The sequence below is a fragment of the Arvicanthis niloticus genome, chromosome 27 (assembly GCF_011762505.2).
Source record: "Arvicanthis niloticus isolate mArvNil1 chromosome 27, mArvNil1.pat.X, whole genome shotgun sequence".
Classification (NCBI taxonomy): Eukaryota; Metazoa; Chordata; class Mammalia; order Rodentia; family Muridae; genus Arvicanthis; species Arvicanthis niloticus.
In genome coordinates, this window is record NC_133435.1 from 30,085 (window position 1) to 91,032 (window position 60,948).

The window sequence follows — 60,948 nt, forward strand, 5'->3', positions numbered from 1 at the left end:
TATCTCTATATGCTTTAATATAGGGTTTCTACCCAATTTCATAAATCTTTTTAAGTATTCTTTTGAGTCCTATTAGTGTTGACTATATATGCTGAAGTTAGGGGTTAACCCTAGAGCATGAAAATGATATCAGTGGTCCCATAACCAAAAAGGAATGAGTGTTCGTTCATTCCCAATAAACTATATACTGCAAATAACTGCTCTTTGAAACTCAAGGCAACAATACAAATATCAATTGTTAAAATTAAACATTTTGCATAAAAGTCAAATTAGATTAATTTTATATTTACATGCAGATAAATTATGTTAGGAAATTATGGAAAATCTTTGCTTTATGTAATTAAAGAATCACGTTTTCATTTATTTATGTGGTAAAAGCATGGCAATTATTAACAAACCTAATCTGATCTAAGTATTTCTAGCTGTATTCGTTAATATTTCATTGTATAAAAACATGTGCAGTGCTAATTTTTAAAGTTATATGTTCAGAAACCAGGCCACAGAAAAGCTATAAAACGTAAATTGGATAGGCACAGCAAGGTACAACTAGATTCACTACATGAATGCACTAATTTCTGATCATTTTATATTCAATAATTTATATAGTCACTACAATTTTTCACTATACCATACTCAGTTATCTGACCCAGAAGTAAAGAACGCACACACACACACACACACACACACACACACACACGTTAAGAAATTATATAGATAAGTAAATTATATTACTTGACTGAAAGCTTTCTGGAGGGCTTTCTTGATGTCCTTATTCCTCAGGCTGTAGATGAAGGGGTTCATCATGGGAACCACCATGGTATACATTACCGAAGACACCACAGTTTCCCTGGAAGAACTGGAAATGGATGAGTTAAGGTACACACCAAGACCTGTTCCATAAAATAAGCAAACAACTGACAGGTGAGATCCACAAGTAGAGAATGCTTTATATTTTCCTAACAATGAAGGAACTCTAACAATGGAGGAAATAATTTTATAGTAGGAGTAAAAGATTCCTGAGGCAGGGAGAAAACCAAGAATGATACTGACAAGAAATATGACTATGTTATTGATACTAGTGTCAGAACAGGCAATTTTTAGAAGCTCTGGAACATCACAGAAGAAATGAGGGATTTCTAAATTAGTGCAAAATTTTAGTTGTGACACCATCAAACAGTGTACCTGTGAATCAATGAGACTGATACAAAATGACACTATGATCAAACATCTACACAGACGAGGGTTCAGAAGGACTTGGTAGTGTAGAGGGCAACAAATGGCAACCCATCGGTCATAGGCCATCACTGCCAGTAGGAGGCTGTCCATACACCCAAAAAGAAAGAAGAAAGACACCTGAGTTAGGCATGCTGCATAAGTTATGGATTTGCTATGGGTCTGCATGTTTATCAGCAGTTTAGGGACTGTGGTGCTGCTGAAGCCAATGTCAGACAATGAAAGGCTGTAGAGGAAAAAGTACATAGGGCTGTGGAGGTTGGAATCATAGCTGATGGCCAAGATGATGAGCACATTTCCAAGCACAGTAAGCAGGTATATGAACAGAAATAGTACAAACAGAATGGCTTGCAGTTCAGGGTCATCTGAGAGTCCAAGGAGAAGAAATTCCATGGTATCTGTTAAATTATTTGGTTCCATGGGGCTAGAATATCTTTTTATAAATGAAAAAAAGACGTTTGTAATGAATTAAGCAGTATAAAAGCAACTTGCCACATACCTATATATTTGTAACCAAGCAATTCATAAGAAATCATTCATTCATGCTAAATTTTAAGGTTTTGACACAAATTTTTTTTTTTTATTGCAAAACAGGTGCATGGTCTAGCAACTTTGTCTTCTGTTTAGTACTTACATTAAGCTTTTAAGACACATAATCCATTATTTAAATGGAGGTCAGTGGTATTGACCTTGTCTCGTCAATGTTAGAACCTAATTTGTATCTCAACGTAAAGGTAAAGAGTGGAAGATAAAGAAGAAAATGTAAAAGATATGAAAGGATAAAGTATACAAAAATACAGATAGGATAGAAAAAGCAAAGGAACTAAGGATGAAATAAAAAGATATCAGAGGGGAAGAGAAGCTAGGCAAAGGGAAGAAAAGAAAGGCAAAAGAAGGAAGGGAAAGGAAAAGAAAGGAAATGAAAAAGTACAGGGCAGGGCATGGCAAGACAGGACAGAAAGAAAAGGAAAAGAAGAGAAGGGAAGGGAAAGGAAGGGAAGGGAAGAGAAAAAACAGAACAGGAAAGAAAAGAAAGAAAAGAAAAGAAACTTAGTAATCATAACTAATAACATAAACTTCATACCACTTTGTGATAAAATTTTGCTTATTGATGCATTTCTGCTACTGTTCCACAACATATACTTTTATCTTTCTGGCACCAATAGTGGAATAACAACTCTCTTTTGTGTCTTGCTTAGATTAATACTTACTAGGCTGTAAATTATTTCTGCCTGAAAATGACCAGAGGTGACTGATACACTCTTTCACCCTTGCCAGGTGTGTGATGATGGCCTGGTTTCTGTGTTCAGGAAAAGTAGAAAAGCAGTAAATCATGACACTTCCCATGTGGCTGGTGAATATGTGAGAAGGAAACATAAATATAAAGTATTCTGGATCAGAAATGTTAAAACTAGAGCTGGAACAGAAAGTGGATATTTGTGAGTTTTTGAGGCTCAATTCTCAGAGCTAATAATTATAATTCAAACTATTCAAATCTCTAAGGATCTCCTAATAGTAATTTAGAGGACAAAGGGCAAAAGCGAATATACTGACAACGTTATCCTATCTCAGGAAGAAGTACAATTGTACTTTTCTGACCCCTAGGTTGTAGAGATATTACAAAACAAATATACATACTTTTAATTAAAGCACTATGGGATTTGATATGTGCATTTTTGAATGATTAATGTAACTTGTAGATAGTTAAATTTTTCATACAAAGTATCTGATAGAATTTCTATTTTTTTCAGTTGTACCCGTGAGAAGAAATTTAGTCTTCTAATATCTCTTCCATGAACCTTCTTTCTTCATTAATTAAGAAGAAAAGATGACATTTTCTAGTCAGATTCAAATGGTCATTTGAGTTTCTGAATGCTGTTCAACTGTGATTCGTCTCTCCTCTAATACATTTTCTCTTTGCTTCCCAGTCACATTCTACTACCTCATTAGCATTTCATTAGATATAAGGGGCTGTTTTCAAACTTGAGGTGCTTTGCCTCAGTCCACTAGGTAGTGGGTTTACAGACATGAGAGGATTTGGTAGTCTTTATCTTTAACACTAGTATATACAGTGTTAAAAATGGAGAGTTAATGAAAATTATCTGCTACTGCATACTTCAGTTCTTTTTGGGGGATATCCTAAATTATAATTCTATGTGTAAATATCTGACAGGTTGATTTTTAGTTTACTGACATGAAGAACAATCAGACAAGTATTAATTTGGACAGAGGGTAAAAGTATAGTAACTGTATTTGCGCATGAGATTGTAGAGAGTAAATTTTATTGAGAGCAGGACTACATACACATATACCCAATAATATATACACATAAACACACAGACACACATGAACACATAACATATACAGATAGAGATAAACACACCTATATACATACATATATGAAAAGAAATGTTAAAATTAAGATATCTTTGAATGATTATGCACTAGGAACATGTGATACCGACCACAGTCATTTGTGCTAAAGACTCTGATTAAACACTATATGAAAGCCAAACTGAGTCTAGAGTCTAAAATGTAGGAGAGAAAAAAAAGTTAGGTATGTCAGTGACTTGTTCTGTGTTTGTAACATTTTCAATATCATTTTATGGTAAAACATTCAGGTAAAGATGCTATAGTCAACATTAACCTTTGGTGAAATAAAAATTTTTGCACCTTTCCCTGTGTCCCCTGTAAATGTCCAGTTTGAAGAATTTTTACTTTTTAACTTCCTCTTTTGTTGTTTTGCTTTTTAAAATAATAAATTTTGTTAATTCTGATGATCTTACCCTTTTCAGATAGTATTAATGGAACACGAACCCATCCTATTGAAGATGCATTTTTACAGGAAAAAGTAATAAACATAATTGTTTTTCTCCCAAGTGATTATAAAACAAATAGTGGAAAGTCTATTGGCCCTGTTCTAAGTATATGCAGTTATCTGTGAGAAATGACTCCATGCACTCAGAAAATAAAGAAAAAGCTGACAACCCATGTTAGAGACTGGCTAATTCCATGAATAAAATATATTATTAGCTTACATATATAAGCAAGGGTATAGTGAAATCACTGAGTTAGACCCATCTATGGGTAGAAAGAAAGCATTATTTATTGGGAATCAAAGTGCCATAGATATCACTCAGGGGACTATGAAAAGTAAAATCTCAAAAAAGGCAAGTAGATATTGTATGACAGTCAGGGTAATATGGGAGTCTTTGAGGTGGATACAGCTGTTTAGTTGCCTAGAGCTAGATGTCATTAAATGAAATATTTGACCTTTGTGAATATATTATGTAAGGTCCTGGTAAACAGATATCTACCTTAATATATTGGTTTTATTTATAAACCAAAACTTGTGAGACTCTTGAGGAATGCTGAATTTGAACTTCTGTTTACCCAACAATAGGCCTTCTCTTGTCTAAGTTCTTGTGTTTAGTACATTGTCCTTAGCACTGCCATTTTGAGCTTCCCACTTTTGATCTAACAATATATACCATAGGCTGATATATGTATGATATACACCATCAGAAATATATGATATACACCATCAGAAATCTGATGAGCACAAATTAGAGAGGAAGTATAATTCAAATGTTCTATGTGCCAATATCAATGTTGCTTAACAGGATTGACCAGCCATTAGACTCCATTTCTATGACAAATGTCTTATACAACCATGCCTTAGGCCCTGATACCATCAACCAATGGAGGTAGCTTTGACTTACAGCTAGCCATTAGGTGAAGTGGAGGTTTCTAGTGTCACGTGAGGCAGACTCATGTGGTATTTTGCTGAGGCAGATTCATGTGATGTTTTGTTGAAGCAAGACCCACGAGAGCACATATGATATTTGGTGAGAGTATAAATAGGATTCAGTAGACAGTGAGGGTGCAGCACTTTCATAGCTTGCTGTGAAATGATTTGTTGCTCTCATGTCTTTGCTGATCTTCACTTTATTTTGAGAGGCATGGCAGAGGACTTCCCAGAGCATTCCAGCTGGACCTAGTCATAACTATTGACTCATGCCGATTCAGTGAAGGCCTTCCTGTTTCTGCTTGATTGTGGCACTGCTGCTGATTTGTGTTTGTTATCCTAATACTACTGAACTGGACTGAGGGTATGCTGACAATGGAGATTGGAATATTCCCAAAGAACTACATTTAAATAGGTCCACATCTCCTTGTTCTACTTACCACCTGTTTCCCCTTATATTTGGATTGTGGGATAGAAGGAGAGTCTAAATATTTGAAAACCCTTGGTTTTGAAAACTTTAAGCCTACCAGTGGCACCCATTGTGAATTAGGCATAACAGATCATTCTGCCTTGACTGTGGTAAAGAAAAGTTCAGGTTATGAGGGGTTAGCAACATTTTTTTTGAAAGTTGGCAAAATTGCAGCTACAGATCCTTGATGGTCTCTTACCTTTGCCCAGAGGGTTTTTGGGTTTTCTTCATGACTTTTCTGTATATAGTTTTGAAAAAGATTGAGGATAAAGCTCACGATTATCTTATGTTAGAGAAAATTGAAGATTTGTCTAAGAGCATAGAGAGTTTTTAAATAGAAGTGCTTGAGAAGCAAAAAGAGCCAGTGGCAGGAGAATAACAGGGTTCAGGTTGGATGTCTAAGATGGGGAATGTACTACAAAATGATAAGAGGAAGTAAAATGGAATAGAAGGTCAGTGGCCTCCTTACCCCTGATCCACACACTTTCACTGCCAAGCACCCAGGTCACCTTCATGAAACTAGGGTCTTGGAAGAGCTGGAGATGATACAGGGACAACAGGCTAGTGCTCAGCCAAGTCCACTGTCAAAACATTTGATTGGGCCTACACAGTTAACTTCAGCCTTCCTAGTTTTTTTTGCAACATATGCTTGCTAATAATGGTGGTCATGCTTGTAATGAATTGACTTGGTGTTTGATAGAAATGCTAGATAAAGCATTTTAAACAGGGTATGATATTTAGTCTTGCACTCTCCATTTGTCAAAGAAATGTTAAATACTAGGGCTGTGCAGAGTAGGGTTATCCCCAAATATTGAAAAAGATTAGTGTCAGCTGTTCTAGAAAATGGACAATTACAATGATTAATGTGATGGAAGTACAGAGCCACAAAATATAGATCAATGAAACATAGCTAGATGAATGAATGTTACTAAAGACAAAATGCTTGGTGAAGGGCCTTATACTGATTTATAAGAACAAATCTAATCTGATAATAGCACAATTAAATAATGCTGTGTTGTGGCTTTATGAGCCTGGGATGTGATTGAGGAGTCAGGGAAAAAAACTACATCATTTATGCAGAAACATTCACCAGTTTCTTACAGAGATTGAGTTGAGCTGTAAATATAGCCATATGGGACCCTGAAACAAGACAAAATCATTGATGGAAATACTAGCCTTTGAAAATGCAAATATTGAATGTAAGGGTATTTATCTGCTGTGGAAAGGACAAACATTGATCAAAGGATTGCAAGTTCAAGAGGGACATAGAAGGTAATCTCTTGCCATCAGAAAATTAACAGAGGGGCCTGTCAGCTTGAGATTCTACAGTACACAACATAAGCCATCTTCCTTTGGTCAGCCAGAAAGTAGCAAGCAGCCAAAAAAATCAAAATTAGGTATTTCTTATTTTACACATGATACATAAGGGAGTGAAGCTTTGGATCTGCCTACAGATTCACTTCTTACTCTATTCCTCCAAAGTTGAATTTTACAATATAACCACTGCTGTGGATGGTCCTTTACCATCAGGAACAGTGAGAAAGGCAAGGCTACTGTAGTAGAAAAGACAGTAGCTTTGGGGAGTACTGGGAAATGTGTGTTTTGGTAAACAGTGGTTAATAATCCTAGACCTAAATTAAAGGTGCAAATGAGTGATGTTGACATAAAAGGTTAGGTAATATATGATCTAATGTTTGTATAGTTTCCAAAAAGTCTTGGAATCCTGATTGGTTACTTCAAAAGGTTTATGAACAGTTTATTGGAATTGCTAAATTATCAGGAATAAGAAAAAGTGTCTGATTGATTAGCTGTGTGAGACCACAAATGTGAAGATGGAAGTTGAAATTCTATGTGGCTGACATATGCATAAATTTATGGGGAATGGATCTTTTACAATGATGGGGTAAGAAAATTAATATTGCTGTAATTCCAGGGACAGCAAATGATGAAATTAAGTGTAATACAGTAAATAATCCTGGGGAAGGAATTTATATGGGTGATTAAGAAGAATCATAAGCTGTGCCCATGGGGCAAAAAAATTTGATCACAGTGATCAAATTTCTAAACTTATAAAAGAGACCACTGCCAACATATCAACAGCCTTTCTCCTAAATGATTGTCAAACCAGGCTACATGGCAAGAGCAGTAGGCTCACAATAAAAGAAAAATTCTAGGATCCCAAACAACTGGTAAAGCTGCAGCTGGAGGCTCAACATACAGAAAGTCTACCAGTCCATGGAATTCCCCAGAAATTGTTTTAAAAAAAAAAAAGAAACCAAGAAAATGGAGGATGGCAAGAGATTTAAGAGCAGATAATAAGTTAATTCAATCAATGGCCCTTGTGGCCTGGACTTCCTTTACCATCTTTGTTACTGAGGTCATGTTCAATAGTCATAATTGACTTAAAAGATTTCTTTTACATAGTACCCTAGTATGAACAGGATAGGGAAAGCTTTTCTTTGTCACCACCTACTTTGAATAATAGTCATTCACCAAAGAGAAACCACTGGAAGGTATTTGCACAGAGAATGTTAAATAGTCCAACTTTATGTCAGTCTTGTGCAATAGTTATTAGAAATAATTCATAAGCAAGTCCTTCAATCTATCATTTATCATTATATGGATGACGTTCTGTTAGCTGATTCTGACAAAGATGTTTTATAGACTATGTTTAAGGTAGCACAAAAATTTCTGCCATGTTGGGGTTACAGATTGATACAGAAAATATAAAGAGGAGATTCACTTACTTATTTGGATTATAAAATCAGTTAACAAATAATTTGATCAAAAAGGGTATAGTTTCATAGGGACCAACTGTAAACACTAAATGATTTTTAAAAATTAATGGGAGAGATGAACTGACTGAGGCCTACAATTGAATTAAGTACATATAAGTTAAGTAATTTGTTTCAAACATTTCAAGGAAAATGAAATTTAAACAGCCCAAGATGTCTAACATTTGAAGTACAAAAAGAGTTAATCCTTGTAGAACAAAGTCTGCAAGATGCACATGTGTATCGAATTGATCATAAACTTGCTTATATTTTGGTCATTTTGCCTTCAATACATTCTCCTACTGGGTTCATTATACTTAAAAAAGGTAGCATTATGGAATAGATTTTCTTAGCTCAGAAACAAAGTAAAAAATTAAAGATTGAGTTAATTATAAAATGTAGAATAAGATTATGCCAATTATCAGAACAGTTCCAGCCAAAATTAAGTACCTCTTACAAATGATGAGACTATGTCATTATGGGTGATCAATGAAGATTGGCAAAGAGCTTGCAGTAACTACTTGAGTGAAATTAATAACAATTATCTGAAAAGCAAATGTATACACATAAAAATACTAATAGAATTCTTTGACAAACCATAAAGAGACCACCAATTTCTGAGATAACTACATCATACACAGATGTAACCAAGATGGCAGGTTATAAATCAGACAAAATTTACAAGGTGTATAAAACTCTATATATCCCACTTCAAAATTGAGAATTATATGCAAATCCTATGGTATTATTAGATTTAGGTATTACCCTGAATCTCATATCATAATGACTGATTCTTTATATGTAGAAAAGAGTTATTTCGAATACAGATATAGCTGAGTTTGTACCTGAGAACTCAGAATTAACTTTATTATTTATACAATTTCAAGAGTCTATCAGAAGTAGAAACCATTCTTTAGGAACTACTCATATTAGATCTCATACAGGCTTGCCAGGATCAGTAGCTCAAGAAATGATAACTAATAGGTAATATGTTAAAAGCCTCACATTTTATGAAAAACATCATGTTAATGGGAAAGGTTTAAAGAAAAAAATCCCATCTCTTTGCAACAAGCCAAAGCAATGATGATGATGATGATATTAATAAATGTTTTAAGTATTTTCTATACAACCACATTCCTTTACCTGCAGGTAGTAACCCCAGGGATATCAAAAGAAATGACATCTGACAGTTTGGTATTTTGCATTTCTTGTTTATATTTCTTTTTTATTGGATATATTACTTATTTACATATCAGATGTTATCCCCTTTCTCCATTTCCCTTCCATAGAACCTCCCATCCCATCCTCCTCCTTCTTTTTGCTTTTATACCATTTTAATTACATGCAAGTGTTAAGGTCAGTTCTAGGTTGAGGGACTAGCAATACAATAGATGCAAATAGTCAAGGAACAAGCAAGACAGTAAACAAATAGAACAAGCAAGGCAATAAACAAAATTTTGTAAACTCTCCCGTTATCACTGTTTCTAGAAAACAATAGTATATATACCATAACTTTGACACATATTCAGGGTTTCAACAGACAACTGCTTTAAGTTCTGGAAAGTTTATTGTGTTATTACACACTTATTGTAAATAATAGTAATTATGGGGATACCAATGAAAATTAAAATTGATAATTCTCTTGCATATGTATACAATAAAATGAAACAATTATTTGCATATTACCATATAAAGCATGTTAAGGTACATCACACAACCCCACTTGTCAAGCAGTTATAGAATCAATAATACCTTAAAAGAGATGCATATTAAACAAAAGGGAGAGTAAACAGCCCTAGGAGCAGATTAAATAATGCTTTGTTAACTCTAAGTTTTCTTCATGTTGGTGAAAAAGGAACACCAGCAGCTGAGAGACACTGGGTTATCAAAAACAAAGCAAAACAAAACAAAGCAAAAAAAACAAAACAAAACAAAAAATCCTGGGCTAACCAATATACTATAAGGATGTGTTTTAGAATGGAAAACTGCAATACTTTTTAAATGGAGTTGTAGTTATTCTAATGTATCTACAGGGAATGAGAAAATGTGGTTTCCAATAAAAGATTAATTATAAAGATTTGATCTGATCAGGGAAAACCTCTAATCAACTGAGAAATGCATGCCTTCACAAAGCAAATAAACCTGTGTGATTCACTCTCACAGACTGATTTCTGTTTCTGTTATTGATTTCTCCAAAGTGCATGCTTATCAACTTCAAAAAGACTAGTCCAACAGATTGATCACACAGAGACTGGACAACATATAGACTTGGCAAACAGCACTGTTGCTGGACCAACAACACATAGATTGGAAGGCCAAAATGTAGACTTAATATAACAGAGATTGGGCAACAAATGCTACAGCTAGGTTTTTTGTTTCTTGTTTTTTTTGTTTGTTTGTTTTGTTTTGTTTTGTTTTGTTTTTTTTTTTTTGATTAACCATTTTTCCCTTGGCTCCAAATAGGAATTCTTCACCTCAATTCAACATGAAGCAACTATAAGAATAATGTGATCCTAATTTCTTAAATTGAAATGAATGGGTTTGATTGACTACTATGATATGGTTGTTTTCATGTAGGGTGGCATGTTTAAATTGATATATATTGATAGAAATTTAAGGATGTTTTGTTTTTATTGTATTTAGAAAAGAATTTAAGATGGATTAGTTTTTATTCTAAATTGATAGAAGTTTAAGGTTGTTTTATTTTAATTACTGTGTATTGATAGAAATTTAAGGATGTTTTAAGTTTTTGAACACTAATAGGAATTTAAGGTTATTTTGTTTGAATTATAATATATTAGTTGACATCTATGATTGTTTTGTTAGGCTATATTATACACAATCTATTTGAAATATGGTGTAAATTCTAGTTTTCGGGTTATTATAATTAATTTTCTTGTATGTAGATTGTTAATGTTATGGAAAAAGAAAATGTTTAAACAAAAAGGGGGCTATGAAGTAGAAGTTTCTGGTTGTATAGTGTGATATAGACTCACATGTTGTTTTGCTGAGGCTAGACCTGTGAGGGAAGATCAGATGTTTAGAGAGAATATAAATAAGATTCAACAGACGGTGATGGTGCCGCACTTCCATAGCTATCTGTGCAATACTTCATTGGTTTCATGTATTTCTGGTTTTCATTACATTGAGAGATGCATGGTAGAGAACTTCTCAAGGCATTACAGCTCATAACACTACTGAACTGGACTGCTGCTATCCTGACAACAGACATTGGAATTTTCCCAAAGAATTAGTTCTAAACAGGTACCCTTCTCCATGTCTTACTTACCATATTTTCTCTACTTTTGCATGGTCAGCTAGAAGGGGGATTAAAGCATTTGAAAACCCTTATTAGAGTAGATTTTGAAAATCTAAGCCTACAATTATGCCTGTTTCTTTGGGAGAGAACATGTCTCTAACGAATAAGTCAAGTGGTCAACACAGTGTTAGAACCATCAAATCTTTGACTTCCATAAAACCTGACATAATGTTCTATAGTTCTTCGCAGTGGGCATAATGACCTGTGGGGATGATAGCTCACATGTGGGTGTGTAGGCGTGGGTTCCTGTTGGGCAGAATTGTGATCCCTGCATATCTGCCATGGTTCAGCCAGCTGGAACAGCGGCTCAGAGTAGCAGAAGCGTGCATGCATGATTTTTGACTGGGTTCACTCCACGTGGTACCTGGTGGATGCTGTGGGGCTCACGCCCAGGCGTGGGGAGTTCTCAGTGCAGTCTGAAGTTCTGTGGGAGTGCAGGGCTCTGGAGTGAGGGGGTCTCCAGGCTGACAGCTGACCTGGGAGCTAGTGGGCTGTCCTTGGGCTCCCAGATGCTGTTGGGAACCAGAGAAGAACAGACTGGGGTTATGTAGGCTGGCCCGAAGTTGAAACGAACAAAAGGGAGAACTCTGGCTGCACCCCACAAGATGAGATTCTTGGTTCATCACTTGCTTGTCAGGGTCAGCTAGCTTGGTTGAATCGGTGGTCTCCATGGCTGAAACACAGAGAAGTCCTTGATGGGAGATTAGGCAGCTGCAGCTGCAACAGTGGCAGCTTGATAGTTGAGACCTTCTCCACAGTTCTTCACAGCGGGGCCCCAAAAGACATGAGGAAGTCCATAGTTTTAGAAGCTTTATTTTCATGGTGGATGGTAGATGAATCTGTCTGCACCCCCACTTAGGTCAGGGCAGACCTGACTTAAATAGGAAGGGAGGAGGGAGGAGGATCTGGGAAAGGAATACATAATTGGCTATGCCCTGTGGCCTTTAGGTATCTCATTAATATGGAAATCTCTCAAGGTCTTGAGGCCTTCCTCTACCTGTGGAGGGGATGAGTGGCGCAGATCAATGGCATGTCAGGACCCTGGGGTCTGGGGGAATGGCCAAACACCTGCCATTGCCCCATTATGGTCTGGGGTTTGAGACCTGTGCCCAAACAGAAACTAAGCTATCCTTTCATGGTCCCACATCTCCTCCCCTTTTCTTTTTTTAAAAGGAGGGGCGTCACTAGAGTGAAATTTTTTGATGAGGAAGTCAAAAGAAAACACTGCAGGCTGGAGGGGTAGTCACAAGGTAAGGGCAGTTGAGGGTGGAGATTGGGAAGGCAAGGTATTATTGAGCCAATTAATTACAGGTTGTACAGTTTGAGAGTAATAACATCTGATTAATCTAGATAGACATTATCTTTTCCTTACTAACATGCAACTTTTAGCTATCTGACTTTGGCAAAAGAGTTCATCTGTAGCTGGAAGGTTTGGATCTGTCTTCTGTAGGACTCAGCATGTGTCTCTGGGTCTCAGCATGCATCTCTGGATCTCGGTATGTGTCTCTGGAGTCTTCAGTCAGACAAGGTGTCTGAAAGAAGGCAGCTTGGTGTCCCAGGCAGGTTCCAGGAGATGGTGTTGTCTCTGTTGGATTTGTGGGAGCACCTATAAGATAATCACAACAGGGAAGCAGCACCCCAGCATGGGGATGTCTGCAAAGGGTGGGTAGCTAAGTATTAAGCTACTCTGGAGCAAGCATGTCATGGTCTGTCTTTAAGATACTAGAAAAGCAAAGGTGCTTGAGGAAATTTAGTCTTGGCACCTTTGAGTCTGTTTTGGACGGCTGAGGAAGAAAAACATCATGTTAATTATGTATCTGGGATAGGCAGCAATAGTTTGTCTGTAAAAGGAAACTAGTTGTTAATTAAGGATTGAAAAATGGTGATCAGCAGATTAGATAGAAGTAGATTAGATAACTTTTGAACCTTAAAGAAATCCCAAAAAGGTTAATAAAATTTTGGACATATATTATGAATGTTATTAAGAAAAGGAAACATTTAAGTTATAAACAAGAAAATTTTTGGTTGAAAAGGCACAGGGGAAAAGTTCCTGAACAGAATACAAGTGGCTTATGCTCTAAGATCAAGAATCGACAAATGGGACCTCATCAAATTGCAAAGCTTCTGTAAGGCAAAGGACACTGTCAACAAGACAAAACAGCAACCAACAGATTGGTAAATGATCATTACCAATCCCACATCCCATAGAGGGCTAATATCGAATATATACAAAGAACTCAAGAAATTAGACGCCAAACAAAAAAATAACCTCATTAAAAATGGGGTACAGAGCTAAACAAAGAATTCTCAACTGAGGAAACACGAATGGCTGAGAAGCACCTTAAATGCTCAACATCCTGAGTCATCAGGGAAATGCAAATCAAAACAACCCTGAGATACCACCTTACACAAGTCAGAATGGCTAAGATAAAAAATTCAGGTGATAGTAGATGCTGGTGAGGATGTGGAGAAAGAGGAACACTCCTTCATTGTTGGTGGGGTTGCAAGCTGGTACAACCACTCTGGAAGTCAGTCTGGTGGTTCCTCAGAAAATTGGACATAGCACTACCTGAGGACCCAGCTATACCACTCCTGGGCATATACCCAGAAAATGCCCCAACATATAACAAAGTCATATGCTCCACTATGTTCATAGCAGCCTTATTTATAATAACCAGAAGCTGGAAAGAACCCAGATGCCCTTCAACAGAGGAATGGATATAAAAAAATGTGGTACATTTATACAATGGAATATTACTCAGCTATTGAAAATAATGAATTCGAGAAGTTCTTAGGTAAATGGATGGAACTAGAAAATATCATCCTGAGTGAGGTAACCCAATCACAAAAGAACACACATGGTATTTACTCACTAATAAGCAGAGATTAGCCCAAAGTTTGAAACAACAAAGATTTAACTACCAGATGACATGAAGCTCATGAAGAAGAAAGAACAAGTGAAGATGCCTAGGTCTTTCTTAGAAGGAGTATCTAAATACCCAAGGGAGCAAATATGGAGACAAAGTGTGGGACAGAATCTGAAGGAGAGGTTGTATGGAGACCACTCCTCCTGGGTATTCATTCCATGTGCAGTCACCAAAAATAGATGCTGATATGGATGTCAGGAAGGGAAAGCTGACAGCAGCCTGATAAGGCTTTCTCCTTAGAGGTCCCCCAGAGTCTGACATACCCAGAGGCAGATACTAGCAGCTAACCATTAATCTGATCAAAGGTTCCCAATGGACAAGTTAGAGAGTAAACTGAAGGAGCCTAAAGGGTTGGTGGCCCCATGAGGAGAGCAACAATACCAACCAACCAGAACTCCCCAGGTCTAAACCACCAGCCTAGGAACACATATGGAGAGACACATGACTACAGCTGTATATGTAGGAGAGGATGGCCTTGTTGGGCATAGGTGGGAGACGAGGTCATTGGTACCTTGAAGGCTGAGCACTGAGTGGGGGGGGGGAGAATCTGAGGGTGGGGAGGGGAATTGGGGGGTAGGTGGGTAAACACCCTCATAGAAGCAGGAGGAGGGGGGATGGGTTAAGGCGTTCCTGGGTGGTGGGGGGAATGCGGTAAGGGGATAAAATTTTTAAATGTAAATATTATATCCAATAAAAGACGGAAAAAAAAAAGAAAAGCTGTTAGAACCAACATCCTTAATAAAATGTCAGCCCTCTTAAAAAAAAAACTATCTTGATACTAAAATTTGTTTTGAGAATTGTATATTGCAGAATGATCAGCCTTGGTGCATCTACTCAACAAGCAAGCTGGGCAGACCTGCTCAAACCTCTGAGGTCCAGGAATTCCATCTGGAGGCAGTGAAGACACAGTATCAGAGGCTTGCCAGTTTTCCCTTCCCCCCACTCCTCTTCTAATATCTCAACACCCATAATCAGCTTGAAGAAGCTAATGACGAGTCAGCGCCCCTATTCCCTGGGCTTGGGGTCTAAGGTGGTAAATGTTGGGCTGTCTTTCTAGGAAAAAGTAGTGGTTTTGTGGGAATAGAGAGGATTAGCTAGGGGTTAATTGCATAGCCATAACCTATTAGTAGAAATCTGTACAATTATTACCAAGATGAAGATATAAATTATTAAATGGCAGCAATTTACTTTGATTACAAATTTTAAGGTTTTCATTGGTACGAGCTTCTTATTGATATAAAAGTGGGATGAATATTGTTACTCTCATAGGCATTGTAGCAGTATAACACATTTAGGAATACAAAGCTTAGACCCAGTGCTTCTTTAACTTTTTTTAAAACTGATTTGAGATGGACAGCCTATGAGTTAAGAGACTATAGCAAATTCATGTCTTGGAGTTTATTGTTAGGGTGTTTCCTATGTTTTATTTAGAGATAGCTGAGTGGAGTTAACAGACAACAGTCCAGATTACCTTACATGGATAGTTGGTTTTCAAAACATCAGAAATCCACAGAATTGACGTGACAAACACTTCTGTATTAATGTTCATTTTGATTAGAGACCTGTCTGCTCCTGACAGCTTCCTATATTGAATTCTAAGAAGAAATTGAGCATCTTTGGAGTTACTCCAGTTGTGGTGAGACAGCCATTAGACAAGAATTGCCTCTTCCCATCTACAGACAAATTACTGTCCAGGAAAGGACACATTTGCAGAATAGTTGACTGATTATATCTGCCTAGACAGAGTAATCAGCCCTTAATAATTCTGCATCACTAAGGTCTGTCAGATGATCCTGGGCCAGAAGGCGGAAGAACAGATGCTCCAACGTTTTGAAGTAGAGGGAGTGTCCAGGTGTTCAGAGGTCTCTATAAATTGGCTAGGTTTTAGAAGCTATGCTTTGTGTTTCCCACAATTATAGTTAACTCAGTAATTTTGAATTTCTGATGGGGTTGAAAACTTATAGCCTCATAGCCAATTCTGGCTATTTACCTTGAGAGAAAAGATTTGAGTGGATGGTCGTCAGCTGACATTCATCCTAAAGCCAGGTTCAGAACTAAATGTTTAGGTTAGGATAGATGACAGAGGTGCTGGTTAGTCAACAAAATGATGGACTGGGTATTAGAAACATCTCATACCTCACTGGTAGAAATCGGCATATTTATGCTCTAATTGTATTTTGAGAGAAAAGTTTCATTTTAACAGGAAAGGTGATATGTAGGAGGAGCTAAGGTGGGAGGAGTACTGAGAGGAAGAGAAGGAGTAAGAAGAGGAGGAGAAGAAGGAGAGGAGAAGCTGGGTGATGAAAGAGAGAAAGAGGGGGGAGACAGGGAGGCAGATGTTCATGTATCTCCACCAGTCAAAGATAGTTGATATATCTAGGTTGGGTAGTGGGTTACACCTCTGATTGAACAATACCAAACTTATAAAGCCTATGATTAACATTTTTTTAAAAAAATGTATAAATGCAAAAAGGAAAAGGGGGCATGGGATAGAGATTTTCTAATGGGGGGTATGGGGAAAGGGGATGGCATCTGAAGTGTAAATAAAATATCTAATAAAAAAAGAAAAAATATGTTATACATGCAATGCAAAAATAATTTTTAATCTACAAGGAACAGTGTTACTAATCAAAATAAGTACTGGGAAGATGATGGGAAAATGGGAAATGATAGTAAATTCTAGGACCTGTACAAAGTACCATACAGTAGTAGAGAGAAATGTTATTATGTAGTCCAATATCAAGTAAAATACATATATTGATAGAAAATGACATTAAAATCTTCAAACTGCATGAAACTTTAGCATTTATTAAAATAAAAACATTTGCATATTCATTTTGTGAATATAGGAATTTCAGGGTTTTTTATGAAAAAAAGTCACCACTGCAGAGGAATATGATTTATATAACATTCAAGATCATTTCTGAAATTGTTAGAAATTCTGTCTTAATATCAAGTTAAAACTCTTTTATTAGTGATTTAAATGTTTTTTACATTCGCAAGTTCATACATGTGTATATATATGCATATATATAAGCATATATATAAATATATATATATATATGCATATAAATCCCACATTTTCACTTCACTCCTACCAATTCTCTCTATATCCTTCAATACAGAATTTCCACTGAAATTAATGAATCTTTTCACATAGCCCATTGAGTTTTATTCATGTTGCCCATGTATGCTCAAGATAGAAGCTAACTCTAGAGCATAGAAATGAAATTAGTGGTTACATAATAAAAAGGGAATGAGTCTCCTTTCCCAAGACAGTACATACTGGAAAAAGCTGATCTATGAAACTCAAGACAGCAAAACAAATATCAATTGTTAAAATTAAATTTTTGTATAAAAGTCAAAGTATATTAATTTCATATTTACATACTGATAAATTATGTTAGAAAACTGTGGAAATTTTGTAACATTAATTCTGTGGATTTCTGATGTTTTGAAAACCAACTATCCATGTAAGGTAACCTGGACTGTTGTCTGTTAACTCCTCTCAGCTATTTCTAAATAAAATATAGAAAACACCCTCACAATAAACTCAAAGCCATGAATTTGCTATAGTCCCTTAACTTACAGCCTAACCATCTCAAATCTGTTAAAAAAGTTAAAGAAGGACTGGGTCTAAGCCTTGTATTCCTAAATGTGTTATACAGGCACAATGCCCATGAGAGTTGAAAGAAAACCCGGCCGCCGTGCAGAATATACTACTCCAGACCACGTGGTTCCAAGGGGGGGGTGGCTAGGTTTATTCAGGGGAAAGGACAAAGGTGGGGAGAGATAGGTGGGAGAGATAAGAGGTTAAAGAGGGCGCGAGTCGAGGGTTCTGCCTGTTTTATATGGGCGGTGACGTAGTATCTCCCAGGTACAGGTGAGGGAGCCAGGTGGATTCTGGGAGCGTGGGGCTGTTCCCTCGGCAACGATGTGGGAGTCGCCTAGAAGTTACGTCACTGGGTTCAGAGGCTGATACCAACAAGAGTATCAATATTCATCTCTCTTTTATATCAATAAGAAGCTCCTACGAATGAAAACCTTAAATTTGAAATCAAAGTAAATTTTGTACTATTTAAGAAATTATAACTTCATCTTGATAATAATTATACAGATTTCTACCAATAGGTTATGGCTATGCAATGAGTCCTAGCTAATCCTCCCTGTTCCAACAAAACCACTACTTTTCCCTAGAAAGACAGCCCATTATTAACCACATTAGTCCCCAAGCCCAGAGAATAGGGGCACTGACTCTTCATTAACTTCTTCAAGCTGATTAAGGGTGTTTCTATATTAATGTTCATTTTGATTAGAGACCTGTCTGCTCCTGACAGCTTCTTGTCTTGGATTCTAAGAAGAAATTGAGCATCTTTGGAGTTACTCCAGCTGTTGGGAGACAGCCACTAGGCAAGAATTGCCTCTTTCCATCTACAGACAAATTACTATCCAGAAAAGGACACACTTGCAGAATACTCGACTGATTATATCTGCCTAGACAGAGTAATCAGCCCTTAATAATTCTGCATCACTAAGATCTGTCAGATGATTCTGGCCAGAAGGCTGAAGATTTGATAATTCAACGTTCTATAGTATAGGAACTGTCCAGGTGTTCAGAGTTCTCTATAATTTGGCTAAGTTTTAGAAGCTATGGTTTGTGCTTCCCATAATTTCGGTTAACTCAGTCATTCTGGATTTCTGACAGGGTTGAAAACCTATAGTCTCATAGCCAATCCTGGCTATTTACCTTGAGAGAAAGATCTGAGTGGATGGTTTTCAGCTGACATTCATTCTAAAGCCAAGGAAAAAACCAGGTTCAGAACTAAGTGTTTTATTTAGGAGAGATGACAGAGGTTCTGGTTAGTCAACAAAACGATAGATGGACTGGGTATTAAGATTATCTTGTACCTGACTGGTACAAATAGGCATAATTATGCTCTAACTGTATTTTGAGAGAAAAGTTTTATTTTAACAGTAAGGGTGATATGTAGGAGGAGCTAAGGGGGAAGGAGTACCGAGAGGAAGAGAAGGAGTAAGGAGAGGAAAAGAAGAAGGAGAGGAGAAGGTTGGTGATGAGAGAGAGAGAGAGAGAGAGAGAGAGAGAGAGAGAGAGAGAGAGAGAGAGGAAGAGGGGGGGCATGGAGGCAGATGTTCATGTGTCTCCACCAGTCAAAGATAGTTGATATATCTAGGTTGGGTATTGGGTTACACTTCTGATTGAGCATTACCAAACTTATAAAGTCTTTGATTAACATTATGAGAAAATTGTATAAAAGCAAAAAGGAAAAGGGGGCATAGAATAGGGGTTTTCTAGGGAGGGGAAATGGGGAAAGGGAATGGCATCTGAAATGTAAATAAAATATTCAATAAAAAATTTTAGGGCTGTAATGGAAGCTATTTTAAAATAAAAAAGAAAGCTATTGAAAATCTTTACTTCACATAATTAAACAATTATGTTTTCATTAGTGCATATGGTAAAAGCATGGTAATTTTTAACAGTCAAACCTAATTCAATCTAAAGTATTTCTGGATGCATTTTTTGGTATTTCATTGTATAAAACCATGTACATTGCCAATTTTTAATGTTATATGCTCACAAACCAGGCCATTTTGAAGCTATAACATGTAACTTGGTAGGCATGGCACGATACACCAACATTTTCTCTCTCTCTCTCTCTCTCTCTCTCTCTCTCTCTCTCTCTCTCTCTCTCTCTTTCTATATATATATATGCATTAAATATTGATCATTTTATATACAGAAATTTTTAGTCACTACATTTTTTACTATACCATTCTCAGTTATGTGACCCACAATTTAAGGAACTGTGTATTAAGGGTTTATACACATAAGTAACTTAAATTATTTGACTGAAAATTTTCTGGAGGGAATTTTTGATGTCCCTGTTCCTCAGACTGTAGATGAAGGGGTTCATCATGGGAACTACAATGGTATACATTACTGAAGCCACCATACTTTCCTTGGAAGAAGTAGAAATAGATGAACTAAGGTACACACCAAGACCTGTTCCATAAAATAAGCAAACAACTGACAAGTGGGATCCACAAGTAGAGAATGCTTTATATTTCCCTAAAAATGATGGAACTCTAACAATTGAGGAAATAATTTTATAGTAGGAGTAAAAGATTCCTGAGGCAGGGAGGAAACCAATAATGATACTGACAAGAAATATGACTAAGTTATTCATAGAAGTGTCAGAACAGGCAATTTTTAGAAGCTCTGGAACATCACAGAAGAAATGAGGGATTTCTAAATTAGTGCAAAATTTTAGTTGTGACATCATCAAGCAGTGTACCTGTGAATCAATGAGACTGATACAAAATGACACTATGACCAAACATCTACACAGACGAGGGTTCAGGAGTTGGTAGTGTAGAGGGTGACAAATGGCAACCCATCGATCATAGGCCATCACTGCCAGTAGTAGACTGTCCATACACCCAAAGAGGGCGAAGAAAGACACCTGAGTTAGGCATGCTGCATAAGTTATGGATTTTTTTTTGGGTCTGCATGTTTATCAGTATTTTGGGGACTGTAGTGCTGCTGAAACCCATGTCAGACAATGAAAGATTGTAGAGAAAGAAGTACATGGGGCTGTGGAGGTGGGAATCAGAGCTGATGGCCAAGATGATGAGCACATTTCCAAGCACAGTCATCAGGTATGTAAGCAGTAATAGTATAAATAAAATGGGCTGCAGTTCAGGGTCATCTGAGAGTCCAAGGAGAAGAAATTCCATGTTACATGTTAAATTGTGTGGTTCCATGAGGCTAAAACCTTTTTTAAAAGAAAAAATTACAAACAACCATTGTAATGAATTAAGCATTATAGAGGGAACTTGCTACATGCCTGTCATTTTGTAATTCAGTAATTCATAAAGAGTCATTCATACTTGCTAACTTTTTAGGCTTAGATATAATTTATTTATTATAAAAATGTTCATATGTTAGAAAATTTGTCTTCTGTTTGGTAGTTTCTTTTAGCATTTAAGACATGTAATCCATGATTTAAAGGCAGATCAGTGTAGTCAATATAAGAGCGTAAATTGAATCCCAACATAAAAAGTGTAAAGAATGAAGGAAAGCAGGGAAAATATGAAAGAAAGGAAAGGATAAAGTATAGAAGAAATACAGGTAGAAAGGAATGAGCAAAGGAAGTAAGGAAGAAATAAGGAGAAATGAGAAGAGAAGCAAAGGGAAGGGAAGGCAAAAGAAGGCAGGGCAGGGCAGGGCAGGGCAGGGCAGGGCAGGGCAGGGCAGGGCAGGGCAGGGCAGGGCAGGGCAAGGCAAGGCAAGGCAACACAAAGAGTGTGTACAGGACAGGACATGCCAGGACAGAAAAAAAAAGGAAAGTAAAGGAACAGAAAAGAAAAGCACAGAAAGAAAATAAAATAAAATAAAATAAAATAAAAGAAAAGAAAAGAAAAGAAAAGAAAAGAAAAGCCATGAAACCTCATGGGAAGTCCACAAATTAAAGTAGGCTTTTGTAGGCATTAAGAGAATCAAACCTCTTTGGTTTCCTTTTATAATGAATTGTGACTTCCTATTCAATACATTTTCTTTTCTGCCATTCATAAATAGAATATTACCAAAGCTGGTACTACATGGTTTGAATTTGTAGATAATTAACTGTGAGGTACATAGATTTCTTTATTAAAAAAAAGTTTACCTGTCTTGAGCATTTTGATAAAGCAAAACAGACTAAGTCATGTACAATGTAACTTTAGTTACAATTCTCAGTTGTGACAAACTCATAACTATTTCTTCCTTGGACTTATATTCTGAATGCAGAGGCTAAAACTAGTTGTGGAGAGTTTGTTCAGCAGCTAAAATCATTTTCCTGTCTGCCAGAGGATCCAAGTTTAGTTCCAAGCACCCTCATCAGGTGGTTCAGAATAGCCTGTAACTCAAACACAGAAGGAACCTACACCCTATTCTGGCTTTTTTTGGGTACCTACACACAACTGTCTTGTATACAAAAATAAAATAAATATTCAAAAAATTTCACTGAACATAAAACTTAGATACTTGTTCTATCAATTGTTGTCAGTCAATTAAAATGTATGTTTTGCATTGTTAATAGTTTCTTTATTTTTCCGTTTTCAGATTTTTTAACTCATCTTCAGTTTAGAGTTAGCTTCTGCTCAAATATGAAAATTATCATGTAAGAATATTTTCAAATATACATGAGTATATAAACATTTAGTATTGTCTTAAATGTTTAATAAATATTCATTATTTTATTGACTGCAAAAATTATTCTATACAATTGATTTTGGATGTGTTAAAAATTAAAAAAGTAAAATGGTTAAGCAATGTTTTTCTTTCTCTTTTTCATTGATAACAAAAGAAGTTTCATTATGCAACATTCCAAAATATATTTTATTATACTTCTCACATCAATTCTTAACTGCCTTCCCTATTTATTCCTGCTCATATTTTCTGCTGACACCTAGCCCCCAATTTTCTCTCTATATTTAAATATAGAGTAACAAGTGGAGAAAATATGATATTTGTTCTTATTAGTCCACATTACTGTTTACCTTGCAGTCCTGCCTCAGTATCCCAAGTCCATGTAGTACAGGTAGGCATATGGTACCATACTTATCTATAATATTTCATTCTTTTTCTTTCTTTTTTGCAATATGCTTTTCTAATTGTCACTCTACATATTGGTCATTTCCCCCTTTTTGTTTCTTTGTTACTTTCCTTGTTTCTTTATTTCATTCCTTGTTTCCTTTCATCATCCTTTGTTTGGTATTTGTAAATTAAGATCTCACATCTTTGTACATGCTAAACATGTATATTAATTATGTAGCTCCATCAATGCAATGCCTTGCCCCATCATATTCTGTAAATGCTACATGAGAACTAGTGAAGAAGTATGGTTTAGTTCACATTTTAACCTTTTGTTGCTATTTGTAACAATCTGCTAATATTTCTTAGCTAAATCTTTAATAAAAGCTTTCAGGATAGGTTTTTGTTTTCATTTCTTTTTTCCCTATTTCACTCAAATTAAACCCACTCACGTACCGCTGAAGAACAAAAGACCACACTGGATCCAAAGGTTTATCTTGAAACTTGGCTTCGCCTTCTGATGACTTCCTAAGTTGTTTTCAATTAAATCATTTTTTCAAGGATATTATATTTCTTCTAAAATCAGCTACCTTAATTTTAAAACTTTAAGTGTTTATTTCTTTTAAAATGTAAAGACATGATTTAATGTCTCAGTGAAATTCAATAACATGTACAAATAATGTGGAGTAATCTTTTTAAGTTTCCAAAATACTTAATTTTGATAAAAATTAAAGAATGAACAGGAAATCTCAAGCATGAGTAATTTGATTATTTTTGCAATATGTATGCTCATTAAATCTACTGGAAAATAACAGGACATGAAACCCATGATTATATTCAATGATTTTTAAATAAAGATAATTTGAAGTAAAGATTGCTGAAATGAAATTTACATAAAAATGTTATCTGTCCATTATGTGTTTGTAGAAACTTTGATGGTGTCATTGTTTTTATTCCACCCCAGATGACTCTGTTGATGAGAATAATTTCAGATAAACCCCTTTGATAAGATGTTATAGAAGGTAAAGTTTAAAATCTTAAAACTTAGCTCTGCTCGACTCTTTTTCTCTTCTCTCTTCTTCCAATAAGTTTGTAAACCCCAGAGTGTTAAATATTTGTGTAGTTGTAGTCTACATGTCTTTTAACACTTTTCATTCCACTTAGATGTTAAGATATTATAGAATACTAAACATCATATTGTTTTGCAAATTTGTGTATTCTCTCATTATAATATCTATCATTATTACCAAAATTTCTGCCTGGTGTAGTTATAAAAGGATGTGATTCTACCCAATAGAAACTGATGTAAGAGAATCAGGACTAAAGGCCATCCTTAGTGATAAAGTGAATCTTTTTCTCAAAAAAGTCAGCAAAAGCTAAGGAATAGATGCAAAAAAATATTTTATAAGAAAAAAAATAAAATGGACTTTGCCAGTAGTGCAATTCAGCCATTGTAGTCCAGTGTTTAATGCATGCAGAATGAGGTTAGATATAAAGTCTTATAAATAACAACAATAAAAATAGCAAAAATGATACAAAAAATCAGGAGCAAATGAAATACAATGAATAAAATAATAGGAGCAAATTGGAGTATCAAATAACAATATTTTGCTGAATCCAATGGTACTTTTCATATTTAATATATAACTGTACTTAATTTCTTTTGTGATTTGTTCAAGTCACAAGCTAGTTATGATTCTCAAGTTTACTCAGAATTATAACATCTGGAGAAAACTTAGATGAGAGAAGTTAAATGTCTTAATAATGAGTTGTCTAATGTCACACTGGTAACACATAACATATGAAATGATAAGTCATATTTTATTCAATCACTTTGTTTAAAAGTAAAATTTTAGCTAATAAATCGAGTATTGCATTAAATTAGTTTAAATAAAATTTTAAGTTTTTTTCCTAGTATAGTCAAATATTGGTGATTTTAATATGTGTGTGAAAAATTTTTTGTAGGTCAGAGGTCAACTTTGAGTATTCTTCATTCTATTTTTTGAGAGAGAGTCTCTCACGGATCCTGAACCCTAGTTGGTTACATTGGCTGGCTAGTCAAACCACACGATCTGTCTATCTCAATTCACTTATTCCTAAGATTACAAACACACACCAAGATATCCATCTTTTTTGTATCACTGTTGGTAGCTGAACACAGGAACTCACTGTGCACAGCAAACTTCTCACCTCATCTTCATCTCTTCCAATCCCTCTAACAGTTCACTGGTTCTTGATATTTATTTCCTATGATTATTTTCATCTTTATTTTTATCACCAGGTGCTCAGTATTTTTAATCAATAGCACACATATTTGAGAGGCATCCATTTCTTCTTTTGGTTGAAAAAATTCTACTGAAGTTAGAATCTATAAGGGTAGACAACTAAAGAGTATATAATAATTCTCACATTAACAAACTAATAATACTAATGCCATAGAAATTTGTGATAAAACTTTGCTTATTGATGCATTTCCATCACTAATTACTCCATATCATATACTTTTACCTTTCTGGTACCAACAATGTAATAACCTGTCTCTCTTTTGTGTCTTCCATAGATTAGTACTTACTAGGCTCCAAATAATTTCCACCTGACAATGACCAGAGGTGACTGATATACTCTTTCACTCTTGCTGGATGTGTGATGATGGTCCAGTTTCTGTGTTCAGGACTGGTAGAAAAACAGTAAATTATGACACTTCCAATGTGGCTGATGAGTACTTGAGGAGATGAAAATTATATATATATAAATTCTGGATCAGAATTGTTAAATTCTAGAGCTGGAACACAACAGGTGCATTTGTGAGATTTTCAGGCTCAATTCACAGAGCTAATAATTATACTTCAAACTATTTAAATCTCTAAGGATCTCTTAGTAGTAATTTAGTAGAGAAATGGCGACAGTGAATATACAGAGAAAGGTTTAACCCTTCCTATCTCAGGAAAAAGCTTAATTGTACTGTTCTGACCTCCAAGATGTAGAGATATTACAAAAATATTACATATAGTGTCAATTAAAAGAAGCAGTATGAGGTTCGATATGTGCAATTTTATTGAGTGGTTAATGAAATTGGTATATAGTCAAGTTTTCCATATAATTATCTGATAAAATTTCTATTTTTTTGAGTTGATATCGGTGAGAAGGAATTTTGCATTCTAATTTCTCTTCAATGAGCATACTTTCTTCATTAATTAATGTCAAGAAAAGATGACACTCTGGTCAGATACAAATCATTTGAGATTCTGAATCATATTCAACTATGATTCATTTCTCTTCTAATAAAATTTTCTCTTTTTTTTCTTTGCCTCCCTATCATTTCCTACTACCTCATTAGCCTCTCATTATGTATAAGGGGCTCTTTCAATCTTAAGATCCTTCTGCTTCAGTCTACTGGATAGTGGGTTTACAGATGTGAGAGGCTTTGGTGATCCCTAATCTCTATATTTAACGCCTTAATGTTTGGGAAAATGTCTTTAGTATATACAGTGTAAAGAGGGGACTTAATGAAAATTATCTTCTACTGCACATTTCAGTTCTTATTTTGGGGATATTGTGAATTAAAATTCTATGTGTTAATAATTGAAACATTGAGTTTTAGTTTACTCACATGAAGGAGAATCAGACAACTACTGATTTAGACGGGGAGAGTATAATAATTATATTTTGCATATAATTGTAGAGAGTAAATTTTATAGAGACCAAACAGCAAGACTACATACATAATAAATACACAATAATGCATACACATATACATGCACACACATGCACACATAACATATACAGATAAAGGTAAACAAACACACACATGTGTGTATGTGTGTGAAAAGATAAATATGAGATATCTTTGAGTGATTATGCACTAGGAGCATGTGATACTGAACACAGTTGTTTGTAGTAAGAACTCTGATCAAACACTATATGAAAGCCAAACTAAGTCTAGAGTCTAAAATGTAGGAGAGAAAAAAAATGTTAGGATTGGCAGTTGCTTGTTTTGTGTTTTTATCACTTTTGATATCATTCTATGGTAAAACATTTAGACAACAATGCCATATTCAACATTACACCTTGGTGAAACAAAAATTTGTGCACCTTTTCCTGTGTCCTCTGTAAATATCAAGAATTTTTGCTTTTTCATTTCTCGTTTTGTTGGTTTGCTTTTTAAAATAATAACTTTTGTTAATTCTGGTGGTCTTTCCAGATAATATGAAGGGAACATTAACCAATTCTACTGAAGATACATTTTTAGAGGAAAAAAATAAATACTACATATTTTTTCACCTAAGTGTTTATTAAACACATAATGGGAAGTATTGATTCAGTTCTAAATATATGCAATTATCAGTGAGAAAGGACCCCATGCTCTCAGAAAATTATAGAAAAGCTGTTTACTGACAACACATGTTGTGGTCCAGTTAATGCCATGAATAAAAAATATTATTAATTTACATATATAAGCAAGAGCATAGCGAAAGCACTGAATTAGACCCATGCATGGGTAGAAAAAAAGGGTTATTGTAAAGTAAAGTGCCATGCATATCACTCAGGGGGCTGAGAAAAGTAAAATGTCAAAACAGCAAGCCTTTGACTGTTTAGTTGACTAGAACTTGATGTCCTTAAATGAAGTACTTGACCTTTGGAGATATATTATAGAAGGTCCTGGTAAACAGATACCAACCTTATTATGTTGATTTTATTAGTAAACAGAAACTTACCTTGTGAGATTCTTGAGAAATTCTGTGGACTTCTGTTCACCCAACAACAGGCATTCACTTTACTTGTTCTGAGTGCTTCTGTTTAGTGCATTGTCTTTAGCACTGCCATTTTGAACTTTCCACTTTTGACTTAACAATATATACCATAAGCAGATATATTCCATATCACCAGAGATCTGAGCAATATAAATTAGAGAAGTATAATCCAAATGTCCTATGTGTCAATTTCAATGTTGCTCACCAGGATTGACCAGGCATTAGACTCCATTCCCATCACAAATGTGTTACAACCAGGCTTTAGACTCTGATTCTATAACAAATGAAGACAGCTTTGACTTATAGTGAGTCATTAGGTGAAATGGATGTTTCTACTTGTGTCATGTGAGAGTTGCCTCATTCCTCTACTGGAGGCTATGCCTATCCACTGGATATAGTCTCTACAGGTTCTAACTTCCTTTTGTAGGGCATTTTGGCTAATGTCCTCCCTGTTGGGTCTTGGGGAACACTTGGGTCCCTGGCATCTGGGACTTTCTAGTGGCTACCCTCAAGTTTTCCCTCCACCAGTGCTACATACCTCTTTTCAAATTCCTGACTCTCTCTACTTCTATCCCATCTCCTTCAGTATTTGAACAATCCCACCCCCTTCTTCATTCCCCCCTCTCTTGCTCCCAGATCCTTCTCTTCCTTTATTTCTTGGAGATTATTAGCTTCCTCATTCTGAGTAAGACTGTAGCATCCACACTTTAGTGTGGTCTTCTTTCTTCTTGGGTTTCATATGATCTGTGAGTTGTATTGTAGGTATTCTGAGCTTCTTTTCGGCCCATATCCACTTATCACTGAGTATGTACCATGGGTGTTCTTTTGTGACTGGGTTACCTCACTCAGGATATTTTTCAGTTTCATCCATTTGCCAGCAAATCTCATGTTTTTAACAGCTAAGTATTACTTCATTGTGTAAATGTGCCTCATTTTCTATATACATTTCTCTGTTGTAGGGCTTTTGGGTTCTTTTTAGCTTCTGGCAATTATAAATAAGGCTGCTATGAACATAGTGGAGAATGTGCCGTTGTTATATGTTGAAACATCTTTTGGATATGTCCAGGAGTACAGCTGGGTTCTTAGGTAGTACTATGTCTAACTTCTGAACAACTGCCAAATTGATTTCCAGAGTGGTTGTACCAGCTTGCAATTCTACCAGCAATGGAGAAGTGTTCCATTGATGGATTGATGGAAACATTGAGGATGTTTCTCCACATCCTAACCAGCATCTGCTGTCACATGTGTTTTTTATCTTAGTCATTATTGCTGGTGTAAGGTAGAATCCCAGGGCCATTTTGATTTGCATTTCCCTGACGAATAAGGATGTTGAACATTTCTTTAAGTGCTTCTCAGTTAATTGAGATTCCTCAGTTGAGAATTCTCTGTTTAGCTCTGTATCCCAATTTTAATAGGGTTATTTGGTTTTTTGGAGTCTAACTTCTTTAATTCTTTATATATTTTGGATATCAGCCCTCTATATTGTATAAAGTTGGTAAAGTTCTTTTGCAAATCTGTGGGTTGCTGTTTTGTTTTCTTGACAGTGTCCTTTGACTTACAGAAACTTTTCAAATTTATGAGGTTCCATTTGTCAATTCTTGATCTCAGAGCATAAGCCATTGGTGTTCTTTTCAGGAATTTTCCACCTGTGTCAATGTGTTCAAGGTTATTTCCTATTTTCTCTTCTATTAGATTCAGCATGTGTGGTTTTATGTGGAGGTCCTTGATCCACTTGAACTTTGTAGAAGGAGATACAGTACATTTCACAATAAAACAAAAGAATATGCCTTCTTCTTAGCACCTCAGGGTACCTTCTCAAAAATCAACCATATAGTCAAACACAAAACAAACCTCAACAGATACAAGAATATTAAATTATCTCGAGTATTCTGTCACACTACCACAGACTAAGGCTAGTCTTCAATAGCATAAAACAACAGAAAGCATATATACATGTGAAAGCTGAACAACTATCTGTTCAATGATAACTTGGTTAGGGAAAAATAAAGAAAGAAATTTAAAACTTTTTAGAATTTAATGAAAATGAAGGCACAAGTTATCCAAACTTATTGGGCACAATGAAAGCACTGGTAAGAGGAAAATTCATAGTTCGGAGGGCCTCCACAAAGAAATTGGAGCAGATTAGCAGCTAGAACAAAATGATGTAAATATACCCAAGAGGAGTAGATGGCAAGAAATAATCAAACTCAGGGCAGAGAACAAAAAGAACTATACAATGAATCAACAAAACTAGGAGCTGATTCTTGGAGAAAATCAAAAAGATAGGTAAACCCTTAGCCAGACTAACCAGAGTGTCCAGAGACAGTATCCAAATTAACAAACTCAGGAATGAAAAAGGAGATATAACAACAGAAACTGGGGAATTTAAAAAAGATGATCAGATCCTACTACTAAAGTCTGTATTCAACAGAACTGGAAAACCTGGATGGAATGGATGATTTTCTAGACAGATACCAGGTATCAAAGTTAAATTGGGATCAGATAAACCATCTGAACAGCCCCATAAACTCCAAAGAATTAGAAGCAGTCATTAGAAGTCTACCAACCAAACAAAGGCCAGGACCAGATGGTTTTAGTGCAGAATTGTATCAGACCTTCAAAGAAGATTTAATACCAATATTTCTCAAACTATTCCATAAAATAAAAACAGAAGAACACAACACAATTTTTTCTATGAAGCCACACTTAAGCTGATACCTAACCCACAAATGGAGTCAACAAAGAAAGAGAACTACAAACAAATTTCCCTTATGAATATCAATGCAAAAATACTCAATATAATTCTGACAAACAGAGTTCAATAACACATCAAAGTGATCATTAAACACTATGAAGTAAGCTTCATCCCAGGAATGCAAGATTGGTTCAATATATGGAAATCCATCAATGTAATCCACTATTTAAACAAACTCAAAGAAAAAAAACCACATGATCATTTCATTAGATGCTGAAAAAGCCTGTGACAAAACAAAACAAACAAACAAACAAAACAAAACAAACACCCATTCATGTTAAAGGTATTGGAAAGATCATGAATTCAATGTGTGTACCTAAATATAATAAAAGTAATATACATCAAACCTATAGCCAACATCAAACCTATAGCCAACATCAAACTAAATAAAGAGAAACTCAAGTCAATCCCATTAAAATCAGGGACAAGACAAGGCTGCCTATTCTCTCCCTACCTATTCAATATAGTACTTGAAGTTCTAGCCAGAGCAGTAAGAAAACAAAAAGAGATCAAAGGGATACAAATTAGGAGGGAGGAAGTCAAGATATCTATTTGCTGATGATATGATAGTATACATAAGCGGCTCCAAAAAAATCCATGAGAGAACTCTTACAGTTGATAAACAACTTCAGCAAAGTGGCTGGATATAAAATTAACTAACAAATCAGAAGTCTTCTTCTACACAAAACAAAAATAGACTAAAAAATAAATTATGGAAATGACACCTGTACAATAGTCACCAATAATATAAAATATATTGTTGTGACTCTAACAAAACAAGTGAAAGACCTGTATGACAAGAACTTCAAGTCTTTGAAGAAAGAAATTGAAGATCTCAGAAGATGGAAAGATCTCCCATACCCATGGATTGGCAAGTTTAATATAGTAAAAATGTCCCTCTTATTGAAATCAATCTTGAATAAATAAAATGCAATCCCAATCAAAATGTCAACAAATTCTTCATAGAGTTAGAAAGAGAAATTCACAAATTCATTTGGAATAACAAAAAAACCTAGGATAGCAAAAACAATTCTCAACAATAAAAAGAACTTCTGCAACCTGCAGATTAGGTGGGCCTATATACAAAATATACAAAGAACTAAAGAAGTTAGACTCCAGAGAACCAAATAACCTTGTTAAAAATAGAGCACAGAGCTAAATAGAAAATTTTCAAGGAAAGAATCTCAAATAACTGAGAAGCACTTAAAGAAATGTTCAACATTCTTAGTTACCATGGAAATGAAAATCAAACCGACCCTGAGATTCCACCTCACACCAATCAGAATGGCTAAGATCAAAACTCAGGTGACAGCAGATGTTGAGGATGTTGAGAAAGAGGAACACTCCTTCAATTCTGATGTGACTGCAAGCTAGTAAAACCACTTTGGAAATCAGTCTTGTGATTACTGAGAAAATTGAAAATAGTTTTACCTGAGGATCCAGCTACACCACTCCTGGGCATATACCCAAAAGATGCTCCAACATATAGTAAGTATACATGTTCCACTATGTTTGCATTAGTCTTATTTATAATAGCCAGAAGCTGGAAACAATCCACATGTCTCTCATCAGAAGAATGGATACAGAAAATGTGGTACATATACAGAATGGAGTACTTTGCTGCAATTAAAAATAACGACTTCATAAAATTCATAGGCAAATGGATGGAACTAGAAAATATCCTGAATGAGGTAACCCAAACACAAAAGAACACACATGGTATGTGCTAACTAATAAGTGGCTATTAGCTCAAAACCTCACAATGCCCAGAGACCATGTGGAGCATAGAAGGAAGGAAGACCAGTGTGTGAATGCTTTAGTTCTGCATTGAAGGGAAACAGGAAAATCATGAGAGGTCGAGGGAGAGTGGGACCTGGGAGGGAGAGAGGAGGGTGAAGAAATAAGGGGGCTGTATCAAGAAGTAAAGGAGATATGAGAAAGTGTCAAAAAATCAAACAAAAATAGTTAGCAGGGTAGTTAGTATGTGTATAGAGCCTATAACAATGTTAGAAACAAGAAAAGTAAACAAAAAATATACAGGTGATAAAAGCAACAGAGAAGGGAAGATCAGGGTACAATAGATGCTATGAGGGAAGTGAGATGGGGAGGCTCTTCAGGGATGGAAGGGAAATACAAACCATGTAAGAGGGGGATAAAATGAAAACAAGGATTCTAAAATTCATAAGGAATAATAGTGTTATTTACCTAAAATAAAAAGTATAGACTATCTAATTTCTTGTATAAATATACACATAGATTTAATGAATTTTTCTCATCTGGCTGACAGTACTTCCTTCAGGAGTTAAAAACCTCCTAAGAAAAACAAAATACCAGACAGAAGAAAGTCCTCTTTTTAATTATTTTCTAGGAATGGACAACAGATTTATAAAGCATAAAATTGCTGAAGATACAATTCACTTCTGAAACAAGGCCTAGAGAATCTGAGCATTAAATGACTGAAATGACCATTCACAAAAATTAGCATTCATAGTACCAGAAGGCATATTAAATCTTCTAACGGATGAAGGTCACAAACTGTCCTATGAAGTTACAACATCTATGAGCTACATCAATGGCCAGCATAGCATCATATCTCTAAGTGTACAGTAGTGGCACCCATGTTTTCAGGGTAAACTCAGTTCACTCTTTGAACTGAAATCTTGAGCAAATAGTAGGAATCAAAGACTAGTACTGGATTCTAGCCAACTATTCAGTGAGACTGAGCTCATGGGTTTTAGAGGAAAAAATATAATCGCTAATCTGCTAAACCAGCATGGATGTTTAAATCTAAACATCCATCCTAATAACTGCAGATAAGGTTAATTCATAGCCGTCATCAAAGAAGCTTCTATTTACAACACACATGCACCAGTACAGAAAACCACAACCAATCAAAATTCAGGTTGTGAAAGTTCATGCCAATGAAAACATCTAAAAATACTCCCACATCTAAGGTTTGGGGAACATTCTAGAACAAGTGGTGAAAATATAAGTCAGAGGATTTGGGAGTATGCATTGAGATAAGTCTTCTAGTAATTTCTGAAAGTCTTCTTATAAATTCTGAACAGTATGTCTGCCCAAATAAGAGCTGAGCAAGGATGACACAAATGGAAATGTTAAACTGGTGGGGTAAAAGACCATGAAGCTTCAACCCTACCCAAAACTTGTACACAATTGAGGAAAGCTGAGAGTGGTAGAGTTGTTTCTCCATGTGCAGGAGAATACCAATATGTTTTCCAGTGCCAAACATTTTGAAAATATAATATAGATCTAATAATATGGATAGGTCATGTTGTATTTAGGAATATAAACTCATATAAATGTAATATATGCATGTAATAACAACTAGTGAAAAAGAGGCCATGGATTTGAAAGAATGTGTGAAGCAGCATATGAGACTGTTTGAAGTGAAGAAGTTTGTAAATATAATCAAATAATTAAAATAATAAAACTTTAAGGATGAAAAGTTATTATAATAAATAAGTAAATGTAGTAAAATAAGCAAAATAAATAAATAAAATAAGCAAAAATAGTAATCTACAAAGTAACAATTCCTATGAAAGAATTTTGGTTTTCTTTTTTTTTAATGGGCATTTTTTTATATTTACATTTTAAATGTTACCACCTTTCCAGGTCTCCCCTCTGGAAACCCCTATCCCATCCTTTCTCCTCCCTGCCTCTATGAGGATGCTCCCCACCCACCCACCCACTCCCAACTTTCTGCCCTGGCATTCCCATACACTGGAACACCAGACCCCACAGGACCAAGGGCCACCCCTTCCACTGATGTCCAACAAGGCCATCCTCTGACATGTATGTGGCCAAAGCCATGATTCCCTCCATGTGTACTCTTTGGTTGGTGGTCCAGTCCCAGGGAGCTCCAGAGGGTCTGGCCAGTTGAAACTGTTGCTCCTCCTATGGGGCTGCACCCCCCTCAACTCCTTCAGTCCTTTCTTCAACTCATTCATCTCAGACCCTGCACTCAATTCAATTATTGGCCGTGAGAAGCTACCTCTGTATTTGTCAAGTTCTGGCAGAGCCTGTCAGGAGACAGGCATATCAGGCTCCTGTCAGCAAGCACTTCCCAGCATCCTCAATAGCATCCAGGTTTGACTACTATGGGATGGATCCTCAGGTGGGGCAATCTCTGATTGACCCTTCCTTCAGTCTCTGCTCCATGCTTTGTCTCCATATTTCCTCCTGTGAGCATTTTGTTCCCCATTCTAAGAAGCACTGAAGCATCCACACTTTTATCTTTCTTCTTCTTGAGCTTCATATGGTCTGTGAATTGTATCCTGGGTATTCTAAGCTTTTGGCCTAATATTCACTTATCAGAGAGTTCATACCATGTGTGTTCTTTAGTGACTGAGTTACCTCACTCAGAATGATATTTTCAAGTTCCATCTATTTGCCTGTGAATTTAATGAAGTCATTGTTTTTAATGGCTGAGTAGTACTGTGTAAATATAGCACATTTTCAGTTGTGGAACATCCAGGTTGATTGCAATTCCATGTTATTATACATAAAGCCTCTATGAACATAGTGGAACATGTGTACTTATTACATATTGGAGCATTTTCAGGGTATATGCCCAGCAATGATATAGCTGGGTCCTCAGGTAGTACTATGTCCAATTTTCTGAGGAATGGTCAGACTGATTTCCAGAATAGTTGTACCAACTTGCAACCCCACAAGCAGTGGAAGAATGTTCCTCTTTCTCCACATCCTTGCCAGCATCTGCTGTCACCTGAGTTTTTGATCTTAGCCATTCTGACTGGTGTGAAGTGGAATCTCAGGGTCATTTTGATTTGCATTACCCTAATGACTAAGGATGTTGAACATTTCCTTACGTGTTTTATCGCTATTCAAGTTGACATTTCTCTATTTAGCTCTGTACCCCATTTTAATAGGGTTATTTGGTTCTGTAGAGTGTAATTTCCTGAGTTCTTTACATATATTAGATATTAGTCCTCTGTCAGATATAGGATTGGTAAAGATCTTTTCCCAATCTGTAGGCTGTTATTTTGTCCTATTGACAGTGTCCTTTGCCTTACAATTTTATGAGGTCCCATATATTGATTCTTGATCTTAGAGCATAAGCCATTGGTGTTCTGTTCTGAAAATTTTATCCTGTCCCATGTGTTTCAGGTGATTTCCCACTTTCCCTTATATCAGATTTAGTGTATCTGTTTTGGTTTTGTTTGTTTGTTTTTTGTTTTGTTTTGTTTTGAGGTCCTTGATCTACTTGGACTTGAGCTTTGTTCAGGGAGGTAAGAATAGATCAATTTGCATTCTTCTACATTTTGACTGCCAGTTGAACCAGTACCATTTGTTGAAAAAGCTGTCTTTTTTTCTGCTGGATGGTTTTAACTCCTTTGTCAAAGATCAAATAACCATAGGTATTCCTGTGCATAAATACACCATGATATTATCTTTATTCATTCATTAGTTTATGTATTTCTAGGTTGTTTCCAATTTCTTCCTACCATGAACTGTGCAGCAATAAAGATGGATATACAAGTGACTGTGTAATAAGATGTAAACAGATACCTTTAGGTATATGCCCAAGAGTGGTATAGCAATATAGTAAAGGATATATATTCCTAGCCTCATGAAGAACTGCTATGCTGATTTCCAGAGTTGGTATTCATGTTAGCATTTCCACCAGCAACTAAGTGTTGTCCTTTCCTAATATTCTTGTCATTATAAGCCATCTTTCTAATTTTAATTTTTTTTTACTTTGACCACTCTGACTGGTGTAAGATAAAGTCACAATGAAGTTATATATATATGTGGTGTGGGTTTTCCACCTCTATTTATCAGTTGCTTAGAGATTAATTAATCCTTTTGCTTTCATAGGTATGATTAACCTTTAAGAATTAAGGTTTTTCTTGTCATGCATTCTGTAGAGCACTCTTGGTTGATAGTTACTAATTAAACTTGGTTTTATCAAAGAATATCTTTATTGATTGTGATTAAGAACCTTTTAGGGTATACATCTGCAGTCTCTAGGCATTTGTGAAACATTTTTTAGGCTCATTTTGCTTTCAGAGTCTTCACTGAGTACTCAACTAGAATGATGAAAGGAGTCTTTGAATTCTGTAGAATTCAATGTCTAGAATTATTTTATACTGTAAAATATTTAATAAGAAAAGAAAACATATCATATACTGTACTATATTTATGTGAGAATACTTTACAATATCATCAAAAATTTTAGTAACAAGGTATATTACATTAGTTGTACCACTGTGCAAATGAGGCCATGAATCAATTTTTTCAAGTCCAAATAAAGTTTTTCTTTTTCCCTTTTAGAAACTATTGCTTCAATACCTTCACCCAAATCATCTTTTTTTTCTGTTAATAACTATTCTTGGATGTATTTTTTTTATTTTTTATTACTTTATCAGTATTTGTATATACATATACACTTATACATGCATATATATATGAACAATAATAAATTAATAAGATGTATTTAAAAAGCATGGGGGGTCAGGGAGAGTGGGAGGAAGGACAGAAAGGGGAAAATAATGCAAATACAGTGCTCATATATAAAACTCTCAAAAAGGAATCCAATTCTCCAAAACGTTCAACAGATTAACCAGCATCCCACAATACAAAAATAAACATGACCTATAATTATGTTGAAGGACATTTTAACTCGTTACAAACTTTGAAGTTTAAAATGAAATCAATAAAAATTATTTTACCCAACATACTAACAAAAACCACAATAACGTTTTATAATTCAAAGTATTTCTGAGAACAAGAAAATGGATTGTCAGGAGCTAAATCGGCAGAGCCAGGGGGACACCGTGCACCATTTCCTTTTTCCTTTTTTTTTCCATCATCAAATCACAATTTTCACCCTTTAACACAGGGACCATAAACACAAAAATGTAGGAGGTGGGGAAGGGGATAACACAGGAGCATAGGTATTCAGGGGGAGTACAGATATCCTTCAGAACAGGGGATCAGCTGGATGAAGGTTCAGGGGTCAGGTCACTATGACTCTGCCTATGATTCACTTGTCCTTATCTATTTTGGTACTATCCACCAAGGCTGCCTATTTACAAGGCCTATAACAACTCAAGCTGGTAGATTTCCACAAAAGCTGACTGTTTACAATAGTTTATAGCCATCTGTTTCAGTATTTTTTCCATAGAGACCCAAAACTTTGTGTTAGCAGGCATGAATGTCAGGCCTATTGCTGATTTTAGGCTTATGGCTGATTTTAGGCCTTCTGGGTATAAGCAGGGCTGTCCCTGACATCTCCTCCCTTCTCCAAGTATAGAGGGCTGTGGCGATTTTAATCTTGTCAAGGCGGGGATAGAGGCCTGACCTCCAGTAATTAAAGGGGACCTTGTAATGGCTCAAGTCCTCCTGTCGTTGTTCAGTGAGGCATGAAGGCCATACCCGTCCCGATGTCTTTTTCCTGGAGAGGAGATACTTTTGACATCAACCCCTATGCAGTCAGGCTTGTCCCTCAGGGAACCCAGAAACATATTTTTAATTTTTATTTATATTCCCTTGCAGTGCTTAGCCTTGCAGCCTAAGCAAGAATTCAGATCGCCAGACAGGGGGGTTCTGGGTGGCCCCTCTCTGCTTGGTCTAGGGGCAGAAGTCCCCTCTTTTAGGTTGGGTGGAGATGGGATTTGGGAACACCTTGGATAGAGTAACAACCTCATTTAGAGTCTTGTGATCCTCCATAGCTAACTTATGATAATGTATCTGAATAGATTTTGCTATCAGATTATCTATCTGTTGTTTCACAAATTTAGTCAGCCTATTTAAGGCCCAGGGACCAAAGGAAATAAGCAAAAATAACCCAATTAATGGTCCCAAGATGGAAGGAAGTAGGGTTAACAATCATGGAGAGGTTGAGAACCAATTCTTGTACAAGCTCTCATTTTTCTTTTTCTCTCTTTGTCTTTTCTCAAGACCTTCTCTGGCCTTTTTCATGCTCTCTTTAATCATCCCTGTTTTGTCTATGTAAAAGCAGCATTCTTCTTTAAGGGCTGTACACAGTCTAGAGCTGTATATAGTCTTTTCTATTGCAAAAGAGAAAATCAAGTCCAATAAAGTCCCTTACAATTTTGGGGGATCACATCAGACAGTGAAATGAGGGATTTCTTCAGATTAGTGATGTCAATCTATAGCTGTTTGATGTCCATGTCAAAGGCCCATCAGAGGTCTGAGTAGTATAAGTCCGGAGGCCAGCATCAGGATTAGGACTCCTAACAGCAGACATCACAGGTGATTAATTTTTACCTGGAAAGGAAAAAAAAAAGGGAGTTCTCAGGGAAAATTTCTCTTCCCTGGATGTCAATTGTTATCTTATTTATAATTGGGCCTGGTTTTGTGGAGGTATCTATTTAATTCATTAATCTTTTTTGGCGGCCCTTTAGCTGTGCCTTTTGTGGTATCAAACAGGCATATCAATCCTCAGTTCCATATAGAAACTGGGTCCTGGCCATTCCAGTGGCACTGGTACAAGGAATAATTTCAATTCAGTATTTTTTTCACTAATTTCAAATCAAAATTATCTGTACAATGAAGTATGAAATTTGTCCTTTTTTTTTTTTGAGACAGGGTTTCTCTGTGTAGCCCTGGCTGTCCTGGAACTCACTCTGTAGACCAGGCTGGCCTCGAACTCAGAAATCCGCCTGCCTCTGCCTCCCAAGTGCTGGGATCAAAGGCGTGCGCCACCACTGCCCGGCGAAATTTGTCTATTTTTATTGAATTAAAGTTTATCTTTCTTCTCAGTTTTATATTTTTGTGATAATTTGATGCCTCAGTAATGTCTTCATTTATATACATGAAGGTGTTTTCTTTACATCTATTTTAAGATTTATTTTAAAATTTTCATTATACATTATATGTTTCATTACATATGTATTATATATTATGTATATCTTATATATAATATATTTTATATATAGCCCAACATAGATAATAAAAACTCAACTCTCAACTCAGGTTGTCTGAAATAGCAGTATGTATTCTTAACTACTGAACAATCTCTTCTGTGTTATTATATATTCTTGCATGTATGTTTGTCATTGTATAAGATTATTTTTATTTTTAATTCTGAAGATTGAACCAGGGATCTTGTGTATGCTTGGCAGGCACTCTATTACTGAACTCTAATCTCTTTTTCTTCTTTGTTCTTTACAGTATTATATGTAAAACATATTGCATTTGATGTGTTAGTCACACTTTACCTTACTGTAACAAAATACTTAAAGAGGCAACTTCAGAATATGTAGTAATTATTTTCCATTCAGTTTCAGGGGTTTCAACATATAATTGTTGAACCTGATTATTGTTAGCTAAAATTGAATGTAAATTTTAGGGAAGTAGAATATGACAGACTGTATTCAAGTCACCTGGACCTAAAATGCTTCAGAATAAAAGCAAGGGATCCACTACTTCCAGAAAATTCCTCATTATTATTACCTGAGAAATGTTTCTTACTCACCTATAGTAATGTTTCCTTTACACATGGGATTATTTTGGCATTTGGTGTATGTAAATGTATATTCATTATGTTGTTAATGAATTGTTCCCTTGGAAAATATTGAATTTTATTTTATGTTTCTTGGTGTTATTTGTGTCTTAAAGTTCTACATAGGATATAAGGACAGAAACTCTTGTTTGCTTTCAGATGCTATTAACTTGGAAAATGTATATAAATTAATACTGCATTATCTTTAGAATTAGAGAATGTGACATAACTTGTCAGAGACTACTGTACTTGAGAAGCCGGATTTGAAAAAATGATGGTGAGGGATACAGAAATCTATTTAAATAGAACTATAATATTTACAGAATTATTTTAATATGATAATAAAAATTAGTGATAACTACTGCTTTCTGAATTAAAAAATTAAGATAATGAAGAACTACACCAAGGAAATAAGTGTGGTAGCCTTAGCTTAAAAGTTCTAGACTGTATTTTTAGATATCCTAAACACTCAAGTAAAATTAAAAATTGAAAAACAGAAATTACTAAAAGTATTTAATTTTCAATAAAATTTGGATCTAAAATAATTTATATGATCCTTGAAGTATATCAGGAGATTTACCAGAAGAGATATTTGGTAGAATTGGAGCTTAAGACATAGGCTATACTTTCTCTAGGGAATAATTTCTAACATGAAAAGCAATTAATAGTGTCTGTCTTTTGAGGAAATTAAAATATCTACCTTGCATCCCGTGGAGTAAACATACTTTACTGAACAGTTCTACTCTGTTACCTTATTTATACCCTAGGGTACTGGGGATGTTTAGAGAAGGAAAGAAAATAGAACTTTTATTTTAATTAGGAGCTTTGACAATTTAAACTAAGAAAGTGATAATGGCCTTTACTTGTAATTTTCTTTTCTCAATTTTGTGGAAAACATACATTAAGTTTCCTATGTATTATAAAGAAAACAACCTTCAGTGACAACAGTACAAAAGTTGATGCTTCTCAATTAGGGCAGATAGAGTAAGTGGAGGAGATGATATGGGTACTCAGCTTCAATTTTACACCAGTGAGGATATCACAGTCTTGTATAACTTAACAGTGTAACCCCATGAAGGTAATATCTTTGTATGATACAAGAACTATAGTTTTCATAACATTCTATGTCACAAAACTATAGTTTCCACAAACACTGTCTACCCAGCTATCGCCATTTGGTTTTCCCATTTTTTAAAATGTAGAGTATCTTCTAATAAGAATTATTTCCTGGAAAATAATTCTACTTTTCCCATTCTTTAATGCAAGGTAAGCTCCTTTAGAATTATGTTATAAATTCATATACTTGTTAACTATTCAATAAGTATCCCTTATGAATTATGCAGAGTATATATTTTTCAGAAACTTTGAGGCTATTATTTCATATTGGTATAACTGTACTTACTGACTAATATAATCTTCATTAAAGTTGTAGTGGTGAGATCACTTTTATATCTACCACATATCTATTATTCTTAGTGATATTAAACAGCACAATTTTCATTTCTCACATTGCAAGCCCATTTAAATGTCTAAGAATAAATCAACTGAAGTTGGGGGAAGTTACTTTGACACATTTATATACATAACAAATACTTCAGAGATTTCATGTAGTATCCCTTATTGTATATGATTAGAAAGTAGTCATGATGTATTAGGTGAAAATGATTCTTCATTTTCTTATTTATTTAGTTAACTTTATATATGGAGATATGAATTATGGTTGTTTCTCAGTAATTATGAAAGATAACATATTTATCTTTAAAAAGCTTATATCCCCAGAGTTGCTATCTGTTACTGTTCTTTAAATCTTGGTTTCATATATTTAATTTAACTAAATAGACTACTTATTTCTACATATTTTTTCATACAAATGTATTTGTATTCAGGGTGGTAATCTGGAACACATCCTTTGTGTCACAAATTTGAGACTAACATCTATTATACTTGCAATATATGTTTATTTGTCTTATATGTATTTGGATGATTGTGCAGAACTTACATTGTCTGTGTGGAGAGTTTGAGACTGATGTTCTTTATATTTCAAATATGTGACCTATGTTCAGCACACATAACTGTAACCATTTGAATTCCCAGAAATCACAAATTTTAAGATAAAATTGATAAACTTTATAATAATATTGTCTGCTATAGATGCATTATAAACACATTTGAGAAGTTAGTTGTGCTATTGTAGCATCAAAATAATTATGGATTTACCAGTGTAAGAGGGAAATAAAATACAAGCTTACAGGAAACACCTGATTTACAGATCCTTGCACTTTTTTCTTTGGTTGTTTCATGCTAGCCTCTCAGATCTCCTCCTAAATAAGCCAGCTATCATATAAGGAAATGATATATTGTATTTTTTTCTGCCAAAGTATTTATTCTTTCTTAATGATTAACAGTGGCACATTTTTCTCACAAATAAAATATTTCTATTTCAGAGTGACCTCTTACTTATGTATATATGTTTTCTATATAGATTTTCTTCTTTTTTGGATTGGGGCAGCTCAGTAAGTATCATAATGATGTTTAGTTTCATAGCAAATTTTCTGGCTTCTCTTCAGATCATACAAATCTTTGCCTTTTATTTCCAAGGACTTATTCAGACACTCTTTTTTCCAGGTAACTTATCCTCAATTAAAAACGTAAACATCACCAATAATATATACACTTTTTATGTTTAATGGTGTGCATTTGTTTATTTATTATATTTATTTACTCCACATATTTTTATCTTCTTGGAAGCATTCCTCCAAAATTTGTTCTGTAAGTAAAAGGGTGTTGTAGGCAAACTCATTGGAAATGTTGTATTTTAATCATAATGGTAACTGAAGATTAGAATTATAATCATCATAATTCCACTCACAATGTCCACCTCAATTCAAGGGCAACATTCTTCAATGATAAGCTTCCAGAATAGGCATTTAATCTCAGAAAGTATAGTAGAAAATTATTTCATATCTTTTTATTTTGCTCTTCAACCTTAGTATATATGCATATTTAATGTTCCTGCTTTCCAATAAAGATAATTGTAGTATAGAATATAAAAATAATTTCATCAAGGTCACAAAACTGTTTTGTTAGTGTTTTCATGTGCCAAGTCACAGAAAATAATACTCAAGATTCCTAGTATTAAATTCTTGCTTTATGCTGTACATAGAAAAATATATATTAAACAAGAAATTTCTAATCAACATTCACAAAATTATGATATTATCTTTACTGATTAGCCTCATTTATACAGTAATTTTTAGATATTAATAGAAATGTTATCAATAACTGCATGCTAATTTTAGTGATGCATTATAAATTGTAAGAAAGATATTGTTTCACTGTGGCATTTGTGTGTATCATGTACTTTTATCTTGTTTATGACAAATATTCTTTTTTATTTTCTCCCATTCCTTTAACTCATCCCTATATTACTTTCATGTCACAACTCACTAAAATATGTTAATTCTGTATATAAACAAAAAATTTACCACATGTGTAAAAGGGAAAGAAAAGCAAGGTCTCAGAAAGATTACTATATAATGATGATGTGTCAGGTAACAAAACACATATTTCAATTTAAAAACTATATAGTTCTTATGATAGCAATATAAAATAAAAAGATATAGAGAACATAAAGGAAAATATATGATCAGCATCTATTACTTTGGATGAGCCATATAAAATCACACACACACAAAAACACAACACATCTTGTCTTAAATATATAAAAAATAATTAAAATTATTGAGTTGATAAAAAAAATAGACATTTTTATTTATTTAACAAATGACTTAATAATTAAGCATTGCAAAAGAACTGATTGATCCTTGCCTATGAAGGTCATATTACTCTGTATAAGTTCATATAGAGAATAATGTTTTTATCCCAGGGACAAGGCTGATAGAATTAACACCTGATCATTTAATGGGCATCCTTTTATTTCCTCCTCTTTTCAGAAAACAAACAACCTGCATGGAAGCAGAGAACCATACAACCATAGTACAATTCCTCCTTATTGGCCTTTCAGAAGACCCTAAAATTCAATCTGTTCTTTTTGGAGTATTCCTGTCCATGTTCCTGGTTACCGTGCTTGGAAACTTTCTCATTATCTTAGTCACCAGCTGTGACTCTCACCTTCACACCCCCATGTACTTTTTCCTCTGCAACCTGTCATTTGTTGACATTTGTTTAACCTCTACTACCATTCCCAAAATGCTGGTGAACATTTACATGCACACCATGGAAATATCCTACACAGAGTGCCTTATTCAAGTATATTTTTTTAATAATTTTCTTGGAATGGATAATTTTCTTCTGACCATCATGGCCTATGATCGTTTTGTGGCCATCTGCCACCCACTTAACTACACAGTCATCATGAACCCTAGAATCTGTGGCCTTCTAGTTCTTTTATCTTGGATCATTATGTTCTGGGTCTCCCTGATTCATATGTTATTGATGAAACAACTGAGCTTCTCCACTAGAAATGAAATCCCACATTTCTTTTGTGAACTCACTGAGCTTCTCAGGGTGGCTCGCTCTGATACCCACATAAATAACATTTTTCTGTATTTGGTTACTGCAGTGTTAGGTATGTTTCCTGTCATTGGAATAGCTTTCTCTTATTTTCACATTGTCTCTGCCTTATTGAAAATGTCCTCCATTAGAAATAAGTATAAAGCCTTTTCCACCTGTGGGTCGCACCTCTGTGTGGTATCCTTGTTCTATGGGACAGGATTTGTAGTTCATCTCAGTTCTGCAGTAGCCCATTCATCCAAGAGAAACACAATCACCTCAATAATGTACACTGTTGTCACCCCTATGCTGAATCCCTTCATCTACAGCTTGAGAAACAAGGATGTAAAGGGAGCCTTGACAAGACTCCTTAGAAGAGTTAAATTTTGTCCTTGATGCATTGCTGATACCAAAGGAAAGGCAACTATTGTGAATACCAATATGCAGAGACTTTTCTTCCCTGGATATTTGAAGTTTCTAATATTTTCATTGTTTTGTTTTTGTACATATTATAATTGATTTCTTCCTAAAAACCAATCAATTATTTTTAATTTTTTTTCTACCTAAAGTTTATGAAGAAATATAAAAGTTTGACATAAATTTTAAAAACATTTTTGATGTTTTGAAGTTTACCTACAGAACCTATATAGAAACTAATCTGGTTTTTCTCAAAGTATATTGCTTGAGGGAAGATGAGATGGTTACGCACATAAAGAGCTTGCAGCTCAAGGCTGGTAACATAAACTCAATAACTGGTATTTATGTAAAGGTGGAATCAGAGAATCAACTTCACAAAGTTGGTCCTCTGACCTCCACCTGCATCCTACCTATGGCATTCATAGGCTCACATGTATGTACACAGACAATAAAGATTACATTAAAAATTTTAAATGGATTGGTTGAATATTAATATTTTCAACAAAGTTTACTTATATTTGTATTTTCTAATGCAACAATGTAGGGAAATCACTGCAGCAATATAGCTAACACTGTATCAGGAATGTGTTTTCTTCTTTAAACATCTACTCATCTGGCACATTTCCTTAAGATGTTTTCTCTCTTTTATGTAATTTTTGAAAGGAAAGTAGTAACTTGGAATGGACAGCTAGAACTTGACATTGAGTGCATGTTCACATGTTCATAAGGCATGTGTTCAATATCCCAATTTTTAAAATAAGAGAATTTTGAACATATTTTAATTGATGAAACTTATGATAGATAGGAATTTTAAAAGATTTTGTCCACCTTACTTTTAGTTATGTAATAACTAGAGACACTCTGAAAAGTTGTTTCATTCGTTTAAAACCTTGATCTATTTTCTTTTATCTTAACTCATTTTCTATTTTTACATTTCTGCTTTCATTTCCTTTATCCTTATTAGCCTCTTTCTTCTTGTTGTTTCATTATGTCTGTGAATGACTGTATTAGTTTATACATCAATTTTGCACACTAATGGGAATGTCACTTATTTCTACCACTTATTTATTGTAAAGTTTAAATGGATTTGTTTCAATAGTAACTATGTTAAATATGAACAGAGTAATTACATGAAGATTGAATCAGAAAATATATTGGCTACCAAAAGTGATATCTGTGTTTATGTAAGTAGCATACTCTGCTATGTTTGTTTAAATAATTGCAATAATTTTCTAATAATGCATGTGACAAATATCTGTCCTTATTATGTTTTGAATGTAATCAATTATTTGGAAAAAGTGTATAAGAATAAGAGAGTTGGCTGTGTGTGTGTGCGTGTGTGTGATCATTTGAGTAATTACCATTTGTATTTACCTGTCACTTTTTACTTTCTTGGTTTTCTGACTAAATTTACTTATTTATTCATTTTACATCCCAATTGCTGACCCCACTTGAGGTTCACACCTCACAGAGACCCTCCCCCACCCAACTTCCTCCTATTCTTTTCTGAGGGAAGTCATTCCCCTCACCCAGGCATATCAAGTCTCCACAAGGCTAGGCAAATCCTCTCCTACTTAGGCTAGACAAGACAGCCCAGTTAGGGAAATGGATCCCACAGACAGGTCCTGTTATAGTTGTTGAGGACCCATGACAAGACTGAGGTGCACATCTGCTACATATGTGCTTAGTCAAGGCCATATATGCTTTTTGGTTGGTGGCTCAGTGTCTGATTGCCCCATAGGATCCAGGTTAGTTAACTATGTTTGTTTCCTGTGGAGTTTGTTCCCCTTTCTGGACAGTCAATTATTTCCCCAAATCCCCCACAGGAGTCCAAAAGCTTTGTCCAATATTTGGCCGTGGATCTCTATACTAACTGAAACACAGTTAGCTGCTAGATAGAGCCTCTCAGAGGACAGATATATGCTTGCTCCTGTCTACAAGCATAATAAAGTATCATTAATAATGTCAGGGATTGGTGCTTGCTCATTGAATGGGACTCAAGATGGATGCTCTATTGGTTGGCCATACCCTCAGTCTCCATTCCATCTCTGTTTTTGCCTTTGTTGTAGACAGGACAATTTTTGTGTAAAAAGTTTTGTAGGTTGGTTGGTGTCCTTATCTCTCCACAAGGGTTCCCATTTCATTACAGGAGGTAGCTTTTTAGGTTCCATATCCCTGTTGCTATGCATTTCAGCTAAAGTAAACAGCATTGACTCCTGGGAGCATCTACCATCCCAGGTCAGTGACTCATCTTAGAATGTAGAGGTTCATTTCTCTCGATTTCTTAGTAGACTTATTTTCAAAATTACTAAAAGTATAACAGCTTTAGAGGTTTTAGGTTTTTAGTTCTTGGAACCACTTAGGAATTTATAAGTTTTCTCGAATTAGAATATAAGCAATTGGTGAGAAGCTATTCTTTGAGGTAGCTTGGAAAGACACTGAAACCCTTCCTCTCTTCTACTTGGAGGCTCAGTTACGTTCTCAAAGGAAGCCCCTTCTTTTAGTATTCAAAAGATAGTGATTAAACAAAAAAATAAAAAATTTCAAAAAATATAATTAAAAGAGAGAAATGTGGTGATTGAAAATCAGTTACTACTGTAGTTAGAAAGGTACTGAAGAGAATTTATAATATAGACTATTACAAGAAACATTGCTTATTGATTACACTGTAATATAGAAGTGGGGGTGAGCAATTATTCTCATCTTTTCTGGTAGCATACAGAAATGGGCTCTGTGACTCTATTTTTATGAATAGGGTAAGTTTCTTTTGTACTGTGTTCTGGCACATAATACCATCATGGCAAGTTTACAGTTCTCAGAGATATGCATGACTTGTGAATGCAGTTTCCAGGTGTCAGATTTTTGTCATGTGTTAGTCATTTAAGCCAGGGTCATGAAAATAAAGATATTCCTGGTTGATGAAAGTTCAGAAATTGTCAATGATTTTTGTCATCAGGTGTTGGTTTGCAGATTTGTGGTGTCTGCTAACAAGATTCTAATGCTGGAATGTTTGCATTTCTGAAATACATTTGTGAAAATGTATTAATGTAGACATGCTTCTTTTTCTGGTCCCTAATTTGGAGTCTCAATTCCATAAGAAACAATACCATACCAATAAGCTCATTGTGTTGTAGAAGCATAGGGGATGCAAAGGAAAGAAAATGTCCAAATTTCATCCAAGTAAGAAACATAGCTTATAGAGATGACCCGTAATCTGAATAGCATTCCTGTGGTAGAGAACCCTCTTCACTCTGAAGCATATTACCAAAGTGTAATACTGGTAAGGCATCTTAAGAAAGTTCAGTAGCTTTGAGATTGCATCTTTGTGAAATAACTACACTTATATTTCTTGTTTGTGTTAACTCAGTATGGCTATGACTTTTAGTGCTTTAAGCCAAAATTATTGAATACTTCTTTTAATGAAGTAAGAGTACAAAACACAAAAAATGACCAAAGTCACTTGTCTCTGAGAGCCATCAACTTTAGGAATTAGCCGTGGGAGCATTGTGAGCAGGTCACAGAATGGGCAGTTGTATACAATTTTATGTGGCAGGTGTCAGAAAATGAGAATAGTGAAAGAAGGGTTAGGGTTGGGATTGATGAGATGGTTGAAGCAAACATTTCAGAAGGCACAAGAGATACATATTTCCATCAGAGGAGAAAGAGTCAGCACAGACATAAGAGTGTAGACAAAAGTCAACAGAGTAAAACACTCATGACCAAGTTATATGTTCTATCTCAGGTCATCTTGTGAGTTGGGCATAGGTGATAACAAACTTCCTCTGACACAAATTAGGTTCTTATGTTGCTAACTGAGCATCACAAAGGAAAAAAAAAAAGTAAAACAAATACCAGAGCAAGTTATACTCCTTTTGCCCAAGGGCAAGTAGCAAAGAAGTTACATAAAGAAAAATGTATTTATCACAGGGTGATTACTTTCATTTCTGTCTCTACAGTAAAAACAAAAAATAAAAGAAAAAAAACATGTTTGTTTGAACATGAGTCTGCCCCATTAAGGCAGTGATTTCTCCTAAAATTCCAGATTCTACTGCTTGATAAAAGCATGCCATACTTTTCTGAAACAGGGCCCAATTATGGTAGCCTATGCCTTTAAACCTCACCACTCTGTAGACAGAGGAAGGAGAATCTCTCTACTAGTTAGAGGCCAGCCTGATCAACAGAGTGAATTCTAGCACAGCCAAGGCTACACAAAGAAACTTTTACCCCCAACAGAGGAAGAACATGAAGTTGAGTGAGGGTCCTTGGTTGAAGATATGGTGATGGGGGGAGGAAAAGAATATGGTCAAAATATATTGCATGAAAATTTTAAAATGAATAAAAATATTTACAATAAAATTTCTCTGCTATGGCCTAAAACAGCTCCTAATTTAGGCTATTAACCATTTCTTAATTCTTCTATGCTCTTTATCACATAGACTACTTTGAACAAAGACATATAATATGGTATTTCCTTCCAGTACTGCAAATCTAATAAAAGTTCAGGTTTTAAATGGAAGTCATTCATTCCATTTAAACCCATACTTTATTGGGGTTTTATTTGTTTGGTTGTTCTTGGCACAAGGTTTAACTATGTAGACTAGTCTATCCTTGAATTCACATTTATCCACCTGCCTCTAAAATATATGTTCCACAATGCCTGACCATTTTTAAAAATATATTATACTATTTCTGTCCATTCATCTTTTCCTTTTACCTAGAAGACTAATTATTGTACTCAAGGCATTCTTTTTAAGTACATGCCTGATACTAGAAACCTAGCCAAGTATCCAAGTATAGTGATATTATGGATCATGAAGAAAAGCATACAATCAACATGTAACTAAGCCACTGTAATTCCTAATCATATTCTAAATATTTATCCTCATGTACACAGAGGAATATGTCTCACCTATCACCAGAAATGTGTCTACTTGAAAGACACAAATATTACTACAGAAAATCTCAGTTGACTTTTAGGTATCCAGTCCCAGCTGATACATTTATAACACAACTCCAGCATCTAAGGCTCAGGGAACATTGTTGAAGAGATAAGATTTAAGAGCCAGAGGAAAAAGAAGTTGCTATAAGAGTTCATCTCCTAGAAATCTCAGAGGAGATGCTTGTATACAGTGTCATCAATATGCCTGCCTAAACAAGACATGAACAAGATGGCATCCATATATATATATGTATATATATATATATATATATATATATATATATATATATAGACATGAGAGGGAGATATCATGGAGCCACAACTCCAGAAAAAATCTAGCCATATAAGGAATGTCATGTATGGGAAAAGAGTGCCCAAATTGGTTATCCAATACCAAGTGGTCAGTTCTGAAATTGCACATATACAAGTAACATGGGAATGGAGAAGGTTGTATTTGTATGTTTAGGTTATAATTATGTATTTATTTCTTAAGTATATAACTGACAAAGTGTCCTTCAACTCCCTTTTCTTCCTTAAAATGACTCCAAGTATATAAAAATATAATGCATTTCTATTTGTAATAATGAATATTTTTATGTATTTAATATCTTCAAAGACTGTTCATGGAGGTATTGTAAGTATGTTGATTCCTAATATTTTTGCCTATAAAACTAGCCATTCTTTAAGGGACACATTAAAAGTTGGAAATAGAATATTTGCATGGAAAAGATACTTTTATTTTTCTTAGTTAATGTGTACATATTACAAAATAGAAGAAACATTCCCACTCCTCTGTGTTCTTCATGTCTCAAGGGAGATGAATTGTACAGAGTATGAAATTAAATAGAATAATTTGTTTAATGAGGACATCTGATAATTCACATCTTTAGACAAGAGAAACATTAAACATACCATGCCTGCCTCCCATTCTCATCTTTAATTCTCTGTCACAAGCCATTAAATCAACTCAAATAGCCATCCTAAAAGCAATGTAGGATGAAGGAACTTCAACTGTAAACATAAATAGAGAGAGGTATTTTCATTCCAATGAGATTCAAGAATGAGCAAAGAAAGAAAATGAGTATTGATTTTTACCTCTAGGAAAAAGATTGTAAAACGCCATACATGTTCTATTTCCTTACTCTATATGAGTAAAATTCTGTACCTCAGGAGCTTCAATTCTGATATCAATTCCTGATAGCTCTCTCTCTCTCTCTCTCTCTCTCTCTCTCTCTCTCTCTCTCTCTCTTTCTCTCTCTCTCCTTCCCTCTCTTTCTCAATTTAAATAAATGTCAGACTTTCTTCTAATTATTTGTTTTCTAAAGTATATGTTGATAATGTCTTAAATATGTGGCAGTGTATTTTATGCCATTTTTTATTAATTTTTTGTTAAATTCTGACTTTTTATAATTTAGAATATTGTATTTTTTGATAGTTAATAGTTCTATTTTACAGTTATAATTTCCATGCAATACAATCCATGAATCCACTCTTAATTCAGTATTTCTATAGTTTCTCATTCATGTTTTTTTTTTCTATACTATGATTTCTTAAAATGTCCTGGGAAATACTTCATGACTATATTTGTATAACCTTGCCTTAATATCTTCAAGAATATAGCAACAATACTGTAAACTTCCTTTATTCTAACATTTTATGTTGTATGTACTTTGAAAAAAACTTTTGATATGTTCTGCCATTGGTTTGTTCATTTATTGATGTTTCAGGCTTAGCTGCTAAACAGCAACAAGTATTTCATTTTCTATATCAAATTCTTTGTGTTATTCTTAGGTTGTAGCTTAACCTTTTAAGATAAATTCTGTGATTAAAGATATAAAGAAAGTCTTGATATAAGAGATATATCTTGATATAAAATATATCTTGATATAAAAGCCTGTCTTGAGGCTATGTGTCCTGTAGTCATGCCCTCTACCTGTGGAGGGGTTAGGGGGCATTGTCCTATGTGACTGAAGAACACAAATCTATGGAGGACTGCAGCCTCATGGAGGAGCCTGGAGTCTGGCAAAAGGCCTGCTGTCCATTAGGGTCACCTGCGGTCCCTCCTGGGGCTCCTCAGGTCACCTGGGGTTTCTGGGGGGTTTATAGCCTGTGATTGACCAGAAACCTGGCTGCCTTTCAAGGTCCTACAACTCCCCCTTTACTTTTTAAAAAGAGAGGAGTCACTGGAGTGACTGTATAATTTGTAGGGAAAATTTTGGGTGAGGTAGAAGTACCAAAAGATAACACGACACAGGCCAGAGGGGTAGCACAATTAAGTCAGAGGGGTAAGGAGAGGTTTAGGGTGGGGGTTGGGAAGACAAGGGATCAGTGAACCAATAATTGTCCCATGGGTTGTACAGTTTGAGGATTTAAACATCATTTGATTAATCTAGATAGACATCATGTTTTTCTTACTAACATGTAACTTCTCCCAAGTTCAATAGTCATTTGACTTTGGCAAAACAAAAAAAATCCATCTGTAGCTGAAAGGTCCAAGTCTGTCCTCTGTGGGATTCAGTGCATGTCTCTGGATCTCAGCTTGTGTCTTCCTTCAGATGATATGTCTGGAGGAAGGCAGCTTTGTTGTCTGAGGCAGGTCCCAGGAGATGACATTTGTGTCTGATGGATCTGTGGGAGCAGCACTGTTCTTTTCCTTTGTGGGGTTAGCCTGTAGGGTAATCACAGCAGAGGAGCAGAACCCTAGCAGTGGGAGGTCTTCATAGGGTGGGTAGCAAGTGTTAAGCCTGTAATGGTTTGTTTGGGAATACATCATGACCTGCTGTTATCCTAGAAAAGCAAGGATGTTTGAGGAACTTAGTCCTGGAAGGCATCTTTTAAGTTTGCTTTGGATGGCTGAGAAAGAAATATCATGTTATTTATGTATCTGGGGTTGGCAGCAAAGTTTGTCTGTAAAAGGAAACTGATTGTTAATTAAGGATTGAAAAATGGTGATTAGTATAGTGATTTGACCTATGGAAGTAGATTATATGACTTTTGAACCTTAAAGAAATCTCGAACAAGCTGAAAAAATGTTGGACATATATCATGAATTCTATGGATAAAAGAAACATTTAAATAAAGAAGCAAGAAAATTTTGAGTTGAAAAGCATGAATATTGCTTCAGGTATTCTTGTTAGGGAGAAAAAGCATTTAAACAAAGCCTGAAAACTTTTGGCTTAAGGGTATCAGGCGTGCTTCTCTATTGTCTTTGTCTGTCTTAGGTGTAGGGAGAGGGGCCTGCTCTGCTACTTGGTGGCTACGTGTTCTAGCAGACCACCACTCTAGGTTCCTGTCAGCAAGCACCACTTAACAATGGCAACAGTATTGTGTTTAGTATCTGCAGACATGATGTATCCCCAGGTGGGGCTGTCCCTGGTTATTTCTTCCTTTAGTCACTGTTCCATATTTTGTACCTGTTCTTCCTTTGGACAGGAACATTTCTGGGTTAAAAAAACTTCGAGATGGATGGGTAGCTCCATCCCTTGACCATGAGCCATGCCTATCTGCTGGCGGTAGTCTTTACAGGTTTGATCTCCCCAATCTTTGTGCATTATGGCTAAAGTCAATTTCGTTGGGTCCTGGGAACCTCTCATTTCTCTGGTGTCTGGAATCTTGCAGTAGCTATCCCTAGTTCCTCATTCTCCCCTGCTACCTATTTTTGTTTGATTTCCTGACCTTCTTTACCTCTCTCACATCTCTTCCAGTTTGATAATTCCACCCTTATTTCCTCCCCATCCTTTCTCCATCCCTTATCCCTCTCTCTTTCCACTTCCCACAATCATCGTTTCTCCCTCAATGCAGGACTGAAGTATCCACACCCTGGTCTCCCTTCCTTCTATGCTCCATATGTTCTGTAGTTTGTGTCTTGGGCATTGTGAGCTTTGGGCTAGAATCCACTAATTAGTGAGTACATATCATGTGTGTTCTTTTGTGTCTGTGTTATCTCAATCAGGATGATATTCTCTACAGGATGATTTGCCTGTGAATTTCATGAAGTCATTGTTTTTAATCACTGTGTAGTACTCCATTGTGTATATGTACCACATTTTCTGTATCCATTCTTCTATTGAGGGACATCTGGGTTGTTTCCAGAGCATAGCTATTATAATTAAAGCTGCTATGAACATAGTGGAGCACGTGTCCTTGTTATATAATGAAGTATATTTTGGGTATATGCACAGGAGTAGTATAGCTGGGTCTTCAGGTAGAACTATTTTCAGTTTTCTCAGGAACCACAAGACTGATTTCTAAAATGATTTTACTCACTTGTAGTCTTACCAGAAGTGGAGGAGTGCTTCTCTTCCTCCACATCCTTGTCAACATCTGCTGTCAACTGTGTTTTTGATCTTAGCCATTTTGACTGGGGTGAGATGGAATCTCAGTGTTGTTTTGATTTGCATTTCCCTGATGGCTAAGAATGTTGAGCACTTCTTTAAGTGTTTCACAGCCATTCGGGATTCCTCAGTTGAGAATTCTCTATTTGGATCTCTGAAATCTACCTTCTTGAATTTTTATATAGCCCATAATTTCTTTCATTTTACTTTTCTGATTTCTACACAATCTATACACATATAGGATAATAAATTTTCTGTAAATGCATGGAGCAATACTGCAGTGATTCTTTCTCATTTTTTTGAGTATTAAATTTTATTTTTGTTAGAGATACTTTTTCTTATTAATATAATCTTACAGCTTTATTGAATCTTAACTATTTACTTGGTTTACAGTTCCATTTGTCCAGTATACTTCGCATTTTGATTTTGCTGTATTTTCTTGGAATATACATTTTCTATCCAGTTACTTTAATCCAGTTCATGTCTTTGCCTGTGAGATGCATTTTTTTTCAGGAATTACATAAGCATATATTTTTATTTCATTCACTTAGTCTGCAATTTTGACTGAAGAGATAATGTCATAAACTGTAGGTTTATTTATGGATTCCATGATTCGTGAATGAATCATATTGTCTTTGCATTTGTGTGTGTGTATGTGTGTGTGTATGTGTGTGTGTGTGTAGAATATTCACATGTGTGTTGGTACATGTGCTCATAGTACATCTGAAAATTATATCTTATGAAGACATTAACTAAAATCAAAGAAAACTTTGCCCTCAGTGATTTTATATCCTGCCCTAGTAAGTCATTGAACAGATTGACAAACTAGTGCTCTTATACTACCACTCACACAATTATAAAAATAGATTCTTAAGTGGAAGTTTATTTCATTTCTATGTACTTAAATCATGCTTTTAATCATGTATATTTATGGTCATCAATTTCTAACTAAGCCATAATCAGTTTTATTGGGTAATACTTCAAATGTTGGGTAGGAGAAGTGAATTGTCAAAAAGTGAAGAGAGGTGACTAAACATTGAGTTTATATAAATTCAGTTTATATACATAGAGGTTTTAACTATTCCTAAAGTAATTATACAGAAATTTGCATCTATTGTATTGCTATACCCTCAACCTAGAACTGACCTTAACACATGCATGTAATTAAAATGGTATAAAAGCAAAAAAAGGGAGGGGGATGGGATAGGAGGTTCTAGGGAGGGGAAATAGAGAAAGGGGATGACATCTAAAATGTAAATAAATAAAATATCCAATAAAAATTTGATGATCTGGCCACTGGGAAAAAAGTAATTATACAGGGTAAGACCCTCATTACATGCTTATTAGGAAATATTAGAGTCTTGGATCTATAGCACCTGCATCCCTCTCATACAAGCTTGAGGTTTAGATAACAGACTTAAGCACATGTTTATCAAAGTAGAAAGCTATGCATGTGTATGAATCATTAAGAATTTTATTACAATTTTTTTTAATCTTCCAAGTTGGGCTAAGGCATTTAGAGCTTCTATGGGTCTTATCCTTTGATTTTATAACTAGCAGTTATTTTCTCATTGCTTGAGTTTATGTTACTACAAACTGAACAACTTGTTATATGACATTTCTTAACATAGCTCTGAGTAGAGCTAAATTAACAAAGCCATGAAGAATGAAAGTTTCTCCTGGATAATCTGCTTGATATTCATTTTACATAACTCACATGTTGAAGTACAGTGCTGCAATATGACAAATTTACAAACAGAAGTTGAAAAGAGAGTAGAATGAGGTGTACAAAAAGAAGAAAGTAATAAAAATGGATATTAGGGGATAATTCAAATTGTAATGTATATAGTAATCCTTAAACATTCTGAACAATTAATACATACTAATTATAAAACCACATCAAGATCTTGTCTTTCTGAGAATTTTTACTATAAAATACACATAAATTTTAAAATATTGAAAGAATACCCATTATTAAAAAACTTATGCTCTGAAGACAAAAATATGAATATATTCACTAGTGGTAATACTCTCTTCTCTTCACTCTCTCTTACCTTCTACCCCTTTTTTTCTTTCTTGCAATATAAATTCAAAAGAAAACTACTGTAGGAACCATCCATAGCATTTCTGGTTATTATCTGAAAGAAATAAAGCCAGCACACCAAGACTACAAGACTGGTTAAGAGTCTGTTGCGGCTTGGGAGGTCCCCTTACTAATGCCGGACTTGCAGCAGCTAACTTAAAAATGGCTGCAGTCCTCCTTAAGGGTCAGAATCATGGAAAATTCCCTTCAAAACATATGGCCCTATGCTTTGCCTGTGGGAAGGTGGGACATATGAAGAAAGAGTGCCCAAATAATCAAATACCATCAAAACTGTGCACCAGGTGTGGAAAGGGCTATCATCTGGCTCGGGATTGCCGCTCTGTTAGAGATATAAGAGGTCAGATCCTCCCTCCAAATCCCTCAGCCATTAAGGAAAAAAATTTTTCAAAAAACGGATATGCGGGCCCAAGATCCCAGTGCCCCAAAAGATATGGGGCACTGCTGAACACTCAGGGGACTCTTTTTGCTGCAGAGCCACAAGGGGTTCCACAGGAGTGGACCTCCGTTCCACCTCCCGAGTCCTACTAATGCCACACATGGGGGTGCAGCCAATCCAGGTTGATTATAGAGGCCCTCTGCCAGGGGGAAGTGTCGGCCTTATTTTAGGCCACTCCTCTCTTACTTTAAAAGGGCTCGTGGTACACCCCGGTGTAATAGATCAGGATTATACCGGAGAACTTCAAGTTCTCTGTTCTAGCCCACAAGGCGTATTCTCCATCTCCCCTGGGGACAGGATAGCTCAATTGGTTGTCCTTCCAAGCTTACACGATTGTTTTCCATCCACCGAGAAGCTTAGAGGTGCTCATGGGCTTGGTACCTCAGGAACTGACTTCGCTCATCTGGTGGTTGACCTTAAAACTAGACCTACCTTACAATTAGCAATAGAGGGGAAGAACTTTACTGGAATTCTAGACTCGGGAGTGGATAAAAATATTATTTCTTCTAATTGGTGGCCTAAGACATGGCCTGTAAAACGATCGTCCCACTCCCTACAAGGATTGGGATATGAGGCCAGTCCCGCAGTCAGTTCTCGCTCGTTGACTTGGCAGGCACCAGAGGGTCAAACAAGAAGTTTTATGCCTTATGTGCCTCCTCTCCCTGTCAATCTCTGGGGAAGAGACATCTTACAAGACCTAGGGCTAGTTCTGACTAGTGAATACTCCCCACAAGCTATAAACATTATGAAGAACATGGGATTTAAAGAAGGGAAGGGTCTTAACAGGAACGAACAAGGAAGGTTAGATCCTGTCTCACAAGAATCAAACACAGGAAGACAAGGCCTGGGTTTTCCCTAGTTGCCATTGAGGGCTCTATGCCCATACCCTGGCTCACATAGGAGGCCGTGTGGGTTCCTCAGTGGTCCCTATCCTCTGAAAAATTGGAAGATGCTACAAAACTAATTAAAGAACAAGTGCAGCTCGGTCATCTAGAACCTTCTACCTCTCCCTGGAATACACTCATATTTGTCATTAAAAAGAAATCCAGAAAGTGGAGACTTTTACATGATTTAAGAGCCGTCAATACACAGATGCGACTATTTGGCTCTGTACAACGAGGCTTGCCTTTACTCTCTGCCTTGCCTAAGCAGTGGAAAATCATAATTATAGATATTAAAGATTGTTTTTTCTCTATTCCTTTGTGTCCACAAGATAGACCAAGATTTGCATTTACACTACCTACTATTAATCATTTTGAACCTGATAAAAGATATCAGTGGAAAGTTCTGCCTCAGGACATGGCCAACAGCCCCACTATATGTCAGCTGTATGTACAAATGGCCCTCGAGCCAATTAAGAAACAATTCCCCTCTCTGCTGCTGGCCCATTACACAATGACATTATTATGTGTCATAAAGATTTAATTACTTTACAGACCTCATACCCCTTATTATTAAACACCTTGGAACAGTGGGGTCTACATGTTGCTACTGAGAAAGTTCAATTTTCAGAAATTGGCTTTTTTTTAGGGACGGTTATCTATCCAGAAAAGATAATTCCTCAGAAATTGGAGATTCATAGAGACCATTTACATACTTTGAATAATTTTCAGAGATTATTAGGTGATATAAATTGGTTAAGACCATTTTTAAAAATTCCCTCAGCCGAGCTGAAACCTTTATTTGATATTTTGGAAGGGGATGCTCATATTTCCTCACCGAGGGCCTTAACACCGGCTGCAAGCCGTGCTCTACAAGTAGTAGAAAATGCTTTACAAGATGCCCAGTTAAAACACATAGATGAAACCAAAACCTTTGACTTATGTGTTTTTAAAACTAGACACTTACCAACTGCTATATTATGGCAGGAGGGGCCTTTGTTATGTATTCATCCCAATGCTTCTCCCACAAAGATTATTGAAAGGTATCCAGATGCAGTTGCTCAACTTGCCCTTCGTGGAATAAAAGCAGCCGTTACCCATTTTGGAAGGGAGTCTAAGGTTTTGATAGTGCCTTATACTGCCCATCAAGTCCAAATACTAATGGCGACCTCTGATGTTTGGGCAGTGCTGGTTACTTCCTTCAATGGTCAAATAGATAATCATTATCCTAAGCATCCCATCTTACAATTTGCCTTAACTCAAGCTATCATATTTCCACATATTGTGTCTCAGGAGCCACTCCCAGATGGAATGGTAGTTTATACGGATGGGTCTAAAACAGGAGTGGGTGCCTATGTGGTTAATGATAAGGTTACATCCAAACAATACCATGAAACCTCATCTCAAATTGTGGAATGCTTAGTGGTGTCAGAGGTTCTGGAAATCTTTCCAGGTCCCTTAAATATTGTTTCAGATTCCTTCTATGTGGTTAATGCAGTGAAAGCATTAGAAGTTGCTGGGTTAATTAAGACATCTAACAGACTTGTAGAAGTTTTTCAAAAGATTCAGCTTACCCTGGCTAAGCGAAGATTCCCTGTCTTTATAACTCATATTAGGGCTCACTCAGGCTTACCGGGACCTATGTCCCATGGAAATGACCTGACAGATCGAGCCACAAAGTTGATTGCAATTGCCCTTTCGCCAAAATTGGATTTGGCTAAAGCCTTTCATAAAAGGTTTCATGTGACAGCTGAGATGCTACGAGGTCGATTTAACATTACTAGAAAGGAGGCTAGAGATATCGTGACTCAATGCCAAAACTGCTGTCAATTCCTACCTGTTCCCCATACCGGAATTAACCCTCGGGGAATTAGGCCATTACAGATCTGACAAATGGATGTTACTCACATCCCATCCTTTGGCAAATTACAATATTTGCATGTCTCCATTGATACCTGTTCTAGAGTTATATTCGCCTCTCCATTGACTGGAGAAAAGGCGGCCCATGTTATTCAACATTGTCTCGAGGCTTGGAGTGCCTGGGGAAAGCCTAAAATCCTTAAAACTGACAATGGACCAGCCTACACTTCTCAAAAATTTCAACAATTTTGTCGCCAAATGGAGGTGACACACCTGACGGGTCTTCCTTACAACCCTCAGGGACAGGACATCATTGAGCGTGCTCATCGTACCCTTAAAACTTATTTGATAAAACAAAAAGGAGAAGTTGAGGAAGCTCTGCCCACGGTGCCATGGGTTACTGTTTCTCTGGCACTTTTTACTCTCAATTTTTTGAATTTGGACAGTCAGGGCAATACAGCGACTGATTGCCATTGCCTGGAACCAACTAGGCCAAAAGAAATGATAAAATGGAAAGATGTTTTGACTGGTCAATGGAAAGGCCCAGATCCTATTTTAATAAGATCCAAGGGGAGCGGTTTGTGTTTTTCCACAGGAAGAAGACAACCCATTTTGGCTGCCAGAGTGACTGACTCGGCGGCTCGCAGTTCCTGAAAATGACCCCCCCAAAGGATTCATCTGCAGATGCTCTCAGTTCTCACTTGGACTCTCCTAAATTGGGTTCCTAGTATATATAGTGAATTTAGATGGCTATCCTATCTGCTTTTCCAAAACCTATGCCCTTGCCTTCTTAAAAGGTACCACTTCTGCTAAACAGACTTTCTCCTATACCCTTAACTGTAATGCCTCACTCCAGTTTGTGTGTATCCTCCATTTCTTTTCATCTTATCCAACAGCTCCTTTAATACTTCTACCTATGTAACTTGCTTTATGTCCCAGTGCCGGTCTGCTCTTGTGTATAAGCAGGCTCTAATAGCCAGTATACCACTTGGATCCCTATTCCTGTTCAGACGTCTGGGACCTTGACCTTATTTCGACAGAAGAGAGATTTTGATATAACTGCAGCCATTATCACTGCTGTTGCCATCTCTGCAGCTGCAGCTGTGACAGCCAGCATGGCCTTGGCTGATCAGGTTACAGCAGCTACTGTTGTTAATCAAACTTCAGAAAAGACCTCTGAGGCTTTGACCACTCTACAGAAAGTGGATGCATACTTGGCATCAGACATCCTGTTGGTCAATCACAGAGTTGATTTGCTCCAAGCCCATGTGGAGCAGCTCACGGATGTGGTTCAAATGAGCTGCGTGTCAGCAACCCCACATCTATGTTTTACACCTCTGAGATTTATGAATGATACATTTATTCAAAGCCATAATCTTTCTGCT

The 60,948-nt window shown here is 35.7% G+C and overlaps 2 protein-coding genes and 1 pseudogene across 4 annotated transcripts in view; 1 reads left to right on the forward strand and 2 right to left on the reverse strand.

Annotated features, from left to right (window-relative positions):
* LOC143439547 (olfactory receptor 7E24-like) overlaps positions 1-1,808 on the reverse strand; it is a 2,151-nt gene extending 343 nt beyond the window's left edge. The window contains exon 1 of the mRNA XM_076925907.1: positions 1-1,808. This exon is cut by the window's left edge and continues 343 nt beyond it. Coding sequence (XP_076782022.1) covers positions 724-1,653 — 930 coding nt within the window. The 5' untranslated portion in view covers positions 1,654-1,808 and the 3' untranslated portion in view covers positions 1-723.
* Positions 1,809-20,325: 18,517 nt separating this feature from the next.
* LOC143439548 (olfactory receptor 7E24-like) lies at positions 20,326-25,756 on the reverse strand (annotated as a pseudogene). Its single transcript, XR_013107731.1, has 2 exons — positions 25,636-25,756; positions 20,326-21,264 (listed from the first exon to the last, which is right to left on the reverse strand). The product of XR_013107731.1 is annotated as an olfactory receptor 7E24-like (transcript).
* Positions 25,757-40,996: 15,240 nt separating this feature from the next.
* On the forward strand, positions 40,997-47,893 carry LOC143439620 (olfactory receptor 7D4-like). Of its 2 annotated transcripts, none has more exons than XM_076925946.1 (2): positions 40,997-41,346; positions 44,034-47,893. In XM_076925946.1, the coding sequence occupies exon 2, from the start codon at positions 44,050-44,052 to the stop codon at positions 44,986-44,988; it is 939 nt and encodes a 312-aa protein (XP_076782061.1). In that variant the 5' UTR covers positions 40,997-41,346; positions 44,034-44,049; the 3' UTR covers positions 44,989-47,893. The 2 variants fall into 2 exon arrangements, with proteins under 2 accessions (XP_076782061.1, XP_076782062.1); XM_076925947.1 differs by having other exon boundaries at positions 40,997-41,158.
* The last annotated feature ends 13,055 nt before the right edge of the window (positions 47,894-60,948 follow it).

What these genes read in the sequence shown, in the direction of transcription:
- LOC143439620 (XM_076925946.1), top strand. Translation starts at nt 44,050, where the DNA reads ATGGAAGCAGAGAACCATACAACCATAGTACAATTCCTCCTTATTGGC.